We start from the raw sequence: 72,089 nt of genomic DNA on the forward strand, positions 1-72,089 counted from the left end.
CTTTTGCTTACTTTGGCTTACTTTGGATGATATGAAAAACAGGGAAGCATTCCATTTTAAAAAAATGAAACAAAACAAAATTCTTGTCTTTTATATATTGATCTTGTATTTGGCGGCTTTACTAAATTTGTTTATTCAAATTTTTTTTTGTAAAGTTTTTAGGATTTTTAACATGTAAGTTCATGTTATCCAAAAAAAGAAAATTTTACTTCTTCCTTTTTTATTTGGAGTCTCTTATTTCTTTGTGTTCCTTGTTTCTCTGGCTAGACATCCAGTACTATGTCAAATGAGAGTAGTGAAAGTGGACACACTTGTCTTTTTTCTGATCTTTAAGGGGAAAACTTTCAAACTTTTTTGATTGAATATGAGATTAGCTCTGGGCTTGCAATATGTGGTTTTTCTTTAATGGATTTTTTAAATTATTTTTTAAAAAATTTTTATAAACATATAATGTGTTTTTATCCCTAGCGGTACAGGTCTGTAAATCAGGTTTACACATTTCACAGCACTCACCATCACTCACATAGCACCTGCCCTCCCCAATGTCCATACCCCCACCATCCTCTCCCAACACACCTCCCCCCAGCAACCCTCAGTCTGTTTTGTGAGATTCAGTCTTTTATGGTTTGTCTCCCTCCCAATCCCATCTTCTTGTATTTTTCTTTTCGTACTCCCGAAACCGCCTATGTTGCATCTCCACTTCATCATATCAGGGAGATCATAGGATAGTTGTCTTTCTCAGATTGATTTATTTTGCCAAGCACAATACCCTCTAGTTCCATCCACGTCATCACAAATAGCAGGATTTCATTTCTTTTGATGGCTGCATAGTATTCCATTGTACATATATACCACATCTTATTTATTGATTCATCTGTTGAAGGACATTTAGGTTCTTTCCATAGTTTAACAATTGTGGACATTGCTGCTATAAACATTTGGGTGCATGTGCCCCTTCAGAATGCCACGTTTGTATCTGTAGGGTACCCAGTACTACAATCACTGGGTCATAGGCTAGTTCTATTTTCAGCTTTTTGAGGCACCTCCACGCTGTTTTCCAGAGTGGTCTCACCAGCTTGCATTCCCACGTACAGTGTAGGAGGGTTGCCCTTTCTCCACATCCTCGCCAGCATCTGTCATTGACTGACTTGTTCATTTTAGCCATTCTGAAAGGTGTGAGGTGGTATCTCATTCTGGTTTTGATTTGTATTTCCCTGATGCCGAGTAATGTGGAGCATTTTTTCATGTGTCTGTTGGCCATTTGGATGTATTCTTTGCAGAAATGTCTGTTCATGTCCTCTGCCCATTTCTTCATTGGATTATTTGTTCTTAGGGTGTTGAGTTTGATAAGCTCTTTATAGATTTTGGATACTGGTTCTTTACCTGGTATGTCATTTGCAAATATCTTCTCCCAGATAACTTCTGACAGTCATCTTTTGGCTTTGTTAACTGTTTCCTTTGCTGGGCAAAACCTTTTTGATCTGATGAAATCCCAAGAGTTCATTCTTGCCCTTGCTTCCCTTGCCTTTGGCGATGTTCCTAGGAAGAAGTTGCTGCTGCTGAGGTCAAAGAGGTTGCTACCTGTTCTCTCCTCAAGGATTTTGATGGATTTCTTTCTCACATTATGCTTCTTCATCCATTTCCAGTCTATTTTCATGTATGGTGTAAGGAAATGGTCGAATTTCATTTTTCTGCATGTGGCTGTTCAATTTTCCCGACCCTAAGGCCAGAGGCTCTTTCTCTACTCTGGGGGCGGCGTGCTGTGCCTTCCCCCATGTGCTCCTGAGGACCGCGGTGTCAGACGTGTGCGACCATGCTTCTCTCTCAGACAGAGGGGATGCTAGGGAAAAAGTATTTCGCTCCATGCGGGTATCTTCCACCGTGCTGCGGAGACGAGCTCAGGCAAGCAGCAGCAGCATCCACAAACCCAACTCTGATTTCCCAACGAATGCTGTGCTTTCCCAGGGGAGATGCCCAGGCAAAGAGACTTTCGCTGTATGCGGGTTTCTCCCACCGCAAGACTGGGCTCAGGCAAGCAGCAGCAGCCCGCAGATCATTTCTCAGCGAATGCTGTGCTTTCACAGAAGCTTTGGCTTGGAGCGAACAGCACTTCGCCGCTGCCTCCTCAGCAAGGCTTCAGTCGCGTTAGGGAAGAAGAGCTGCAGGAGAGCTGGTGCCTCTTGGGCCTTGCTTTCCCGGGCTCCATGTTCGAGTCCTGGGTTCACCCTGCCAGGCTGAACTAAGAAGACACAGCCACAACCGTGAAGTAGCGTGCATAGCCTAGGGTGGCACTCTATGCACACTACCATCTCCCGGTTTAGGCATCGCTAGGCCTTTTACTCTAGCGCTCAGGCGGACTCGGGGACTAGGCCAGTGCTTTCCCCACCGGAAAGGAGAGGTGACAGGATCCCTGCACACCGCTGTGTGCACTGAATAGGGAGCTTTGGGGGACTGTCCCCACTCCTTCCCCTTAAACCCCATGCCTCCTCCAAGCTTCGACATCCTGGAGGAAGAAGGCATCTGATGGCCAGTTCTTTCTGGGAGTTGTTTCTCGACTTCAGGGTAGGCACCTGGTAGCAAGCCCATGTCTCCACCACGGACAGGTGGCCAAGGAGCTGCTGTCTCCTTGTGCCCAAAGGTCAGGACCGGCATGCTTTCTGCCCAGACTCCTTCCTCAGAGTGGAGCCCTTTCCCCTGCCCTAATCTACCCCTTCTGTCTCTTAGCAGGCAGGCTTCCGTCGCTCTGCAGTGACAGACGTGTCCCTTTCCTTAAGGCTCTTTCCACAGGTGCCACCGCGCTTCTCTCTCAGGCAGAGGGGATGCCCAGGCAAAGAGGATTTCGCTCCATGCGGGTTTAGTCCGCCGTGCTGTGGAGACTAGCGGAGGCAAGCAGCAGGCAGCATCCCAAAGACCAGACTCTGATTTCCCAAAGAATGCTGTGCTTTCCCAGAAGGGATGCCCCGGTAAAGAGGCTTTCGCTGTATGAGGGTTTCTCCCACCGCAAGTCTGGGCTCAGGCAAGCAGCAACAGCCCGCAGATCATTTCTCAGCGAATGCTGTGCTTTCGCAGAAGCTTTGGCTTGGAGCGAACAGCACTTCGCTGCTGCCTCCTCAGAATCGACTTTGATTTCCCAGCGACTGCTCTGCTTTTGTAGAGGTTTTCAGCTTGGCACGAATCGCACTTCGCTGCTGCTTCCTCAGCAAGGCTTTGGTCGTTCGCTCTATCGCAGCAGGGAAGAAGAGCCGCGGGAGAGCTGGTGCCTCTTGGGCCTTGCTTTCTCGGGATCCAAGTTCGCGCCCGGGGTTCACCTTGCTAAGCCGAACTAAGCAGACACAGTCACAGCCCTGCAGCAGCGAGCCTGGCCTAGCATGGCACTCTATGCCTATTACAACCTCCTGGTGATGGTAAAGCTTTGCCTTCTGCTCAGGCGCTCAGGCACACTCGGGGACTAGGCCAGTGCCTTCACCACAGGAGAGAGGAGGAAACAGGATGCATGCAATCGGCCCGTGCACCGGGATGGGGAACTGTGGGGGACTGTCACCACTCCTTCCACGGCACACCCCCTGCCAGCCACAACGCGGCCACATCTTGGTGGAACACGGCATCTGACTGGCCATTTCTCCATGGGGTTGTTTCTGCGAGTTGCGGGTATGGCACCTGGGGGCAAGCCCGTCTGCCCTTCCACAGGTGGCCAACGAGATGCTGTCCCCTTGGGACCAGAGGCACAAGACAGGCCTGCCTTCTGCCCAGACTCCTTCCTCAGAGGATAGCACGCGCCCCTGCGCTAGTCGTCCTCTCATGACTCCTTAGCAGCCAGGCTTCCATCTCTCCGCACAGGGAGCGGGTGACACTTGTCTTGCTACCGGCCTGCTGTTCGTGCCATGGCAGCCTATCCTGCTTCCCGAGCGTTTCCCGATCCCAGACCAAGGGCTCCTTCTCTTCCCCGCGAGCGGCGTGCGGCGCCTTCCCCACACTTGCTCCTGGGGAGCGCGGTGACAGACGTGTGCAACCACGCTTCCCTCTCAGGCAGAAGGGGTGCTAGGGCAGAGTATTTTGCTCCATGCGGGTATCTTCCACCGTGCTGCGGAGACGAGCTCAGGCAGGCAGCAGCAGCATCCCCAAACCCAAATCACATTTCCCTACAAATGCTGTGATTTCCCAGTGTAGATGACAAGGCAAAGAGGCTTTCGCTGTATGCGGGTTTCTCCAGCCGCGAGACTGGGCTCAGGCAAGCAGCAGTAGCCCGCAGAACATTTCTCAGCGAATGCTGTGCTTTCTCAGAGGCTTTGGCTTGGAGCGAACAGCACTTCGCCGCTGCTTCCTCAGCAAGGATTCAGACGCGTCAGGTAAGCAGAGCTCCGGGAGAGCTGGTGCCTTTTGGGCCTTGCTTTCCCGGGCTCCATGTTTGCCTCCTGGGTTCACCCTGCCAGGCCGAATTAAGCAGACACAGCCACAACCCTGCAGTAGCGTGCGGAGCCTAGGATGGCACCCAATGCACACTATCATCTCCCGGTGTAGGCATCGCTTGTCCTTTTACTCTGGCGCTCAAGCTTTCTTGCGGATTAGTCCAGTGCTTTCCCCACAGGAAAGGAGACGTGACAGGATCTCTGCACACCGCCCGTGCACTAAATAGGGAGCTTTCGGGGACTGTCCTCACCCCATCCCCTTAAACCCCATGCCACCTCCAAGCTTCCACATCCTGAAGGAAGACGGCATCTGACTCCCTGTTATTTCAGGGAGCTGTTTCTGCGAGTTCAGCGTAGGCTCCTGGTGGCTAGCGCATGTCTTCCCCAGGGACAGGTGGCCAAAAAGCTGCTGTCTCCTTGGGCCCAGAGGCTCAGGACAGGCATGCTTTCTGCCCAGACTCCTTCCTAAGAGTGGAGCACGCGCCATGCCCTACACATCCCCTCCTCTCTCCGTAGCAGAAAGACTTCCGTCTCTCTGCACAGGGAGCGGGTGACACTTGTATTGCCACCGGCCGCGGTGCCTGCCAGGGCCGGCTCTCCTGTTTCCCAACCGTTTCCAGACCAGAAAGCCAACGTCTCCTGCTCTTCTACCTGGGCAGCGTGCTGCACCTTCCACAAACATGCTCCTGGGGAGTGCAGTGATAGACGTGTCCCTTTCCTTAAGGCTCTTTCCACCGGCGCAACCGCGCTTCTCTCTCAGGCAGAGGGGTGCTAGGGCAAAGAGGATTTCGCTCCATGCGGGTGTCTTCCACCATGCTGCGGAGACTAGCTCAGGCATTAAGCTGCAGCATCACACACATCCGATTCGGATTTCCCAACGGATGCTGTGCTTTCCTAGAGGTGATGACCGGGCAAAGGGGTTTCGCTGTATGCGGGTTTCTCCCACCTCGAGACTGGGCTCAGGCAAGCAGCAGAAGAGACCGCAGAACCGACTCTGATTTCCCAGCGACTGCTATGCTTTCCCAGAGGTTTTCAACTTGGCAGGAACCGCACTACGCTGCTGTCCTCAGCAAGGCTTGGTCTTTCACTCTTTCGCGGCAGGGAAGAAGAACAGCGGGAGAGCTGGTGCCTCGTGGGCCTTGCTTTCCCGAGCTCCAAGACCGCACCTGGCGTTCACCTTGCTAAGCCGAACTAAGCAGACACAGTCACAGCCCTGCATCAGCTTGCGTGGCCTAGCATGGCACTCTATGCCTATTACCATCTCCTGGAGTAAGTATGGCTTTGCCTTTTGCTCCGGCGCTCTGGCAGACTCGGGGTCTAGGCCAGTGCCTTCAGCACAGGAGAGAGGTGGCGACAGGATCCCTGCACACGGCCCGTGCACTTGGATGGGGAACTGTGGGGGACAGTCTCCACTTCTTCCCCTGCACACCCCTGCCACCCACATCGCTGCCACATCTTGGCGGAAGACGGCATCTGACTGCCCGTTTCCCCATGGGGTTGTTTCTGCGAGGTGCGGGCATGGCACCTGGTGGCAAACCCACGACTCCCTTGGGACAGGTGGCCAAGGAGATGCTGTCCCCTTGGGACGGGAGGCACAACACAGGCCTGCCTTCTGCCCAGACTCCTTCCTCAGAGTGGAGCTCACGCCCCTGCCCTAGTCATCCCCTCATGTCTCCTTAGCAGCCAGCCTCCATCTCTCCGCACAGGGAGCGGGTGACACTTGTCTTGCTACCGGCCTGCTGTTCGTTCCATGGCAGGCTATCCTGCTTCCCGAGTGTTTCCCGACCCCAGTCCAAGGTCTCCTTCTCTTCTCCAGGGGCGGCGTGCTGTGCCTTCCCCACACTTGCTCCTGGGGAGCGCAGTGTCACACGTGTGCAACCACGCTTCTCTCTCAGGCAGAAGGGATGCTAGGGCAAACAATATTTCTCTCCATGCAGGTATCTTCCACCGTGCTGCGGAGACTAGCTCAGGCATTCAGCTGCTGCATCCCACACATCCGATTCTGATTTCCCAATGAATGCTGTGCTTTCCCAGAGGAGATGCCCGGGCAAAGAGGCTTTTGCTGTATGCGGGTTTCTCCCACCGAGAGACTGGGCACAGGCAAGCAGCAGAAGAGCCCGCAGAACCGAATTCTGATTTCTCAGCAAATGCTCTTCTTTCGCAGAGGCTTTGGCTTGAAGCGAACAGCACTTCGCCGCTGCTTCCTCAGCAAAGCTTCAGTCATGTCAGGGAAGAAGTGCTGCCAGAGAGCTGGTGCCTTTGGGGCCTTGCTATCCCGGGTTCCAAGTTCCCATCCTGGGTTCATTCTGCAAGCTGAAATAAGCAGACACAGCCTCGACCCTGCGTGGCCTAGGATGGCACTCTGCTCACAATGCCATCTCTCAGCATATGCACGGCCGGCCCTTTTGCTCTGGCGTTCAAGTGGACAGGGGACTAGGCCAGTGCCGTCTCCATCCTTGAGGAGACGTGAGAGGAGCACTGCACATCGCCCGTGCCCTGGAATGGGGAGTAATCGGTAACTGTCCCTGTTTCCCCGGGACATCCCCTGCCTCCGCCAATGCTGCCACATCCTGGAGGAAGACGTCATCTGATTGCCCGTTCCTCCAGGAGGTGTTTCTGCGAGTTCAGGGCTGGGAGCTTGGTGACAAGCCCACGTCTGCCCTCTGGACAGGTGGCCAAGGTGATGCTTTCCACTTGGGACCAGAGGCACAGGAAAGGCCTTCCTTCTGCCCAGACTCCTTCCTCAGATTGGAGCACGTTCCCCGGCCCAATCGCCCCCTCAAGTCTCCTTAGCAGCCAGGCTTCGTCTCTCTGCACAGGGAGTGGGTGACACTTGTCTTGCCACCGGCCCGCTGTTCCTGCCAGGGCCAGCTCTCCAGCTTCGCGACCATTTCCCGACCACAAGGCCAATGGCTCCTTCTCTTCTCCTGGGAAGCTTGCTGCACTTTCCCCAGACAGGCTCCTGGGGAGCCCAGTGACAGACATTTCCCCTTCCTTAAGGCTCTTTCCACAGGCGCAACCACAGTTCTCTCTCAGGCAGTGGGGATGCCCAGGCAAAGAGGATTTCGCCCCATGCGGGTTTATTACACCGTGCTGTGGGGTCTTGCTCAGGCAAGCAGCAGCAGCGTCCCACAGACCCGACTCTGATTTCCCAAAGAATGCTGTGCTTTCCCAGAGGAGATGCCCAGGCAAAGACCCTTTCGCTGTATGAGGGTTTCTCCCGCCGTGCTGCGAATACTAGGCTAAGGCAAGCAGCAACAGCAGCCCACAAAAACGACTCTGATTTCCCAGCGACTGCTATGCTTTCACAGAGGTTTTTAGCTTGGCGCGAACGGCACTTCGCTGCTGCTTCCTCAGCAAGGCTTTCGGTGTTTGCTCTGTCGCATCAGGGAAGAAGAGCTGCGGGAGAGCTGGTCCCTCTTGGGCCTTGCTTTCCCGGGCTCTATGTTGGCACCCTGGGTTCATCCTGCCAGTCCGAACTAAGCAAACACAGCCACAACGCTGCACCAGCGTGCGTGGCCTAGGATGGCACTCAATGCACACTACATTCTCACAGTGTGGGCAACAACCCTGTATCTGACTGACTTGTTAATTCTGGGAATGTCTTGCAGATTAATTTGCTTGCCAGAGGTGGTTCCTCTAATTGATGTCTAAGAAACCTAATTAGTTAAGAAAACTTTTTTTAACATTTTCATTGCTATTTATTATTATTATTATTATTATTGCTAATATCTCTATTATAAATAATTCACAAGGGCATCTTTCTGACAAAAGACAAAGAGCTGGCTACTAGTAGAAAAAGTACATTTGACACTGTCAGTGAAAGTGGTAAAGGGATTTGAGAAAATAAGGCAAAGCACTGCAATTATGTGTTAAAACTTTAAATATTATAGACACATTTACTTAATTTCTAATACCGTTGTTGCTTATAATTAAATAAGATGTTTTCCATGAAGCACGCATTACAGCAAATATATTGTTTATACAGATTAAATTTTCATCAAAAGGGACGCCTGGGCGGCTCAGTTGGTTAAGCAGCTGGCTTTGGCTCAGGTCATGATCCCAGCATCCTGGGATCGAGTCCCACATTGGGCTCCTTGCTCGGCCGGGAGCCTGCTTCTCCCTCTGCCTCTGCCTGCCATTCTGTCTGCCTGTGCTTGCTCTCTCGCCCACTTTCTCTGATAAATAAATAAAATCTTAAAATAAATAAATAAATTTTCATCAAAAAATAGTAAGTGTATTTTATTGTAGGATCATGATCAGCATTTTGCAGATGAGAAAAGTGAAATTTAGAAAAGTATGTCTCTTCAAATCCCTCATACAATATCTGGCCTAGATAGAAGGATATACTATCACAATTGAGGAAGATAATTGAGATTACTTAAAATGATAAACTTTACTGTATAGGGTTTTTAAAAGTTTGCCACAGATTCAGATTCTTTTAAAATATATATCTATTTTGTGTAAAGAGAATGCACTGAGAAGTAAAAAGAAAGTGATATATCAGTGCTACCAACTAATGGCTATAATATCCTCACCTTATTTATGAACAATGAAACAGTGTGCAATATTTAAATAAATTTAAATAAATTCCTATTTATTTTATATATTTATAAATTTAAATAAATTCCTATTTATTTATTATTAAATAAATTCCTCTAACAAACAGTATGTTTTGAAGGTTGCTAGCAGGAAAGTGTTGTACTTCATGGAAGTAATCAGAAAATATGATCTAAAAGTCTGCTTTCAAGGGCGCCTGGGTGGCTCAGTGGGTTAAAATTCTGCTTTCAAGAAGCTATAAGAGTAAGTACTGAGCATTAGCTATTATATGCTATGGATGAATAACTGAAATCTACATTTGAAACTAATGGTACACTATATGTTAACTAATTGAATTTTAAAAAGTTAATAAAAAAACACGATTTTGTAAAACAATATTCCCAACAGGCTCATTTGCTTTAAAATACTCACTCTGTAATGAGAGTCATTACTTTTGTCCAGCAAATTCTTACATCACTGTTTATCCCTTCCCTGCTTTATCCCTTCCCAGTATCAATAAAGGCTCACTTGGATTACCTAGAAGCCATGAGAAAGCTTGTAATAGATCTGGCTGGTTTTCACCAGCAATTTGACCACCATGTGCACAGGGAAGTCTATTGATAAAGGCTTTATTGCAATAAGTTGCAAATACATGGATGATTTTGAATTCTCTTTCTTGAGGTCTTGTTTCATGATAATAAATGTAGGGTGGCTTATTGGAATGGATGTTATTAACATATTTTCATAGTTCTAAGTACATGGAATTGTAAAATAGATTAATGAATGTGGCATTACTGACAACCGTCCTCATTTTGAAATCAAATTAGAGTGTACTGAGCTGAGGAGGCAAAGCAGATTTGGGATTATGAGTGAAATAATTTTAAAAAGTCTTAGGGGTATGATCAGACTATTGGGTAATTCAGTAGAAAAATATCAACTGATTGAGATTCTGTGTTCCCTGATTTCAGAGAGACGTTAAGATAAATAAGTAGCACGAGGAGACTAGGAAGCCAAACATAAGTGATACTTTTGTGCCAGGGTGTGTATACATCTGTTTATCTTCTTGCTTTACCACTAAGGTTGCTCCTAGAGGAGAGTTTAAATATGTGTTGGAGCTAATCTCTGTGGATTACACAAGAAACCACATCCTACAGCTCTCCCTGAAACACCGCTTATGATTTCAATGTAATTTGGTTTTTGCATTTTTAGAAATAACAAAATACTTTGCAAACTCATCTACTTTATTACCACCACAAGTGAGTCAGCTGACTCCACATTTTAACACAGTGACAGTCACAGAGGAATGGAGGAGTGAGTAGAGTTATCGATATATGTGCTTTAAAGAAGTATGACAGGGTAGGAGCTATTTCCAGGAACCAAAACATGGGTCTGCAGCTGTGCGGGAAAAGTGATGGAATAAATGACTCATTTCAGAGGAGTTCTATAACATATTAGTTCTATAATGTATCTTCAGCACCCAATTACCCGCTTTGATCTAAAGATAAGGATGTACAGTTAAGATCCCATTTATGATTCGTCTGGTAGGGTCTGAATCATGTTTACTATTGTTTTGACTATTACTTGAAACCTATAGTAGTACTTGGGATATGTGTTGTGTATTCTGTGAACATGTGCTATTTTTAGATTAGATAATTCCTGTCTCGAACCCCTGTTAATTTGTTTGCTTTTGTTTATTTGATAGTGCTTTCAGTAAATGGATATATCTGAAAAATTGCAAAGCCATTATTAAAATAAGTTATTATTATATATAGCATGGAATTGCACATTCCTCCTTTGAATCCGACAGAGCTTCACCATATCCTTAACAATTTGGGAAAAACACGCTATTATTTTTCTTCATAAAATTTCTCCTGTTAGGCTGTGATGGTTGTCATCAGCAGTAACTCCTCTGAAGGCTTTGTCAAAAGAGTTGAAAAAAATTGGAAAGGTGTGAATGAAGCTGTTTGCTGAATATAAAGAAAAGAGCATTGAAGTACAATTCACACTCTTACTTCTCCTTCTATGCTTTCAGATGTTTGACATTTGAAAATTTTGCTTCTAGAAGAGATGCCCTATATAATTCTTACTTTAAGGAGCAAGTTGCTTTTATAATTTTTTTTATTATTCTACCATTCAAGTATTTCCATTTAAATTAAATTCAAAACCATTTAAAAAAATAAAAAGTGCAGCCAGTATTCAATTCCTGGGCTAAATAATTTTAGAAAGCTTTGTGTTATTGAACCTACGGGGTATTTCTGTAGTTTTAACTCTTTCTTTCTGTGATTTTTCCCATTAGTCACATAAGTGACTGCAATATAACAGACATTGAGGATAAAGGACTGAATAGAACAATCCTTGGCCTCATAAAGTTGAGAATCTAGCAAGGGAGTCAAACAATTCAATCATACAGAGACAATTTATTGAGTGCCTGGCCTAAGATGAGCACAGCAAAACCCCATCCCAGAGGAATCATTTTTTTTAAGAGTTCTACCTTTTTTTTTCAAGATTTTATTTATTTATTTGACAGAGAGAGTAGGCAGAGAGGCAGGCAGAGAGAGAGAGGAGGAAGCAGGCTCCCTGCTGAGCAGAGAGCCCGATGCGGGACTCGATCCTAGGACTCTGAGATCATGACCTGAGCCGAAGGCAGCGGCTTAACCCACTGAGCCACCCAGGTGCCCCCCAGAGGAATCATTTTAATGGGAGAGATAGATAATAGGGAAGCCAACTTTAAAAAGAAAAAAATCGTACTGGTTTTTCTTTAATAGTGATGCATATTTGAACTAAATAAGCACATTTTAATAAGAGCAGTGATTGAGAAGAGTTTTTGTAACTGAGTGGTCCGAAAGGGCCTCTCTGAAAAAGTCTGTTTTGAACAGATTTCTGAATAATATCAGCCAGGAAGCTGCGTAAAAATCTCAGGGATGGGTGATTTTTCCAGTCAAAAAACTGTAAAGGCTCCAAAGTCACAATACAGCTGTAAGTTTCTCTAATAAAATAACTTCTGACAAAGAATGAAAAGAAATAACTAACCCAGGTTTGAAAGAAAAGGGACAGACTTTCTATGGAATTCATATTTAATTAAAGCTCTAAAGGACAAAAATACAATAGAGCAAAATTCTGGTCCCGCTGATATACCTAATGAAAGTTCATAAACAAGGTGTGGGTAGCAAAGAGTGTGTGGGAATGTTGGTAAGGACAGTGGGGAAGAGTCATCCGTGAACATGTTCTTAAATGAAGCAATTCTTGTGTTGTTTTAAAGGGTAACTTGGAGTTTGCCTAAGTGATTAGAGAAGGATGCCTCGGCTTATGGAAGTTCAAAGCCATAAAGATGTGACAAACTACTGCAGATATTTTCATGTATATTTGTTGTTGCTTCTAGTAATGGTGATCTAAAAACTCCTACTTAAGACAACTTAAAAATCCAGACAAAATAGCTTTAAAAGTTAAAAATATCAGAATGATTATAAAAATAAGTGAGGGATTACTGGGCCAAAATACGAAACACAATGAGAGCCTAGAGATATATGCCCTGAAGCCATTTTAGCTATGAGAGCATTAGAAACTGCTAAAACACACTGAGCTGTGTTTTTAATAGACACTTGATACTAGAGAAAAAAAATTCAAAATCCAGCAGCAATCAAATTTGAGGACTTTGGTACAACCCAAATTTAAGTTGAGATCCCCAAAGCACAAGGAGAAGCAGAAATAAGACTAGAGCCTACCTTGCCTTCTGTGTAAACTGAGAAAGTCAACCACTGAATTTGGAGTATGATTGTCTTGTAGAGTCTCAGATATAAGAGAATCCTGCCAAGGAGGACCATACCATTATTATAGCTCTTAATTATTCCTACTCAATAAGAGTTTCAAATATAATGTCTTGAACATACCAAAATGTAACAAGGCACACAAAGAAAAACCATTAACAAGATTTGATAGACAAAATGGGATTAAGTATGATATTAAAATGATCAATAAAGATTGTAAAATGGCTTGAGTACTCTGCTCAAAGAAATGAGAGGGGAAGCAAATTGAACAAAAAACTGAAACTAAAAAATGATATTGAGAAAGATTTTATAAATGAACCAAATGGATACTCTAGAACTTTAAAGATATGACAGCCAATTTAAGATACCACAGGGGTGCCTGGGTGGCTCACTTAATTAAACCTCCAATTCTTTTTCCTTTTTTTTTTTTTAACACCTTAATTTTATTTTATTTCTTTCATTTTGGCTCAGGTCATGATGTCAGGGTTGTGAAATAGAGCCCAGAGATGGGCTCTGTGCTGAGCCTGGAGCCTGCTTAAGATTCTTTTCCCTTCTTTTTCTATCCCTTCCTGCGCTCTCACTCGCTCGCTCTCTCTTGCTTGCAAATAAATAAATAAATAGATAGATAATAGACAAAGCAAAATAAAAGCAGATTATGAAAATAAATATAAAGTTTTTGAAATGAAAGCAAGTTCAAAATAAAATAGAGAAGACCTACACAGCTAAAAGTTCATTCAGGAAATCTATTATTAAAGAAGTCAGTATGACACAATGTTAAGATATCAAAAGATTGGAGCATGTACTTTACAGAATGGGTAATCCAAATGGCCACTCATAGGTAAAAACTGTTTATCTTTACTATGAATCTGGAATTAAATTAAATTTTAAATGAATTAAAACCTAAAATGACATACTATTACACACTTACTATATTGGGCAACAGTAAAATTGTCTTGCAAGGATGTGAAAGAATGAAAGTGCCCATAATAAAAACATTTGAGGTAAGTTGGACAATATTTAGAAAACTTAAAAATAAAAATAAAGATTTGGTCCATTCCTAGAAATACAACATGGAACTTAATGAATATTTTCACCAGGATATGCAAACAGATGATTATAGCTATTTCATTCATAACGGCAGATCAGTAGTGGTCTAATTGCACAATGTTACATTAAATAAGAGAGAATATTAACAAACTAGGAGGAGGGGCTAGGTTGTTATCATAAACAGATCTTCTATGGTGCTGATTATGTTTTATTTCTCAAAATCTTTAAGTTAAAAAAGTTTTCAAATTTATATCTAGATAGATAGATGATAGATGGACATATCCCAGAAGCTGCAATGCTAGGCTAAGACCAGGCTTTCAAGGGTTTTTCTATACTCTACTAAATACTTGAAACCATTCATTATATCATAGCTCAGTGTTCAAATCTCCATTTGTTTCCTCAGTTTCCTAATATTTATCTTAAGGTGACCTGATGCAGACTTTTGATGACCTTTGTCTAAATATTTCTATTTTCACAAAGTCCTTTTTAAGACTGAGAGACTAAAACTTAGAAAAATACTCTGATTGTTATCTCACTAGGGTGGAAAATATATAGTTACCCATTAACTAATGATATCCATGTCTACATTAGATCCATGACATTTTTAATTCTTGGGAGCTTTTGGTTAAATGAATTTTTAAGCTTCCTTTAAATGAAGCTTTAAGCCATCACCACATGAATAAAATTAAAGAACTAAATGAAAACAGGCCAAGTATTTACAGAGTAATAGAATGTGCAGTGGAAAGAGTACAATTCTGAAATCATAAAGCCTAAATTAGTGTGATGCATCTTTACTAGCCATGTAATCATAAACCAGTTATCTAAATGTGTTAGCCTCAGTTTTTTCACCCATGAAATGGTGATGATAATACTTATTATGCAGAGTTGTTGTGTGGATGTGATGAAGCATGGAGCATGAGAGTATCATATTCCATGCTAAAATGATAGCTATTTTTATACTTATAATAATTCTAATAATAGTAATTAAATTGTTCAAAATGATAATATTCATTTATATTGAGGCATTGTATTGACTATTCATAGACACATTTACCAAAATAAATTTCATTTTACGTTACCCCCTCTGAGGATATGTATTCCCTAATTCAATATGAATCTCATTATGAATAATAATTATCATAATAAATATGCTGATTTTTCTTCTATTTATTTTTAGGGAAGTATCCTTTACTGTTGAACATAAAGAAACTTAAGCAAGTCTGTCTTATTCAAAATTTGCATGCTGCTTTCTTATGAAACTAGATTATAGAGTTGTATGAAATAAATTCATGCAGTTAAGACATTTGGAAAACTGGGTGGTCAGTTTAGTATTTCAAAAGAAGATTTTAAATTTAAACCTTAAAACTGAGCTCTTTCAGCCTTATTTATAGACCATACTTTATGCTTCCTAAGTACTCCTTCATTGTAAACTAAGTAATAGTTTTTGTCACAGTGTATATAATGAAAATGGATTTTATATTCTATTATTTCAGAGTTAGTTGCAGTTTCTACTTCCTTACTTCCTTCTTTGAAAAATAGATTAATTCTACAAAAAGTTTTTGCCAGCTTTATTGAAAAAAAATCGACATATTATAATTTGTAAATTTAAGAAATGATTTCTTATAACATTGCAAACTTTTAACATTGTGTAAATTTTGTACAATTTGATAAATCGGTATACATCTTTATTGCAATATAATCTACATAAAAATGTTAATACATCTACTATCTCGTATAGTTGCCACTGTTTTTTATGCATGTATCGTAAGGAATTTTAAGATCTACTCTCTTAGCAACTTCTATGTATATAGTATAGTAGAGATAAACTTTAGAGGTCTTGTGGGTTTTGTTTTAGACCGCCTCAATAAAGTGATTATCTTAATAAACTAAGTCAAATTATTATTATTATTATTATTTTTTGGTTTCCCAGTGCATATAAAAAATAAACACTATACTGTACTGTTCAAAAGCATTATGTTTTTAAAGAAAAACAATGTATATACCTTAAGTAAACTAGTTCTGAGTTTTCAGTGGGTCATAATTACTGATCACAGATCACCATAACAAATACAATAATAATGAAAAAACTTGAAATATTGCAAGAATTACCAACATGTGACAGAGAGACACAAAATGAACAAATGGTGTTAGAAAAATGGTGGCAGCAGACCTCTTTTATACAAGATTGCTATAAACTTTCAACTTGTAAGAATGTGATATATGCAAAGTTTAATAAAGGGAAGCACAATAAAAAAAGTATGTATATTTTATTAACTATGATCATCATGCTGTACATTAGATCCCCAGAACTTTTTTTGTATTATAGTTGCAAGAATGCACACTTTGACCACCTTACTCCACCCCAGGTTCACCCCTTGTCAACTCAACTCTAAGTTTCCATTAGTTTGCCTTTTCCTCAGATTCTGTATGTAAGGGATATCACAATACATAAATTTAAAAAATATATAAAATCTTTGAAATATTTCACTTAGTATAACACCTTCAAGATCCATCCATGCTGTTGTAAATGGCAGTATTTCTTAATTTTTCATGGGTAAGTAGTATTCCATAGTGTATATTTACCATACTTATTTTATTCATTCATCCATTAATGGATACTGAAGTTATTTCCATCTCTTGCTTAGAGTTAATAATTTTATAATAAACATAAGAGTGCAGATATGTCTTTGAACAGTGACTTCGTTTCCTTTAGATATATTCCTAGAAGTGGGATTAATGAATCATATGGTAATTTTACTTTTAATAATATGAATAGTCTCCATACTGTTTTCCATACAAATTTATATCCCTATCACAGTGCATAAGTTCCCCATTTTCCCTAATATTTACCAAAATTTCTGGTAGTATATATTCTAATAGGTAGTAATATCTTGCTGTGTTTTTCAGAGGTAAACAACAACAACATCATAATGACTTTGCCCTGAGTTTTTTACATTGAGCACTTTTTAATGCTCCTGTTGGTCATTTATATAACTTTTTTGAAAAAAAAAGTCTATTGAGATCCTTTTGATATTTTTTTAATTATATATTTTTTCTATTTGTATCTGTTGGTTATTAACCTCTTTTCAGATATAAGATTTGTAAGTATTTTTTTACATTCTGTGGATTGTGTTTTCATTCTCTCTCTCCCTTTTTTTTGGCAATGCAGAAACTTTAGTTTCATGTAATACGATTTATTTATTTTTGCTTTTTTTGCTTGTGTTTTTGGTCTGGTATCCAAAAAACTATTGGCAAGACCAATGTCAAGGAGAATTTTTCCTATGTTTTCCTTTAGGAAATGTAGTTTCATGCATCACCTTTAAGTCTTTAATCTATTTCAAGTTAAGCCTTATGAGTGATATAAGGTTCCAGTTTCATACTGTTTATGTGACTATTCAGTTTTAAATATCATTTATTGAACAGACTATCTTAACCCATTACATATGTTGGCCCCTGTCAAATATTAGGTGACTGTATGAAAGGATTTATTTCTGTTCTACTTGTTTATTGCTCTGTTTTTATGCCAGTATACTTTATTGTTTTGAGCATGAGGGCTTTGTAGTATAGTTTCAAATCAAGAAGTGTAATTTCTCTTCTTCATTCTTTCTCAGAACTGCTTTGATTATTTGTTGTCTTTTATGGTCTCATATAAATTTTAGGATTCTTTACTTACTTCTGTAAAAAAATAATATTGGATTTTATAAAGATTTTTAATTTATTTATTTGACAGAGAGAGATGACAAGCAGGCAGAGAGGCAGGCAGACAGAGAAGAGGAAGCAGGCTTCCTGCTGAGCAGAGAGCCTGATGCGGGGCTCGATCCCAGAACCCTGGAATCATGACCTGAGTCGAAGGCAGCGGCTTAACCCACTGAGCCACCCAGGCGCCCCTAACATTGGATTTTTGATAGGAATTGGATTTACAGATGGTTTTCAGTAGTATGGACATTTTAACAATGTTAATTCTTACCATTTATAAATATGAGCTATCTTTCCATTTGTGTCTCCTTCAATTTCTTTATCAATGTCATAGTTTATGGAGTACAGATCATTTATCTTCTTAGTTAAATCTATTCCTAAGTATTTTATTATTTTTGATGCTATTGTGAATTAGATTGTTTTCTTTATTTTTTCAGGTAGTTCATCATTAGAATGTTAAAATGCTCCTGTCTTTTGCTTACTTTGGCTTACTTTGGATGATATGAAAAACAGGGAAGCATTCCATTTTAAAAAAATGAAACAAAACAAAATTCTTGTCTTTTATATATTGATCTTGTATTTGGCGGCTTTACTAAATTTGTTTATTCAAATTTTTTTTTGTAAAGTTTTTAGGATTTTTAACATGTAAGTTCATGTTATCCAAAAAAAGAAAATTTTACTTCTTCCTTTTTTATTTGGAGTCTCTTATTTCTTTGTGTTCCTTGTTTCTCTGGCTAGACATCCAGTACTATGTCAAATGAGAGTAGTGAAAGTGGACACACTTGTCTTTTTTCTGATCTTTAAGGGGAAAACTTTCAAACTTTTTTGATTGAATATGAGATTAGCTCTGGGCTTGCAATATGTGGTTTTTCTTTAATGGATTTTTTAAATTATTTTTTAAAAAATTTTTATAAACATATAATGTGTTTTTATCCCTAGCGGTACAGGTCTGTAAATCAGGTTTACACATTTCACAGCACTCACCATCACTCACATAGCACCTGCCCTCCCCAATGTCCATACCCCCACCATCCTCTCCCAACACACCTCCCCCCAGCAACCCTCAGTCTGTTTTGTGAGATTCAGTCTTTTATGGTTTGTCTCCCTCCCAATCCCATCTTCTTGTATTTTTCTTTTCGTACTCCCGAAACCGCCTATGTTGCATCTCCACTTCATCATATCAGGGAGATCATAGGATAGTTGTCTTTCTCAGATTGATTTATTTTGCCAAGCACAATACCCTCTAGTTCCATCCACGTCATCACAAATAGCAGGATTTCATTTCTTTTGATGGCTGCATAGTATTCCATTGTACATATATACCACATCTTATTTATTGATTCATCTGTTGAAGGACATTTAGGTTCTTTCCATAGTTTAACAATTGTGGACATTGCTGCTATAAACATTTGGGTGCATGTGCCCCTTCAGAATGCCACGTTTGTATCTGTAGGGTACCCAGTACTACAATCACTGGGTCATAGGCTAGTTCTATTTTCAGCTTTTTGAGGCACCTCCACGCTGTTTTCCAGAGTGGTCTCACCAGCTTGCATTCCCACGTACAGTGTAGGAGGGTTGCCCTTTCTCCACATCCTCGCCAGCATCTGTCATTGACTGACTTGTTCATTTTAGCCATTCTGAAAGGTGTGAGGTGGTATCTCATTCTGGTTTTGATTTGTATTTCCCTGATGCCGAGTAATGTGGAGCATTTTTTCATGTGTCTGTTGGCCATTTGGATGTATTCTTTGCAGAAATGTCTGTTCATGTCCTCTGCCCATTTCTTCATTGGATTATTTGTTCTTAGGGTGTTGAGTTTGATAAGCTCTTTATAGATTTTGGATACTGGTTCTTTACCTGGTATGTCATTTGCAAATATCTTCTCCCAGATAACTTCTGACAGTCATCTTTTGGCTTTGTTAACTGTTTCCTTTGCTGGGCAAAACCTTTTTGATCTGATGAAATCCCAAGAGTTCATTCTTGCCCTTGCTTCCCTTGCCTTTGGCGATGTTCCTAGGAAGAAGTTGCTGCTGCTGAGGTCAAAGAGGTTGCTACCTGTTCTCTCCTCAAGGATTTTGATGGATTTCTTTCTCACATTATGCTTCTTCATCCATTTCCAGTCTATTTTCATGTATGGTGTAAGGAAATGGTCCAATTTCATTTTTCTGCATGTGGCTGTTCAATTTTCCCGACCCTAAGGCCAGAGGCTCTTTCTCTACTCTGGGGGCGGCGTGCTGTGCCTTCCCCCATGTGCTCCTGAGGACCGCGGTGTCAGACGTGTGCGACCATGCTTCTCTCTCAGACAGAGGGGATGCTAGGGAAAAAGTATTTCGCTCCATGCGGGTATCTTCCACCGTGCTGCGGAGACGAGCTCAGGCAAGCAGCAGCAGCATCCACAAACCCAACTCTGATTTCCCAACGAATGCTGTGCTTTCCCAGGGGAGATGCCCAGGCAAAGAGACTTTCGCTGTATGCGGGTTTCTCCCACCGCAAGACTGGGCTCAGGCAAGCAGCAGCAGCCCGCAGATCATTTCTCAGCGAATGCTGTGCTTTCACAGAAGCTTTGGCTTGGAGCGAACAGCACTTCGCCGCTGCCTCCTCAGCAAGGCTTCAGTCGCGTTAGGGAAGAAGAGCTGCAGGAGAGCTGGTGCCTCTTGGGCCTTGCTTTCCCGGGCTCCATGTTCGAGTCCTGGGTTCACCCTGCCAGGCTGAACTAAGAAGACACAGCCACAACCGTGAAGTAGCGTGCATAGCCTAGGGTGGCACTCTATGCACACTACCATCTCCCGGTTTAGGCATCGCTAGGCCTTTTACTCTAGCGCTCAGGCGGACTCGGGGACTAGGCCAGTGCTTTCCCCACCGGAAAGGAGAGGTGACAGGATCCCTGCACACCGCTGTGTGCACTGAATAGGGAGCTTTGGGGGACTGTCCCCACTCCTTCCCCTTAAACCCCATGCCTCCTCCAAGCTTCGACATCCTGGAGGAAGAAGGCATCTGATGGCCAGTTCTTTCTGGGAGTTGTTTCTCGACTTCAGGGTAGGCACCTGGTAGCAAGCCCATGTCTCCACCACGGACAGGTGGCCAAGGAGCTGCTGTCTCCTTGTGCCCAAAGGTCAGGACCGGCATGCTTTCTGCCCAGACTCCTTCCTCAGAGTGGAGCCCTTTCCCCTGCCCTAATCTACCCCTTCTGTCTCTTAGCAGGCAGGCTTCCGTCGCTCTGCAGTGACAGACGTGTCCCTTTCCTTAAGGCTCTTTCCACAGGTGCCACCGCGCTTCTCTCTCAGGCAGAGGGGATGCCCAGGCAAAGAGGATTTCGCTCCATGCGGGTTTAGTCCGCCGTGCTGTGGAGACTAGCGGAGGCAAGCAGCAGGCAGCATCCCAAAGACCAGACTCTGATTTCCCAAAGAATGCTGTGCTTTCCCAGAAGGGATGCCCCGGTAAAGAGGCTTTCGCTGTATGAGGGTTTCTCCCACCGCAAGTCTGGGCTCAGGCAAGCAGCAACAGCCCGCAGATCATTTCTCAGCGAATGCTGTGCTTTCGCAGAAGCTTTGGCTTGGAGCGAACAGCACTTCGCTGCTGCCTCCTCAGAATCGACTTTGATTTCCCAGCGACTGCTCTGCTTTTGTAGAGGTTTTCAGCTTGGCACGAATCGCACTTCGCTGCTGCTTCCTCAGCAAGGCTTTGGTCGTTCGCTCTATCGCAGCAGGGAAGAAGAGCCGCGGGAGAGCTGGTGCCTCTTGGGCCTTGCTTTCTCGGGATCCAAGTTCGCGCCCGGGGTTCACCTTGCTAAGCCGAACTAAGCAGACACAGTCACAGCCCTGCAGCAGCGAGCCTGGCCTAGCATGGCACTCTATGCCTATTACAACCTCCTGGTGATGGTAAAGCTTTGCCTTCTGCTCAGGCGCTCAGGCACACTCGGGGACTAGGCCAGTGCCTTCACCACAGGAGAGAGGAGGAAACAGGATGCATGCAATCGGCCCGTGCACCGGGATGGGGAACTGTGGGGGACTGTCACCACTCCTTCCACGGCACACCCCCTGCCAGCCACAACGCGGCCACATCTTGGTGGAACACGGCATCTGACTGGCCATTTCTCCATGGGGTTGTTTCTGCGAGTTGCGGGTATGGCACCTGGGGGCAAGCCCGTCTGCCCTTCCACAGGTGGCCAACGAGATGCTGTCCCCTTGGGACCAGAGGCACAAGACAGGCCTGCCTTCTGCCCAGACTCCTTCCTCAGAGGATAGCACGCGCCCCTGCGCTAGTCGTCCTCTCATGACTCCTTAGCAGCCAGGCTTCCATCTCTCCGCACAGGGAGCGGGTGACACTTGTCTTGCTACCGGCCTGCTGTTCGTGCCATGGCAGCCTATCCTGCTTCCCGAGCGTTTCCCGATCCCAGACCAAGGGCTCCTTCTCTTCCCCGCGAGCGGCGTGCGGCGCCTTCCCCACACTTGCTCCTGGGGAGCGCGGTGACAGACGTGTGCAACCACGCTTCCCTCTCAGGCAGAAGGGGTGCTAGGGCAGAGTATTTTGCTCCATGCGGGTATCTTCCACCGTGCTGCGGAGACGAGCTCAGGCAGGCAGCAGCAGCATCCCCAAACCCAAATCACATTTCCCTACAAATGCTGTGATTTCCCAGTGTAGATGACAAGGCAAAGAGGCTTTCGCTGTATGCGGGTTTCTCCAGCCGCGAGACTGGGCTCAGGCAAGCAGCAGTAGCCCGCAGAACATTTCTCAGCGAATGCTGTGCTTTCTCAGAGGCTTTGGCTTGGAGCGAACAGCACTTCGCCGCTGCTTCCTCAGCAAGGATTCAGACGCGTCAGGTAAGCAGAGCTCCGGGAGAGCTGGTGCCTTTTGGGCCTTGCTTTCCCGGGCTCCATGTTTGCCTCCTGGGTTCACCCTGCCAGGCCGAATTAAGCAGACACAGCCACAACCCTGCAGTAGCGTGCGGAGCCTAGGATGGCACCCAATGCACACTATCATCTCCCGGTGTAGGCATCGCTTGTCCTTTTACTCTGGCGCTCAAGCTTTCTTGCGGATTAGTCCAGTGCTTTCCCCACAGGAAAGGAGACGTGACAGGATCTCTGCACACCGCCCGTGCACTAAATAGGGAGCTTTCGGGGACTGTCCTCACCCCATCCCCTTAAACCCCATGCCACCTCCAAGCTTCCACATCCTGAAGGAAGACGGCATCTGACTCCCTGTTATTTCAGGGAGCTGTTTCTGCGAGTTCAGCGTAGGCTCCTGGTGGCTAGCGCATGTCTTCCCCAGGGACAGGTGGCCAAAAAGCTGCTGTCTCCTTGGGCCCAGAGGCTCAGGACAGGCATGCTTTCTGCCCAGACTCCTTCCTAAGAGTGGAGCACGCGCCATGCCCTACACATCCCCTCCTCTCTCCGTAGCAGAAAGACTTCCGTCTCTCTGCACAGGGAGCGGGTGACACTTGTATTGCCACCGGCCGCTGTGCCTGCCAGGGCCGGCTCTCCTGTTTCCCAACCGTTTCCAGACCAGAAAGCCAACGTCTCCTGCTCTTCTACCTGGGCAGCGTGCTGCACCTTCCACAAACATGCTCCTGGGGAGTGCAGTGATAGACGTGTCCCTTTCCTTAAGGCTCTTTCCACCGGCGCAACCGCGCTTCTCTCTCAGGCAGAGGGGTGCTAGGGCAAAGAGGATTTCGCTCCATGCGGGTGTCTTCCACCATGCTGCGGAGACTAGCTCAGGCATTAAGCTGCAGCATCACACACATCCGATTCGGATTTCCCAACGGATGCTGTGCTTTCCTAGAGGTGATGACCGGGCAAAGGGGTTTCGCTGTATGCGGGTTTCTCCCACCTCGAGACTGGGCTCAGGCAAGCAGCAGAAGAGACCGCAGAACCGACTCTGATTTCCCAGCGACTGCTATGCTTTCCCAGAGGTTTTCAACTTGGCAGGAACCGCACTACGCTGCTGTCCTCAGCAAGGCTTGGTCTTTCACTCTTTCGCGGCAGGGAAGAAGAACAGCGGGAGAGCTGGTGCCTCGTGGGCCTTGCTTTCCCGAGCTCCAAGACCGCACCTGGCGTTCACCTTGCTAAGCCGAACTAAGCAGACACAGTCACAGCCCTGCATCAGCTTGCGTGGCCTAGCATGGCACTCTATGCCTATTACCATCTCCTGGAGTAAGTATGGCTTTGCCTTTTGCTCCGGCGCTCTGGCAGACTCGGGGTCTAGGCCAGTGCCTTCAGCACAGGAGAGAGGTGGCGACAGGATCCCTGCACACGGCCCGTGCACTTGGATGGGGAACTGTGGGGGACAGTCTCCACTTCTTCCCCTGCACACCCCTGCCACCCACATCGCTGCCACATCTTGGCGGAAGACGGCATCTGACTGCCCGTTTCCCCATGGGGTTGTTTCTGCGAGGTGCGGGCATGGCACCTGGTGGCAAACCCACGACTCCCTTGGGACAGGTGGCCAAGGAGATGCTGTCCCCTTGGGACGGGAGGCACAACACAGGCCTGCCTTCTGCCCAGACTCCTTCCTCAGAGTGGAGCTCACGCCCCTGCCCTAGTCATCCCCTCATGTCTCCTTAGCAGCCAGCCTCCATCTCTCCGCACAGGGAGCGGGTGACACTTGTCTTGCTACCGGCCTGCTGTTCGTTCCATGGCAGGCTATCCTGCTTCCCGAGTGTTTCCCGACCCCAGTCCAAGGTCTCCTTCTCTTCTCCAGGGGCGGCGTGCTGTGCCTTCCCCACACTTGCTCCTGGGGAGCGCAGTGTCACACGTGTGCAACCACGCTTCTCTCTCAGGCAGAAGGGATGCTAGGGCAAACAATATTTCTCTCCATGCAGGTATCTTCCACCGTGCTGCGGAGACTAGCTCAGGCATTCAGCTGCTGCATCCCACACATCCGATTCTGATTTCCCAATGAATGCTGTGCTTTCCCAGAGGAGATGCCCGGGCAAAGAGGCTTTTGCTGTATGCGGGTTTCTCCCACCGAGAGACTGGGCACAGGCAAGCAGCAGAAGAGCCCGCAGAACCGAATTCTGATTTCTCAGCAAATGCTCTTCTTTCGCAGAGGCTTTGGCTTGAAGCGAACAGCACTTCGCCGCTGCTTCCTCAGCAAAGCTTCAGTCATGTCAGGGAAGAAGTGCTGCCAGAGAGCTGGTGCCTTTGGGGCCTTGCTATCCCGGGTTCCAAGTTCCCATCCTGGGTTCATTCTGCCAAGCTGAAATAAGCAGACACAGCCTCGACCCTGCGTGGCCTAGGATGGCACTCTGCTCACAATGCCATCTCTCAGCATATGCACGGCCGGCCCTTTTGCTCTGGCGTTCAAGTGGACAGGGGACTAGGCCAGTGCCGTCTCCATCCTTGAGGAGACGTGAGAGGAGCACTGCACATCGCCCGTGCCCTGGAATGGGGAGTAATCGGTAACTGTCCCTGTTTCCCCGGGACATCCCCTGCCTCCGCCAATGCTGCCACATCCTGGAGGAAGACGTCATCTGATTGCCCGTTCCTCCAGGAGGTGTTTCTGCGAGTTCAGGGCTGGGAGCTTGGTGACAAGCCCACGTCTGCCCTCTGGACAGGTGGCCAAGGTGATGCTTTCCACTTGGGACCAGAGGCACAGGAAAGGCCTTCCTTCTGCCCAGACTCCTTCCTCAGATTGGAGCACGTTCCCCGGCCCAATCGCCCCCTCAAGTCTCCTTAGCAGCCAGGCTTCGTCTCTCTGCACAGGGAGTGGGTGACACTTGTCTTGCCACCGGCCCGCTGTTCCTGCCAGGGCCAGCTCTCCAGCTTCGCGACCATTTCCCGACCACAAGGCCAATGGCTCCTTCTCTTCTCCTGGGAAGCTTGCTGCACTTTCCCCAGACAGGCTCCTGGGGAGCCCAGTGACAGACATTTCCCCTTCCTTAAGGCTCTTTCCACAGGCGCAACCACAGTTCTCTCTCAGGCAGTGGGGATGCCCAGGCAAAGAGGATTTCGCCCCATGCGGGTTTATTACACCGTGCTGTGGGGTCTTGCTCAGGCAAGCAGCAGCAGCGTCCCACAGACCCGACTCTGATTTCCCAAAGAATGCTGTGCTTTCCCAGAGGAGATGCCCAGGCAAAGACCCTTTCGCTGTATGAGGGTTTCTCCCGCCGTGCTGCGAATACTAGGCTAAGGCAAGCAGCAACAGCAGCCCACAAAAACGACTCTGATTTCCCAGCGACTGCTATGCTTTCACAGAGGTTTTTAGCTTGGCGCGAACGGCACTTCGCTGCTGCTTCCTCAGCAAGGCTTTCGGTGTTTGCTCTGTCGCATCAGGGAAGAAGAGCTGCGGGAGAGCTGGTCCCTCTTGGGCCTTGCTTTCCCGGGCTCTATGTTGGCACCCTGGGTTCATCCTGCCAGTCCGAACTAAGCAAACACAGCCACAACGCTGCACCAGCGTGCGTGGCCTAGGATGGCACTCAATGCACACTACATTCTCACAGTGTGGGCAACAACCCTGTATCTGACTGACTTGTTAATTCTGGGAATGTCTTGCAGATTAATTTGCTTGCCAGAGGTGGTTCCTCTAATTGATGTCTAAGAAACCTAATTAGTTAAGAAAACTTTTTTTAACATTTTCATTGCTATTTATTATTATTATTATTATTATTGCTAATATCTCTATTATAAATAATTCACAAGGGCATCTTTCTGACAAAAGACAAAGAGCTGGCTACTAGTAGAAAAAGTACATTTGACACTGTCAGTGAAAGTGGTAAAGGGATTTGAGAAAATAAGGCAAAGCACTGCAATTATGTGTTAAAACTTTAAATATTATAGACACATTTACTTAATTTCTAATACCGTTGTTGCTTATAATTAAATAAGATGTTTTCCATGAAGCACGCATTACAGCAAATATATTGTTTATACAGATTAAATTTTCATCAAAAGGGACGCCTGGGCGGCTCAGTTGGTTAAGCAGCTGGCTTTGGCTCAGGTCATGATCCCAGCATCCTGGGATCGAGTCCCACATTGGGCTCCTTGCTCGGCCGGGAGCCTGCTTCTCCCTCTGCCTCTGCCTGCCATTCTGTCTGCCTGTGCTTGCTCTCTCGCCCACTTTCTCTGATAAATAAATAAAATCTTAAAATAAATAAATAAATTTTCATCAAAAAATAGTAAGTGTATTTTATTGTAGGATCATGATCAGCATTTTGCAGATGAGAAAAGTGAAATTTAGAAAAGTATGTCTCTTCAAATCCCTCATACAATATCTGGCCTAGATAGAAGGATATACTATCACAATTGAGGAAGATAATTGAGATTACTTAAAATGATAAACTTTACTGTATAGGGTTTTTAAAAGTTTGCCACAGATTCAGATTCTTTTAAAATATATATCTATTTTGTGTAAAGAGAATGCACTGAGAAGTAAAAAGAAAGTGATATATCAGTGCTACCAACTAATGGCTATAATATCCTCACCTTATTTATGAACAATGAAACAGTGTGCAATATTTAAATAAATTTAAATAAATTCCTATTTATTTTATATATTTATAAATTTAAATAAATTCCTATTTATTTATTATTAAATAAATTCCTCTAACAAACAGTATGTTTTGAAGGTTGCTAGCAGGAAAGTGTTGTACTTCATGGAAGTAATCAGAAAATATGATCTAAAAGTCTGCTTTCAAGGGCGCCTGGGTGGCTCAGTGGGTTAAAATTCTGCTTTCAAGAAGCTATAAGAGTAAGTACTGAGCATTAGCTATTATATGCTATGGATGAATAACTGAAATCTACATTTGAAACTAATGGTACACTATATGTTAACTAATTGAATTTTAAAAAGTTAATAAAAAAACACGATTTTGTAAAACAATATTCCCAACAGGCTCATTTGCTTTAAAATACTCACTCTGTAATGAGAGTCATTACTTTTGTCCAGCAAATTCTTACATCACTGTTTATCCCTTCCCTGCTTTATCCCTTCCCAGTATCAATAAAGGCTCACTTGGATTACCTAGAAGCCATGAGAAAGCTTGTAATAGATCTGGCTGGTTTTCACCAGCAATTTGACCACCATGTGCACAGGGAAGTCTATTGATAAAGGCTTTATTGCAATAAGTTGCAAATACATGGATGATTTTGAATTCTCTTTCTTGAGGTCTTGTTTCATGATAATAAATGTAGGGTGGCTTATTGGAATGGATGTTATTAACATATTTTCATAGTTCTAAGTACATGGAATTGTAAAATAGATTAATGAATGTGGCATTACTGACAACCGTCCTCATTTTGAAATCAAATTAGAGTGTACTGAGCTGAGGAGGCAAAGCAGATTTGGGATTATGAGTGAAATAATTTTAAAAAGTCTTAGGGGTATGATCAGACTATTGGGTAATTCAGTAGAAAAATATCAACTGATTGAGATTCTGTGTTCCCTGATTTCAGAGAGACGTTAAGATAAATAAGTAGCACGAGGAGACTAGGAAGCCAAACATAAGTGATACTTTTGTGCCAGGGTGTGTATACATCTGTTTATCTTCTTGCTTTACCACTAAGGTTGCTCCTAGAGGAGAGTTTAAATATGTGTTGGAGCTAATCTCTGTGGATTACACAAGAAACCACATCCTACAGCTCTCCCTGAAACACCGCTTATGATTTCAATGTAATTTGGTTTTTGCATTTTTAGAAATAACAAAATACTTTGCAAACTCATCTACTTTATTACCACCACAAGTGAGTCAGCTGACTCCACATTTTAACACAGTGACAGTCACAGAGGAATGGAGGAGTGAGTAGAGTTATCGATATATGTGCTTTAAAGAAGTATGACAGGGTAGGAGCTATTTCCAGGAACCAAAACATGGGTCTGCAGCTGTGCGGGAAAAGTGATGGAATAAATGACTCATTTCAGAGGAGTTCTATAACATATTAGTTCTATAATGTATCTTCAGCACCCAATTACCCGCTTTGATCTAAAGATAAGGATGTACAGTTAAGATCCCATTTATGATTCGTCTGGTAGGGTCTGAATCATGTTTACTATTGTTTTGACTATTACTTGAAACCTATAGTAGTACTTGGGATATGTGTTGTGTATTCTGTGAACATGTGCTATTTTTAGATTAGATAATTCCTGTCTCGAACCCCTGTTAATTTGTTTGCTTTTGTTTATTTGATAGTGCTTTCAGTAAATGGATATATCTGAAAAATTGCAAAGCCATTATTAAAATAAGTTATTATTATATATAGCATGGAATTGCACATTCCTCCTTTGAATCCGACAGAGCTTCACCATATCCTTAACAATTTGGGAAAAACACGCTATTATTTTTCTTCATAAAATTTCTCCTGTTAGGCTGTGATGGTTGTCATCAGCAGTAACTCCTCTGAAGGCTTTGTCAAAAGAGTTGAAAAAAATTGGAAAGGTGTGAATGAAGCTGTTTGCTGAATATAAAGAAAAGAGCATTGAAGTACAATTCACACTCTTACTTCTCCTTCTATGCTTTCAGATGTTTGACATTTGAAAATTTTGCTTCTAGAAGAGATGCCCTATATAATTCTTACTTTAAGGAGCAAGTTGCTTTTATAATTTTTTTTATTATTCTACCATTCAAGTATTTCCATTTAAATTAAATTCAAAACCATTTAAAAAAATAAAAAGTGCAGCCAGTATTCAATTCCTGGGCTAAATAATTTTAGAAAGCTTTGTGTTATTGAACCTACGGGGTATTTCTGTAGTTTTAACTCTTTCTTTCTGTGATTTTTCCCATTAGTCACATAAGTGACTGCAATATAACAGACATTGAGGATAAAGGACTGAATAGAACAATCCTTGGCCTCATAAAGTTGAGAATCTAGCAAGGGAGTCAAACAATTCAATCATACAGAGACAATTTATTGAGTGCCTGGCCTAAGATGAGCACAGCAAAACCCCATCCCAGAGGAATCATTTTTTTTAAGAGTTCTACCTTTTTTTTTCAAGATTTTATTTATTTATTTGACAGAGAGAGTAGGCAGAGAGGCAGGCAGAGAGAGAGAGGAGGAAGCAGGCTCCCTGCTGAGCAGAGAGCCCGATGCGGGACTCGATCCTAGGACTCTGAGATCATGACCTGAGCCGAAGGCAGCGGCTTACCCACTGAGCCACCCAGGTGCCCCCCAGAGGAATCATTTTAATGGGAGAGATAGATAATAGGGAAGCCAACTTTAAAAAGAAAAAAATCGTACTGGTTTTTCTTTAATAGTGATGCATATTTGAACTAAATAAGCACATTTTAATAAGAGCAGTGATTGAGAAGAGTTTTTGTAACTGAGTGGTCCGAAAGGGCCTCTCTGAAAAAGTCTGTTTTGAACAGATTTCTGAATAATATCAGCCAGGAAGCTGCGTAAAAATCTCAGGGATGGGTGATTTTTCCAGTCAAAAAACTGTAAAGGCTCCAAAGTCACAATACAGCTGTAAGTTTCTCTAATAAAATAACTTCTGACAAAGAATGAAAAGAAATAACTAACCCAGGTTTGAAAGAAAAGGGACAGACTTTCTATGGAATTCATATTTAATTAAAGCTCTAAAGGACAAAAATACAATAGAGCAAAATTCTGGTCCCGCTGATATACCTAATGAAAGTTCATAAACAAGGTGTGGGTAGCAAAGAGTGTGTGGGAATGTTGGTAAGGACAGTGGGGAAGAGTCATCCGTGAACATGTTCTTAAATGAAGCAATTCTTGTGTTGTTTTAAAGGGTAACTTGGAGTTTGCCTAAGTGATTAGAGAAGGATGCCTCGGCTTATGGAAGTTGAAAGCCATAAAGATGTGATAAACTACTGCAGATATTTTCATGTATATTTGTTGTTGCTTCTAGTAATGGTGATCTAAAAACTTTTACTTAAGACAACTTAAAAATCCAGACAAAATAGCTTTAAAAGTTAAAAATATCAGAATGATTATAAAAATAAGTGAGGGATTACTGGGCCAAAATACGAAACACAATGAGAGCCTAGAGATATATGCCCTGAAGCCATTTTAGCTATGAGAGCATTAGAAACTGCTAAAACACACTGAGCTGTGTTTTTAATAGACACTTGATACTAGAGAAAAAAAATTCAAAATCCAGCAGCAATCAAATTTGAGGACTTTGGTACAACCCAAATTTAAGTTGAGATCCCCAAAGCACAAGGAGAAGCAGAAATAAGACTAGAGCCTACCTTGCCTTCTGTGTAAACTGAGAAAGTCAACCACTGAATTTGGAGTATGATTGTCTTGTAGAGTCTCAGATATAAGAGAATCCTGCCAAGGAGGACCATACCATTATTATAGCTCTTAATTATTCCTACTCAATAAGAGTTTCAAATATAATGTCTTGAACATACCAAAATGTAACAAGGCACACAAAGAAAAACCATTAACAAGATTTGATAGACAAAATGGGATTAAGTATGATATTAAAATGATCAATAAAGATTGTAAAATGGCTTGAGTACTCTGCTCAAAGAAATGAGAGGGGAAGCAAATTGAACAAAAAACTGAAACTAAAAAATGATATTGAGAAAGATTTTATAAATGAACCAAATGGATACTCTAGAACTTTAAAGATATGACAGCCAATTTAAGATACCACAGGGGTGCCTGGGTGGCTCACTTAATTAAACCTCCAATTCTTTTTTCTTTTTTTTTTAACACCTTAATTTTATTTTATTTCTTTCATTTTGGCTCAGGTCATGATGTCAGGGTTGTGAAATAGAGCCCAGAGATGGGCTCTGTGCTGAGCCTGGAGCCTGCTTAAGATTCTTTTCCCTTCTTTTTCTATCCCTTCCTGCGCTCTCACTCGCTCGCTCTCTCTTGCTTGCAAATAAATAAATAAATAGATAGATAATAGACAAAGCAAAATAAAAGCAGATTATGAAAATAAATATAAAGTTTTTGAAATGAAAGCAAGTTCAAAATAAAATAGAGAAGACCTACACAGCTAAAAGTTCATTCAGGAAATCTATTATTAAAGAAGTCAGTATGACACAATGTTAAGATATCAAAAGATTGGAGCATGTACTTTACAGAAAGGGTAATCCAAATGGCCACTCATAGGTAAAAGCTGTTTATCTTTATTATGAATCTGGAATTAAATTAAATTAAATTAAAAATAAATTAAAACCTAGAATGGCATACTATTACACACTTACCATATTGGGAAACAGTAAAAATGTCTTGCAAGAATGTGAAAGAATGACAGTGCCCATAATAAAAACATTTGAGGTAGGTTGGACAATATTTAGAAGACTTAAAAATTAAAAAAAAATTTGGTCCATTCCTGGAAATACAACATTGAATTAAATGAATATTTTCACCAGGATATGAAAACAGATGATTATAGTTATTTCATTCATAACGGCAGATCAGCAGTGGTCTATTTGCACAATGTTACATTAAATAAGAGAGAATATTAACAAACTGGGAGAAGGGGCTAGGTTGTTATCATAAACAGATCTTCTATGGTGCTGATTATGTTCTATTTCTCAAAATCTTTAAGTTAAAAAATTTTCAAATTTATATCTAAATAGATAGATAGATAGATGATAGATAGACAGATATCCCAGAAGCTGCAATGCTAGGCTAAGACCAGGCTTTAAAGGGCTTTTCTATATTCTACTAAATACTTTAAACCATTCATTATATCATAGCTCAGAGTTCGAATCTCCATTTGTTTCCTCAGTTTTCTAATATTTATCTTAAGGTGACCTGATGCAGACTTTTGATGACCTTTGTCTAAATATTTCTATTTTAACAAAGTCCTTTTTAATACTCAGAGACTAAAACTTAGAAAAACACTCTGATTTTTATCTCACTAGAGTGGAAAATATATGGTTACCCATTAACTAATGATATCCATGTCTACATTAGCTCCATGACATTTTTAATTCTTGGGAGCTTTTGGTTAAATGAATTTTTTAAAGCTTCCTTTAAATGAAGCTTTAAGCCATCACCACATGAATAAAATTAAAGAACTAAATGAAAACAGGCCAAGTATTTACAGAGTAATAGAATGTGCAGTGGAAAGAGTACAATTCTGAAATCATAAAGCCTAAATTAGTGTGATGCATCTTTACTAGCCATGTAATCATAAACCAGTTATCTAAATGTGTTAGCCGCAGTTTTTTCACCCATGAAATGGTGATGATAATACTTATTATGCAGAATTGTTGTGTGGATGTAATGAAGCATGGAGCATGAGAGTCTCATATTCCATGCTAAAATGATAGCTATTTTTATACTTATAATAATTCTAATAATAGTAATTAAATTGTTCAAAATGATAATATTCATTTATATTGAGGCATTGTATTGACTATTCATAGACACATTTACCAAAATAAATTTCATTTTACTTTACCCCCTCTGAGGCTATATATTCCTTAATTCAATATGAATCTTATTATGAATAATAATTATCATGATAAATATGCTGGTTTTTCTTCTATTTATTTTTAGGGAAGTATCCTTTACTGTTGAACATAAAGAAACTTAAGCAAGTCTGTCTTATTCAAAATTTGCATGCTGCTTTCTTATGAAACTAGATTATAGAGTTGTATGAAATAAATTCACGCAGTTAAGACATTTATGTTTGGAAAACTGGGTGGTCAGTTTAGTATTTCAAAAGAAGATTTTAAATTTAAACCTTAAAACTGAGCTCTTTCAGCCTTATTTATAGACCATCCTTCATGCTTCATAAGTATTCCTTCATTGTAAACTAACTAATAGTGTTTGTCACAGTGTATATAACTAAAATGGATTTTGTATTCTATTATTTCAGAGTTAGTTGCAGTTTCTACTTCCTTACTTCCTCCTTTGAAAAATAGATTAATTCTACAAAAGGTTATTTCCAGCTTTATTGAAAAATAATTGACATATTATAATTTGTAAATTTAAGAAATGATTTCTTATAACACTGCAAACTTTTAATATTGTGTAAATTTTGTACCATTTGATAAATTGGTATACATCTGCATTGCAATATAATCTACATAAAAATGTTAATACATCTACTATCTCATATAGTTGCCTCTGTTTTTTATGCATGTATCGTAAGGAATTTTAAGATCTACTCTCTTAGCAACTTTTATGTATATAGTACAGTAGAGATAAACTTCAGAGGTCTTGTGGGTTTTGTTCCAGACCGCCTCAATAAAGTGATTATTTCAATAAACTAAGTCAAATCATTATTATTATTTTTTAGTTTCCCAGTGCAAAAAATTAATTATGTTTCCCAGTGCATATAAAAAATAAACACTATACTGTACTGTTCAAAAGCATTATGTCTTTAAAGAAAAACAATGTATATACCTTAAGTAAACTAGTTCTGAGTTTTTAGTGGGTCATAAATACTGATCACAGATCACCATAACAAATACAATAATAATGAAAAAACTTGAAATATTGCAAGAATTACCAACATGTGACAGAGAGACACAAAATGAACAAATGGTGTTAGAAAAATGGTGGCAGCAGACCTCTTTTATACAAGATTGCTATAAACTTTCAACTTGTAAGAATGTGATATATGCAAAATTTAATAAAGGGAAGCACAATAAAAAATGTATGTATATTTTATTAACTATGATCATCATGCTGTACATTAGATCCCCAGAACTTTTTCCTATTATAGTTGCAAGTTTGTACCCTTTGACCACCTTATTCCACCCCAGGTTCACCCCTTGTCAACTCAACTCTAAGTTTCCATTAGTTTGCTTTTTCTTCAGATTCTGTATGTAAGGGATATCGTAATACATAAATTAAAAAATATATAAAATCTTTGAAATATTTCACTTAGTATAATACCTTCAAGATCCATCCATGGTATTGTAAATGGCAGTATTTCTTAATTTTTCATGGTTAAGTAGTATTCCATAGTATATATTTACCATACTTATTTTATTCATTCATCCATTAATGGATACTGAAGTTATTTCCATCTCTTGCTTAGAGTTAATAATTTTATAATGAACATAAGAGTGCAGAGATGTCTTCGAATAGTGACTTCGTTTCCTTTAGCTATATCCCTAGAAGTGGGATTACTGAATCATATGGTAATTTTACTTTTAATAGTATGAATAGTCTCCATACTGTTTTCCATACAAATTTATATCCCTATCACAGTGCATAAGTTCCCCATTTTCCCCAATATTTACCAGAATTTGTTAGTTTTAATTTTTTGGTAGTATATATTCTAATAGGTAGTAATATCTTGCTGTGTTTTTCAGAGGTAAACAAAAACAACAACATAATGACTTTGCCCTGAGTTTTTTACGTTGAGCACTTTTTAATGCTCCTATTGGTCATTTATATAACTTTTTTGAAAAAAAAGTCTATTGAGATCCTTTTGCTATTTTTTTAATTATATATTTTTTTCTTTTTGTATCTGTTAGTTATTAACCTCTTTTCAGATATAAGTTTTGTAAGTATTTTCTTTCATTCTGTGGATTGTGTTTTCATTCCCCCCTTTTTTTTGGCAATGCAGAAAATTTAGTTTGATGTAATACCATTTATTTATTTTTGCTTGTGTTTTTCGTCTGGTATCCAAAAAACTATTGGCAAGACCAATGACAAGGAGAATTTTTCCTATGTTTTCCTTTAGGAAATTTAGTTTCATGCATCACATTTAAGTCTTTAATCTATTTCAAGTTAAGATTTATGAGTGATATAAGGTTCCAGTTTCATACTGTTTGTGTGACTATTCAGTTTTAAATATCATTTACTGAACAGACTATCTTTACCCATTACATATGTTGGCCCATGTCAAATATTAGGTGACTGTATGAAAGGATTTATTTCTGGACTCTCAATTCTGTTCTACTTGTTTATTGGTCTGTTTTATGCCAGTATACTTTATTGTTTTGAGCATGAGGGCTTTGTAGTATAGTTTCAAATCAAGAGTGTAATTTCGCTTCTTCTTTCTTTCTCAGAACTGCTTTGATTATTTGTTGTCTTTTATGGTCTCATATAAATTTTAGGATTCTTTACTTACTTCTGTAAAAACACAATATTGGATTTTTTAAAAGATTATTTATTTATTTATTTGAGAGAGAGAGATGACAAGCAGGCAGAGAGGCAGGCAGAGAGAGAAGAGGTAGCAGCTTCCTGCTGAGCAGAGAGGCTGATGCGGGGCTTGATCCCAGGACCCTGGGATCATGACCTGAGCCGTAGGCAGCAGCTTAACCCACTGAGCCACCCAGGTGCCCCTAACATTGGATTTTTGATAGGAATTGAATTTACAGATGGTTTTCGGTAGTATGGACATTTTAACAATGTTAATTCTTACCATTCATAAATATGAGCTATCTTTCCATTTGTGTCTCCTTCAATTTCTTTATCAATGTCATAGATTATGGGGTACAGATCTTTCATAGTCTTAGTTAAATCTTATCCTAAGTATTATATTAGTTTTGATGCTAGTGTGAATTAGATTTTCTTTATTTTTTCAGATAGTTCATCATTAGAGTGTTAAAATGCTCCTGTCTTGTGCTTACTTTGGCAGCACATATACTAAAATTGGAATGATGCAGAGAAGATTAGCGTGATCACTGAGCAAGGATGACATGAAAAACTATTAAAAAGACGAAACAAAACAAAATTCTTGTCTTCTATATATTGATCTTGTATTTGGCAGCTTTACTAAATTTGTTTATTCAAAAATTTTTATGAAGTTTTTAGGATTTTTTTACATGTAAGTTCATGTTATCCAAAAAAAGAAAATTTTACTTCTTCCTTTTTTTTTTTTTATTTGGAGTCTCTTATTTCTTTGTGTTCCTTGTTTCTCTGGCTAGGACATCCAGTACTATGTCAAATGAGAGTAGTGAAAGTGGACACACTTGTCTTTTTTCTGATCTTTAAGGGGAAAACTTTCAAACTTTTTTGGTTGAATATGAGATTAGCTCTGGGCTTGCAATATGTGTTTTTTCTTTAATGGATTTTTTAAATTATTTTTTTAAAATTTTTTTAAACATATAATGTGTTTTTATCCCTAGGGGTACAGGTCTGTGAATCACCAGGTTTACACATTTCACAGCACTCACCATCACTCACCATAGCACCTGCCCTCCCCAATGTCCATACCCCCACCATCCTCTCCCAACACACCTCCCCCCAGCAACCCTCAGTCTGTTTTGTGAGATTCAGTCTTTTATGGTTTGTCTCCCTCCCAATCCCATCTTCTTTTATTTTTCTTTTCGTACGCCCGAAACAGCCTATGTTGCATCTCCACTTTATCATATCAGGGAGATCCGAAAACCATCTGTAAATTCAATTCCTATCAAAAATCCAATGTTAGGGGCACCTGGGTGGCTCAGTGGGTTAAGCTGCTGCCTACGGCTCAGGTCATGATCCCAGGGTCCTGGGATCGAGCCCCGCATCAGCCTCTCTGCTCAGCAGGAAGCTGCTACCTCTTCTCTCTCTGCCTGCCTCTCTGCCTGCTTGTCATCTCTCTCTCTCAAATAAATAAATAAATAATCTTTTAAAAAATCCAATATTGTGTTTTTACAGAAGTAAGTAAAGAATCCTAAAATTTATATGAGACCATAAAAGACAACAAATAATCAAAGCAGTTCTGAGAAAGAAAGAAGAAGCGAAATTACACTCTTGATTTGAAACTATACTACAAAGCCCTCATGCTCAAAACAATAAAGTATACTGGCATAAAACAGACCAATAAACAAGTAGAACAGAATTGAGAGTCCAGAAATAAATCCTTTCATACAGTCACCTAATATTTGACATGGGCCAACATATGTAATGGGTAAAGATAGTCTGTTCAGTAAATGATATTTAAAACTGAATAGTCACACAAACAGTATGAAACTGGAACCTTATATCACTCATAAATCTTAACTTGAAATAGATTAAAGACTTAAATGTGATGCATGAAACTAAATTTCCTAAAGGAAAACATAGGAAAAATTCTCCTTGACATTGGTCTTGCCAATAGTTTTTTGGATACCAGACCAAAAACACAAGCAAAAATAAATAAATGGTATTACATCAAACTAAATTTTCTGCATTGCCAAAAAAAAGGGGGAATGAAAACACAATCCACAGAATGAAAAAAAATACTTACAAACTTATATCTGAAAAGAGGTTAATAACTAACAGATACAAAAAGAAAAAAATATATAATTAAAAAAATAGCAAAAGGATCTCAATAGACTTTTTTTTCAAAAAAGTTATATAAATGACCAACAGGAGCATTAAAAAGTGCTCAACGTAAAAAACTCAGGGCAAAGTCATTATGTTGTTGTTTTTGTTTACCTCTGAAAAACACAGCAAGATATTACTACCTATTAGAATATATACTACCAAAAAATTAAAACTAACAAATTCTGGTAAATATTGGGGAAAATGGGGAACTTATGCACTGTGATAGGGATATAAATTTGTATGGAAAACAGTATGGAGACTATTCATACTATTAAAAGTAAAATTACCATATGATTCAGTAATCCCACTTCTAGGGATATAGCTAAAGGAAACGAAGTCACTATTCGAAGACATCTCTGCACTCTTATGTTCATTATAAAATTATTAACTCTAAGCAAGAGATGGAAATAACTTCAGTATCCATTAATGGATGAATGAATAAAATAAGTATGGTAAATATATACTATGGAATACTACTTAACCATGAAAAATTAAGAAATACTGCCATTTACAATACCATGGATGGATCTTGAAGGTATTATACTAAGTGAAATATTTCAAAGATTTTATATATTTTTTAATTTATGTATTACGATATCCCTTACATACAGAATCTGAAGAAAAAGCAAACTAATGGAAACTTAGAGTTGAGTTGACAAGGGGTGAACCTGGGGTGGAATAAGGTGGTCAAAGGGTACAAACTTGCAACTATAATAGGAAAAAGTTCTGGGGATCTAATGTACAGCATGATGATCATAGTTAATAAAATATACATACATTTTTTATTGTGCTTCCCTTTATTAAATTTTGCATATATCACATTCTTACAAGTTGAAAGTTTATAGCAATCTTGTATAAAAGAGGTCTGCTGTCACCATTTTTCTAACACCATTTGTTCATTTTGTGTCTCTCTGTCACATGTTGGTAATTCTTGCAATATTTCAAGTTTTTTCATTATTATTGTATTTGTTATGGTGATCTGTGATCAGTATTTATGACCCACTAAAAACTCAGAACTAGTTTACTTAAGGTATATACATTGTTTTTCTTTAAAGACATAATGCTTTTGAACAGTACAGTATAGTGTTTATTTTTTATATGCACTGGGAAACATAATTAATTTTTTGCACTGGGAAACTAAAAAATAATAATAATGATTTGACTTAGTTTATTGAAATAATCACTTTATTGAGGCGGTCTGGAACAAAACCCACAAGACCTCTGAAGTTTATCTCTACTGTACTATATACATAAAAGTTGCTAAGAGAGTAGATCTTAAAATTCCTTACGATACATGCATAAAAAACAGAGGCAACTATATGAGATAGTAGATGTATTAACATTTTTATGTAGATTATATTGCAATGCAGATGTATACCAATTTATCAAATGGTACAAAATTTACACAATATTAAAAGTTTGCAGTGTTATAAGAAATCATTTCTTAAATTTACAAATTATAATATGTCAATTATTTTTCAATAAAGCTGGAAATAACCTTTTGTAGAATTAATCTATTTTTCAAAAGAGGAAGTAAGGAAGTAGAAACTGCAACTAACTCTGAAATAATAGAATACAAAATCCATTTTAGTTATATACACTGTGACAAACACTATTAGTTAGTTTACAATGAAGGAATACTTATGAAGCATGAAGGATGGTCTATAAATAAGGCTGAAAGAGCTCAGTTTTAAGGTTTAAATTTAAAATCTTCTTTTGAAATACTAAACTGACCACCCAGTTTTCCAAACATAAATGTCTTAACTGCGTGAATTTATTTCATACAACTCTATAATCTAGTTTCATAAGAAAGCAGCATGCAAATTTTGAATAAGACAGACTTGCTTAAGTTTCTTTATGTTCAACAGTAAAGGATACTTCCCTAAAAATAAATAGAAGAAAAACCAGCATATTTATCATGATAATTATTATTCATAATAAGATTCATATTGAATTAAGGAATATATAGCCTCAGAGGGGGTAAAGTAAAATGAAATTTATTTTGGTAAATGTGTCTATGAATAGTCAATACAATGCCTCAATATAAATGAATATTATCATTTTGAACAATTTAATTACTATTATTAGAATTATTATAAGTATAAAAATAGCTATCATTTTAGCATGGAATATGAGACTCTCATGCTCCATGCTTCATTACATCCACACAACAATTCTGCATAATAAGTATTATCATCACCATTTCATGGGTGAAAAAACTGCGGCTAACACATTTAGATAACTGGTTTATGATTACATGGCTAGTAAAGATGCATCACACTAATTTAGGCTTTATGATTTCAGAATTGTACTCTTTCCACTGCACATTCTATTACTCTGTAAATACTTGGCCTGTTTTCATTTAGTTCTTTAATTTTACTCATGTGGTGATGGCTTAAAGCTTCATTTAAAGGAAGCTTTAAAAAATTCATTTAACCAAAAGCTCCCAAGAATTAAAAATGTCATGGAGCTAATGTAGACATGGATATCATTAGTTAATGGGTAACCATATATTTTCCACTCTAGTGAGATAAAAATCAGAGTGTTTTTCTAAGTTTTAGTCTCTGAGTATTAAAAAGGACTTTGTTAAAATAGAAATATTTAGACAAAGGTCATCAAAAGTCTGCATCAGGTCACCTTAAGATAAATATTAGAAAACTGAGGAAACAAATGGAGATTCGAACTCTGAGCTATGATATAATGAATGGTTTAAAGTATTTAGTAGAATATAGAAAAGCCCTTTAAAGCCTGGTCTTAGCCTAGCATTGCAGCTTCTGGGATATCTGTCTATCTATCATCTATCTATCTATCTATTTAGATATAAATTTGAAAATTTTTTAACTTAAAGATTTTGAGAAATAGAACATAATCAGCACCATAGAAGATCTGTTTATGATAACAACCTAGCCCCTTCTCCCAGTTTGTTAATATTCTCTCTTATTTAATGTAACATTGTGCAAATAGACCACTGCTGATCTGCCGTTATGAATGAAATAACTATAATCATCTGTTTTCATATCCTGGTGAAAATATTCATTTAATTCAATGTTGTATTTCCAGGAATGGACCAAATTTTTTTTTAATTTTTAAGTCTTCTAAATATTGTCCAACCTACCTCAAATGTTTTTATTATGGGCACTGTCATTCTTTCACATTCTTGCAAGACATTTTTACTGTTTCCCAATATGGTAAGTGTGTAATAGTATGCCATTCTAGGTTTTAATTTATTTTTAATTTAATTTAATTTAATTCCAGATTCATAATAAAGATAAACAGCTTTTACCTATGAGTGGCCATTTGGATTACCCTTTCTGTAAAGTACATGCTCCAATCTTTTGATATCTTAACATTGTGTCATACTGACTTCTTTAATAATAGATTTCCTGAATGAACTTTTAGCTGTGTAGGTCTTCTCTATTTTATTTTGAACTTGCTTTCATTTCAAAAACTTTATATTTATTTTCATAATCTGCTTTTATTTTGCTTTGTCTATTATCTATCTATTTATTTATTTATTTGCAAGCAAGAGAGAGCGAGCGAGTGAGAGCGCAGGAAGGGATAGAAAAAGAAGGGAAAAGAATCTTAAGCAGGCTCCAGGCTCAGCACAGAGCCCATCTCTGGGCTCTATTTCACAACCCTGACATCATGACCTGAGCCAAAATGAAAGAAATAAAATAAAATTAAGGTGTTAAAAAAAAAAGAAAAAAGAATTGGAGGCACCCCTGTGGTATCTTAAATTGGCTGTCATATCTTTAAAGTTCTAGAGTATCCATTTGGTTCATTTATAAAATCTTTCTCAATATCATTTTTTAGTTTCAGTTTTTTGTTCAATTTGCTTCCCCTCTCATTTCTTTGAGCAGAGTACTCAAGCCATTTTACAATCTTTATTGATCATTTTAATATCATACTTAATCCCATTTTGTCTATCAAATCTTGTTAATGGTTTTTTTTGTGTGCTTTGTTACATTTTGGTATGTTCAAGACATTATATTTGAAACTCTTATTGAGTAGAAATAATTAAGAGCTATAATAATGGTATGGTCCTCCTTGGCAGGATTTTCTCTTATATCTGAGACTCTACAAGACAATCATACTCCAAATTCAGTGGTTGACTTTCTCAGTTTACACAGAAGGCAAGGTAGGCTCTAGTCTTATTTCTGCTTCTCCTTGTGCTTTGGGGATCTCAACTTAAATTTGGGTTGTACCAAAGTCCTCAAATTTGATTGCTGCTGGATTTTGAATTTTTTTTCTCTAGTATCAAGTGTCTATTAAAAACACAGCTCAGTGTGTTTTAGCAGTTTCTAATGCTCTCATAGCTAAAATGGCTTCAGGGCATATATCTCTAGGCTCTCATTGTGTTTCGTATTGGCCCAGTAATCCCTCACTTATTTTTATAATCATTCTGATATTTTTAACTTTAAAAGCTATTTTGTCTGGATTTTTAAGTTGTCTTAAGTAAAAGTTTTTAGATCACCATTACTAGAAGCAACAACAAATATACATGAAAATATCTGCAGTAGTTTATCACATCTTTATGGCTTTCAACTTCCATAAGCCGAGGCATCCTTCTCTAATCACTTAGGCAAACTCCAAGTTACCCTTTAAAACAACACAAGAATTGCTTCATTTAAGAACATGTTCACGGATGACTCTTCCCCACTGTCCTTACCAACATTCCCACACACTCTTTGCTACCCACACCTTGTTTATGAACTTTCATTAGGTATATCAGCGGGACCAGAATTTTGCTCTATTGTATTTTTGTCCTTTAGAGCTTTAATTAAATATGAATTCCATAGAAAGTCTGTCCCTTTTCTTTCAAACCTGGGTTAGTTATTTCTTCTCATTCTTTGTCAGAAGTTATTTTATTAGAGAAACTTACAGCTGTATTGTGACTTTGGAGCCTTTACAGTTTTTTGACTGGAAAAATCACCCATCCCTGAGATTTTTACGCAGCTTCCTGGCTGATATTATTCAGAAATCTGTTCAAAACAGACTTTTTCAGAGAGGCCCTTTCGGACCACTCAGTTACAAAAACTCTTCTCAATCACTGCTCTTATTAAAATGTGCTTATTTAGTTCAAATATGCATCACTATTAAAGAAAAACCAGTACGATTTTTTTCTTTTTAAAGTTGGCTTCCCTATTATCTATCTCTCCCATTAAAATGATTCCTCTGGGGGGCACCTGGGTGGCTCAGTGGGTTAAGCCGCTGCCTTCGGCTCAGGTCATGATCTCAGAGTCCTGGGATCGAGTCCCGCATCGGGCTCTCTGCTCAGCAGGGAGCCTGCTTCCTCCTCTCTCTCTCTGCCTGCCTCTCTGCCTACTCTCTCTGTCAAATAAATAAATAAAATCTTGAAAAAAATAAGGTAGAACTCTTAAAAAAAATGATTCCTCTGGGATGGGGTTTTGCTGTGCTCATCTTAGGCCAGGCACTCAATAAATTGTCTCTGTATGATTGAATTATTTGACTCCCTTGCTAGATTCTCAACTTCATGAGGCCAAGGATTGTTCTATTCAGTCCTTTATCCTCAATGTCTCTTATATTGCAGTCACTTATGTGACTAATGGGAAAAATCACAGAAAGAAAGAGTTAAAACTACAGAAATACCCCGTAGGTTCAATAACACAAAGCTTTCTAAAATTATTTAGCCCAGGAATTGAATACTGGCTGCACTTTTTATTTTTTTTAATGGTTTTGAATTTAATTTAAATGGAAATACTTGAATGGTAGAATAATAAAAAAAATTATAAAAGCAACTTGCTCCTTAAAGTAAGAATTATATAGGGCATCTCTTCTAGAAGCAAAATTTTCAAATGTCAAACATCTGAAAGCATAGAAGGAGAAGTAAGAGTGTGAATTGTACTTCAATGCTCTTTTCTTTATATTCAGCAAACAGCTTCATTCGCACCTTTCCAATTTTTTTCAACTCTTTTGACAAAGCCTTCAGAGGAGTTACTGCTGATGACAACCATCACAGCCTAACAGGAGAAATTTTATGAAGAAAAATAATAGCGTGTTTTTCCCAAATTGTTAAGGATATGGTGAAGCTCTGTCGGATTCAAAGGAGGAATGTGCAATTCCATGCTATATATAATAATAACTTATTTTAATAATGGCTTTGCAATTTTTCAGATATATCCATTTACTGAAAGCACTATCAAATAAACAAAAGCAAACAAATTAACGGGGGTTCGAGACAGGAATTATCTAATCTAAAAATAGCACATGTTCACAGAATACACAACACATATCCCAAGTACTACTATAGGTTTCAAGTAATAGTCAAAACAATAGTAAACATGATTCAGACCCTACCAGACGAATCATAAATGGGATCTTAACTGTACATCCTTATCTTTAGATCAAAGCGGGTAATTGGGTGCTGAAGATACATTATAGAACTAATATGTTATAGAACTCCTCTGAAATGAGTCATTTATTCCATCACTTTTCCTGCACAGCTGCTGACCCATGTTTTGGTTCCTGGAAATAGCTGCTACCCTGTCATACTTCTTTAAAGCACATATATCGATAACTCTACTCATTCCTCCATTCCTCTGTGACTGTCACTGTGTTAAAATGTGGAGTCAGCTGACTCACTTGTGGTGGTAATAAAGTAGATGAGTTTGCAAAGTATTTTGTTATTTCTAAAAATGCAAAAACCAAATTACATTGAAATCATAAGCGGTGTTTCAGGGAGAGCTGTAGGATGTGGTTTCTTGTGTAATCCACAGAGATTAGCTCCAACACATATTTAAACTCTCCTCTAGGAGCAACCTTAGTGGTAAAGCAAGAAGATAAACAGATGTATACACACCCTGGCACAAAAGTATCACTTATGTTTGGCTTCCTAGTCTCCTCGTGCTACTTATTTATCTTAACGTCTCTCTGAAATCAGGGAGTTGATATCAATCAGTTGATATTTTTCTACTGAATTACCCAATAGTCTGATCATACCCCTAAGACTTTTTAAAATTATTTCACTCATAATCCCAAATCTGCTTTGCCTCCTCAGCTCAGTACACTGTAATTTGATTTCAAAATGAGGACGGTTGTCAGTAATGCCACATTCATTAATCTATTTTACAATTCCATGTACTTAGAACTATGAAAATATGTTAATAACATCCATTCCAATAAGCCACCCTACATTTATTATCATGAAACAAGACCTCAAGAAAGAGAATTCAAAATCATCCATGTATTTGCAACTTATTGCAATAAAGCCTTTATCAATAGACTTCCCTGTGCACATGGTGGTCAAATTGCTGGTGAAAACCAGCCAGATCTATTACAAGCTTTCTCATGGCTTCTAGGTAATCCAAGTGAGCCTTTATTGATACTGGGAAGGGATAAAGCAGGGAAGGGATAAACAGTGATGTAAGAATTTGCTGGACAAAAGTAATGACTCTCATTACAGAGTGAGTATTTTAAAGCAAATGAGCCTGTTGGGAATATTCTTTTACAAAATCGTGTTTTTTTATTTACTTTTTAAAGTTCAATTAGTTAACATATAGTGTACCATTAGTTTCAAATGTAGATTTCAGTTATTCATCCATAGCATATAATAGCTAATGCTCAGTACTTACTGTTATAGCTTCTTGAAAGCAGAATTTTAACCCACTGAGCCACCCAGGCGCCCTTGAAAGCAGACTTTTAGATTATATTTTCTGATTACATCCATGAAGTACAACACTTTCCTGCTAGCAACCTTCAAAACATACTGTTTGTAGGGGAATTTCTTTAATAATAAATAAATAGGAATTTATTTAAATTTATAAATATATAAAATAAATAGGAATTTATTTAAATTTATTTAAATATTGCACACTGTTTCATTGTTCATAAATAAGGTGAGGATATTATAGCCATTAGTTGGTAGCACTGATATATCACTTTCTTTTTACTTCTCAGTGCATTCTCTTTACACAAAATAGATATATATTTTAAAAGAATCTGAATCTGTGGCAAACTTTTAAAAACCCTATACAGTAAAGTTTATCATTTTAAGTAATCTCAATTATCTTCCTCAATTGTGATAGTATATCCTTCTATCTAGGCCAGATATTGTATGAGGGATTTGAAGAGACATACTTTTCTAAATTTCACTTTTCTCATCTGCAAAGTGCTGATCATGATCCTACAATAAAATACACTTACTATTTTTTGATGAAAATTTATTTATTTATTTTAAGATTTTATTTATTTATCAGAGAAAGTGGGCGAGAGAGCAAGCACAGGCAGACAGAATGGCAGGCAGAGGCAGAGGGAGAAGCAGGCTCCCGGCCAAGCAAGGAGCCCAATGTGGAACTCGATCCCAGGATGCTGGGATCATGACCTGAGCCAAAGCCAGCTGCTTAACCAACTGAGCCGCCCAGGCGTCCCTTTTGATGTAAATTTAATCTGTATAAACAATATATTTGCTGTAATGCGTGGTTCATGGAAAACATCTTATTTAATTATAAGCAACAACAGTATTAGAAATTAAGTAAATGTGTCTATAATATTTAAAATTTAACACATAATTCCAGTGCTTTGCCTTATTTTCTCAAATCCCTTTACCACTTTCACTGACAGAGTCAAATGTACTTTTTCTACTAGTAGCCAGCTCTTTGTCTTTTGTCAGAAAGATGCCCTTGTAAATTATTTATAATAGAGATATTAGCAATAATAATAATAATAATAATAATAAATAGCAATTAAAATGTTAAAAAAAGTTTTCTTAACTAATTAGGGTTCTTAGACATCAATTAGAGGAACCACCTCTGGCAAGCAAATTAATCTGCAAGACATTCCCAGAATTAACAAGTCAGTCAGATACAGGGTTGTTGCCCACACTGAGAGAATGTAGTGTGCATTGAGTGCCATCCTAGGCCACGCACGCTGGTGCAGCGTTGTGGCTGTGTTTGCTTAGTTCGGACTGGCAGGATGAACCCAGGGTGCCAACATAGAGCCCGGGAAAGCAAGGCCCAAGAGGGACCAGCTCTCCCGCAGCTCTTCTTCCCTGATGCGACAGAGCAAACACCGAAAGCCTTGCTGAGGAAGCAGCAGCGAAGTGCCGTTCGCGCCAAGCTAAAAACCTCTGTGAAAGCATAGCAGTCGCTGGGAAATCAGAGTCGTTTTTGTGGGCTGCTGTTGCTGCTTGCCTTAGCCTAGTATTCGCAGCACGGCGGGAGAAACCCTCATACAGCGAAAGGGTCTTTGCCTGGGCATCTCCTCTGGGAAAGCACAGCATTCTTTGGGAAATCAGAGTCGGGTCTGTGGGACGCTGCTGCTGCTTGCCTGAGCAAGACCCCACAGCACGGTGTAATAAACCCGCATGGGGCGAAATCCTCTTTGCCTGGGCATCCCCACTGCCTGAGAGAGAACTGTGGTTGCGCCTGTGGAAAGAGCCTTAAGGAAGGGGAAATGTCTGTCACTGGGCTCCCCAGGAGCCTGTCTGGGGAAAGTGCAGCAAGCTTCCCAGGAGAAGAGAAGGAGCCATTGGCCTTGTGGTCGGGAAATGGTCGCGAAGCTGGAGAGCTGGCCCTGGCAGGAACAGCGGGCCGGTGGCAAGACAAGTGTCACCCACTCCCTGTGCAGAGAGACGAAGCCTGGCTGCTAAGGAGACTTGAGGGGGCGATTGGGCCGGGGAACGTGCTCCAATCTGAGGAAGGAGTCTGGGCAGAAGGAAGGCCTTTCCTGTGCCTCTGGTCCCAAGTGGAAAGCATCACCTTGGCCACCTGTCCAGAGGGCAGACGTGGGCTTGTCACCAAGCTCCCAGCCCTGAACTCGCAGAAACACCTCCTGGAGGAACGGGCAATCAGATGACGTCTTCCTCCAGGATGTGGCAGCATTGGCGGAGGCAGGGGATGTCCCGGGGAAACAGGGACAGTTACCGATTACTCCCCATTCCAGGGCACGGGTGATGTGCAGTGCTCCTCTCACGTCTCCTCAAGGATTGAGACGGCACTGGCCTAGTCCCCTGTCCACCTGAACGCCAGAGCAAAAGGGCCGGCCGTGCATATGCTGAGAGATGGCATTGTGAGCAGAGTGCCATCCTAGGCCACGCAGGGTCGAGGCTGTGTCTGCTTATTTCAGCTTGGCAGAATGAACCCAGGATGGGAACTTGGAACCCGGGATAGCAAGGCCCCAAAGGCACCAGCTCTCTGGCAGCACTTCTTCCCTGACATGACTGAAGCTTTGCTGAGGAAGCAGCGGCGAAGTGCTGTTCGCTTCAAGCCAAAGCCTCTGCGAAAGAAGAGCATTTGCTGAGAAATCAGAATTCGGTTCTGCGGGCTCTTCTGCTGCTTGCCTGTGCCCAGTCTCTAGGTGGGAGAAACCCGCATACAGCAAAAGCCTCTTTGCCCGGGCATCTCCTCTGGGAAAGCACAGCATTCATTGGGAAATCAGAATCGGATGTGTGGGATGCAGCAGCTGAATGCCTGAGCTAGTCTCCGCAGCACGGTGGAAGATACCTGCATGGAGAGAAATATTGTTTGCCCTAGCATCCCTTCTGCCTGAGAGAGAAGCGTGGTTGCACACGTGTGACACTGCGCTCCCCAGGAGCAAGTGTGGGGAAGGCACAGCACGCCACCCCTGGAGAAGAGAAGGAGACCTTGGACTGGGGTCGGGAAACACTCGGGAAGCAGGATAGCCTGCCATGGAACGAACAGCAGGCCGGTAGCAAGACAAGTGTCACCCGCTCCCTGTGCGGAGAGATGGAGGCTGGCTGCTAAGGAGACATGAGGGGATGACTAGGGCAGGGGCGTGAGCTCCACTCTGAGGAAGGAGTCTGGGCAGAAGGCAGGCCTGTGTTGTGCCTCCCGTCCCAAGGGGACAGCATCTCCTTGGCCACCTGTCCCAAGGGAGTCGTGTGTTTGCCACCAGGTGCCATGCCTGCACCTCGCAGAAACAACCCCATGGGGAAACGGGCAGTCAGATGCCGTCTTCCGCCAAGATGTGGCAGCGATGTGGGTGGCAGGGGTGTGCAGGGGAAGAAGTGGAGACTGTCCCCCACAGTTCCCCATCCAAGTGCACGGGCCGTGTGCAGGGATCCTGTCGCCACCTCTCTCCTGTGCTGAAGGCACTGGCGTAGACCCCGAGTCTGCCAGAGCGCCGGAGCAAAAGGCAAAGCCATACTTACTCCAAGAGATGGTAATAGGCATAGAGTGCCATGCTAGGCCACGCAAGCTGATGCAGGGCTGTGACTGTGTCTGCTTAGTTCGGCTTAGCAAGGTGAACGCCAGGTGCGGTCTTGGAGCTCGGGAAAGCAAGGCCCACGAGGCACCAGCTCTCCCGCTGTTCTTCTTCCCTGCCGCGAAAGAATGAAAGACCAAGCCTTGCTGAGGACAGCAGCGTAGTGCGGTTCCTGCCAAGTTGAAAACCTCTGGGAAAGCATAGCAGTCGCTGGGAAATCAGAGTCGGTTCTGCGGTCTCTTCTGCTGCTTGCCTGAGCCCAGTCTCGAGGTGGGAGAAACCCGCATACAGCGAAACCCCTTTGCCCGGTCATCACCTCTAGGAAAGCACAGCATCCGTTGGGAAATCCGAATCGGATGTGTGTGATGCTGCAGCTTAATGCCTGAGCTAGTCTCCGCAGCATGGTGGAAGACACCCGCATGGAGCGAAATCCTCTTTGCCCTAGCACCCCTCTGCCTGAGAGAGAAGCGCGGTTGCGCCGGTGGAAAGAGCCTTAAGGAAAGGGACACGTCTATCATAGCGCTCCCCAGGAGCATGTCTGTGGAAGGTGCAGCACGCTGCCCAGGGAGAAGAGCAGGAGCCGTTGGCTTTCTGGTCTGGAAACGGTTGGGAAACAGGAGAGCCGGCCCTGGCAGGCACAGCGGCCGGTGGCAATACAAGTGTCACCCGCTCCCTGTGCAGAAATACGGAAGTCTTTCTGCTACGGATAGAGGAGGGGATGTGTAGGGCATGGCGCGTGCTCCACTCTTAGGAAGGAGTCTGGGCAGAAAGCATGCCTGTCCTGAGCCTCTGGGCCCAAGGAGACAGCAGCTTTTTGGCCACCTGTCCCTGGGGAAGACATGCGCTAGCCACCAGGAGCCTACGCTGAACTCGCAGAAACAGCTCCCTGAAATAACAGGGAGTCAGATGCCGTCTTCCTTCAGGATGTGGAAGCTTGGAGGTAGCATGGGGTTTAAGGGGATGGGGTGAGGACAGTCCCCGAAAGCTCCCTATTCAGTGCACGGGCGGTGTGCAGGGATCCTGTCACGTCTCCTTTCCTGTGGGGAAAGCACTGGGCTAGTCCGCAAGAACGCCTGAGCGCCAGAGTAAAAGGACAAGCGATGCCTACACCGGGATATGATAGTGTGCATTGGGTGCCATCCTAGGCTACGCACGCTACTGCAGGGTTGTGGCTGTGTCTGCTTAATTCGGCCTGGCAGGGTGAACCCAGGAGGCAAACATGGAGCCCGGGAAAGCAAGGCCCAAAAGGCACCAGCTCTCCCGGAGCTCTGCTTCCCTGACGCGTCTGAATCCTTGCTGAGGAAGCAGCGGCGAAGTGCTGTTCGCTCCAAGCCAAAGCCTCTGAGAAAGCACAGCATTCGCTGAGAAATGTTCTGCGGGCTACTGCTGCTTGCCTGAGCCCAGTCTCGCGGCTGGAGAAACCCGCATACAGCGAAAGCCTCTTTGCCTTGTCATCTACAATGGGAAATCACAGCATTTGTAGGGAAATGTGATTTGGGTTTGGGGATGCTGCTGCTGCTTGCCTGAGCTCGTCTCCGCAGCACGGTGGAAGATACCCGCATGGAGCAAAATTTTCTTTGCCCTAGCACCCCTCGGCCTGCGCGAAAAGCGCCGTTGCGCCTCTGGAAAGAGCCTTAAGGAAAGGGACACGTCTGTCACTACGCTCCCCAGGAGCATGTCTGTATAAGTTGCGGCACGCTGCCCAGGGAGAAGAGCAGGAGTCGTTGGCTTTCTGGTATGGAAACGGTTGCGAAACAGGAGAGCCGGCCCTGGCAGGCACAGCGGCCGGTGGTAATGCAAGTTTTACCTGCTCCCTGTGCAGAGAGACGGAAGCCTGTCTGCTACAGAGAAGGGAGGGGATGTGTAGGGCAGGGCGCATGCTCCACTCTTAGGAAGGAGTCGGGGCAGAAAGCATGCCTGTCCTGAGCCTCTGGGCCCAAGGAGACAGCAGCTCCTTGGCCACCTGTCCCTGGGGCAGACATGCGCTAGCCACCAGGAGCCTACGCTAAACTCGGAGAAACAGCTCCCTGAAATAACAGGGAGTCAGATGCCGTCTTCCTTCAGGATGTGGAAGCTTGGAGGTGGCATGGACTTTAGGGCGATGTGGTGAGGACTTCTCAGAAAGCTCCCTATTCAGTGCACGGGCGGTGTGCTGGGATCCTGTCACGTCTCCTTTCCTGTGGGGAAAGCACTGGACTAGTCCGCGAGAACGCCTGAGCGCCAGAGTAAAAGGCCAAGCGATGCCTACACCGGGAGATGGTAGTGTGCATAGGGTGCCATCCTAGGCTTTGTACGCTACTGCAGGGTTGTGGCTGTGTTTGCTTAATTCGGCCTGGCAGGGTGAACCCAGGAGGCGAACATGGAGCCCGGGAAAGCAAGGCCCAAAAGGCACCAGCTCTCCCGCAGCTCTGCTTCCCTGACGCGACTGAAGCCTTGCTGAGGAAGCAGCGGCGAAGTGCTGTTCGCTCCAAGCCAAAGCCTCTGAGAAAGCACAGCATTCGCTGAGAAATGTTCTGCGGGCTACTGCTGCTTGCCTGAGCCCAGTCTCGCGGCTGGAGAAACCCGCATACAGCGAAAGCCTCTTTGCCTTGTCATCTACCCTGGGAAATCACAGCATTCGTTGGGAAATGTGATTTGGGTTTGGGGATGCAGCTGCTGCCTGCCTGAGCTAGTTTCCGCAGCACGGTAAAAGATACCCGCATGGAACGAAATACTCTTTGCCATAGCATCCCTTCTGCCTTAGAGAGACGCGTGGTTGCACACGTCTGTCACCGCGCTCCCCAGGAGCAAGTGTGGGGAAGGCGCATCACGCGGCCTCTGGAGAAGAGAAGGAGCCCTTGGCCTTGAGGTCGGGAAACGCTCAGGAAGCAGGATAGCCTGCCATGGTACGAACAGCAGGCCCGTAGCAAGACAAGTGTCACCCGATCCCTGTGCAGGGAGAGATGGAAGCCTGGCTGCTAAGGAGACATGAGGGGACAACTAGGGCAGGGGCGCGTGCTATCCTCTGAGGAAGGAGTCTGGGCAGAAGGCAGGCCTGTCTTGTGCCTCTGGTCCCAAGGGGACAGCATCTCCTTGGCCACCTGTCCCAAGGGCAGACTTGGGCTTGCCACCAGGTGCCATACCCGCAACTCGCAGAAACAACCCCAAGGAGAAACGGGCAGTCAGGTGACGTCTTCCACCAAGATGTGGCAGCGATGTGGGTGGCAGGGGGTGTTACTGGGAAGGAGTGGAGACTGTCCCCCACAGTTCCCCATCCAAGTGCACGGGCCGTGTGCAGGGATCCTGTCGCCTCCTCTCTCCTGTGCTGAAGGCACTGGCCTAGACCCCGAGTCTGCCTGAGCGCCGGAATAAAAGGCAAAGACTTACCTACCCCAGGAGATGGTAATTGGCATAGAGTGCCATGCTAGGCCACGCAAGCTGCTGCAGGGCTGTGACTGTGTCTGCTTAGTTCGGCTTAGCAAGTTGACACCCGGGTGTGTATTGGACCCCGGGAAAGCAAGGCCCACGAGGCACCAGCTCTCCCGCTGTTCTTCTTCCCTGCCGCGACAGAACAAACGACGAAAGCCTTGCTGAGGAAAGCAGCGTAGTGCGGTTCGCACCAAGTTGAAAACCTCTGGTAAATCATAGCAGTCGCTGGGAAATCAGATTCGGTTCTGCGGTCTCTTCTGCTGCTTGCCTAAGCCCAGTCTCGCGGTGGGAGAAACCTGCATACAGTGAAACCCCTTTGCCCGGGCATCCCCTCTGGGAAAGCACAGCATTCGTTGGGAAATCAGAATTGGATGTGTGTGATCCTGCAGTTTAAAACCTGAGCTAGTCTCCGCAGCATGGTGGAAGACACCCGCATGGAGCGAAATACTCGTCCCTAGCACACCTCTGCCTGAGAGAGAAGCGCGGTTGCGCCTGTGGAAAGAGCCTTAAAGAAAGGGACACGTCTATCATAGCGCTCCCCAGGAGCATGTCTGTGGAAGGTGCAGCACGCTGCCCAGGGAGAAGAGCAGGAGCCGTTGGCTTTCTGGTCTGGAAACGGTTGCGAAACAGGAGAGCCGGCCCTAGCAGGCACAGCGGCCGGTGGCAATATAAGTGTCACCCGCTCCCTGTGCAGAGAGACGGAAGCCGGTCTGCTACAGAGAGAGGAGAAAATGAGTAGGGCAGGGCGCGTGCACCACTCGTAGGAAGGAGTCTGGGCAGAAAGCATGCCTGTCCTGAGCCTCTGGGCCCAAGGAGACAGCAGCTCCTTGGCCACATGTCCCTGGGGCAGACATGCGCTAGCCACCAGGAGCCTACGCTGAACTCGCAGAAACAGCTCCCTGAAATAACAGGGAGTCAGATGCAGTCTTCCTTCAGGATGTGGAAGCTTGTAGGAGGCATGGGGATTAAGGGGATGGGGTGAGGACAGTCCCCGAAAGCTCCCTATTCAGTGCACGGGCGGTGTGCAGGAATCCTGTCACATCACCTTTCCCGTGGGGAAAGCACTGGGCTAGTCCGCGAGAACGCCTGAGCACCAGAGTAAAAGGCCAAGCGATGCCTACACCGGGAGATGGTAGTGTGCATAGGGTGCCATCCTAGGCTTCGTACGCTACTGCAGGGTTGTGGCTGTGTTTGCTTAATTCGGCCTGGAAGGGTGAACCCAGGAGGCGAACATGAAGCCCGGGAAAGCAAGGCCCAAAAGGCACCAGCTCTCCCGCAGCTCTGCTTCCCTGACATGACTGAAGCCTTGCTGAGGAAGCAGCGGCGAAGTGCTATTCTCTCCAAGCCAAAGCCTCTGAGAAAGCACAGCATTCGCTGAGAAATGTTCTGCGGGCTACTGCTGCTTGCCTGAGCCCAGTCTCGCGGCTGGAGAAACCCGCATACAGCGAAAGCCTCTTTGCCTTGTGATCTACACTGGGAATCACAGCATTCATTGGGAAATGTGAGTTGGGTTTGGGGATCCTGCGGCTGCTTGCCTGAGCTAGTTTCCGCAGCACGGTGGAAGATACCCGAATGGAGCAAAATACTCTGCCCTAGCACCCCTTCTGCCTGAGAGGGAAGCGTGGTTGCACACGTCTGTCACCGCGCTCCCCAGGAGCAAGTGTGGGGAAGGTGCCGCACGCCGCTCACGGGGAAGAGAAGGAGCCCTTGGTCTGGGATCGGGAAACGCTCGGGAAGCAGGATAGGCTGCCATGGCACGAACAGCAGGCCGGTAGCAAGACAAGTGTCACCCGCTCCCTGTGCGGAGAGATGGAAGCCTGGCTGCTAAGGAGTCATGAGAGGACGACTAGCGCAGGGGCGCGTGCTATCCTCTGAGGAAGGAGTCTGGGCAGAAGGCAGGCCTGTCTTGTGCCTCTGGTCCCAAGGGGACAGCATCTCGTTGGCCACCTGTGGAAGGGCAGACGGGCTTGCCCCCAGGTGCCATACCCGCAACTCGCAGAAACAACCCCATGGAGAAATGGCCATTCAGATGCCGTGTTCCACCAAGATGTGGCCGCGTTGTGGCTGGCAGGGGGTGTGCCGTGGAAGGAGTGGTGACAGTCCCCCACAGTTCCCCATCCCGGTGCACGGGCCGTTTGCATGCATCCTGTTTCCTCCTCTCTCCTGTGGTGAAGGCACTGGCCTAGTCCCCGAGTGTGCCTGAGCGCCTGAGCAGAAGGCAAAGCTTTACCATCACCAGGAGGTTGTAATAGGCATAGAGTGCCATGCTAGGCCAGGCTCGCTGCTGCAGGGCTGTGACTGTGTCTGCTTAGTTCGGCTTAGCAAGGTGAACCCCGGGCTCAAACTTGGATCCCGGGAAAGCAAGGCCCCAGAGGCACCAGCTCTCCCGCGGCTCTTCTTCCCTGCTGCGATAGAGCGAACGACCAAAGCCTTGCTGAGGAAGCAGCAGCGAAGTGCGATTCGCGCCAAGCTGAAAACCTCTACAAAAGCAGAGCAGTCGCTGGGAAATCAAAGTCGATTCTGAGGAGGCAGCAGCGAAGTGCTGTTCGCTCCAAGCCAAAGCTTCTGCGAAAGCACAGCATTCGCTGAGAAATGATCTGCGGGCTGTTGCTGCTTGCCTGAGCCCAGTCTTGCGGTGGGAGAAACCCTCATACAGCGAAAGCCTCTTTGCCGGGGCATCCCTTCTGGGAAAGCACAGCATTCTTTGGGAAATCAGAGTCTGGTCTTTGGGATGCTGCCTGCTGCTTGCCTCCGCTAGTCTCCACAGCACGGTGGACTAAACCCGCATGGAGCGAAATCCTCTTTGCCTGGGCATCCCCTCTGCCTGAGAGAGAAGCGCGGTGGCACCTGTGGAAAGAGCCTTAAGGAAAGGGACACGTCTGTCACTGCAGAGCGACGGAAGCCTGCCTGCTAAGAGACAGGAGGGTAGATTAGGGCAGGGGAAAGGGCTCCACTCTGAGGAAGGAGTCTGGGCAGAAAGCATGCCGGGCCTGACCTTTGGGCACAAGGAGACAGCAGCTCCTTGGCCACCTGTCCGTGGTGGAGACATGGGCTTGCTACCAGGTGCCTACCCTGAAGTCGAGAAACAACTCCCAGAAAGAACTGGCCATCAGATGCCTTCTTCCTCCAGGATGTCGAAGCTTGGAGGAGGCATGGGGTTTAAGGGGAAGGAGTGGGGACAGTCCCCCAAAGCTCCCTATTCAGTGCACACAGCGGTGTGCAGGGATCCTGTCACCTCTCCTTTCCGGTGGGGAAAGCACTGGCCTAGTCCCCGAGTCCGCCTGAGCGCTAGAGTAAAAGGCCTAGCGATGCCTAAACCGGGAGATGGTAGTGTGCATAGAGTGCCACCCTAGGCTATGCACGCTACTTCACGGTTGTGGCTGTGTCTTCTTAGTTCAGCCTGGCAGGGTGAACCCAGGACTCGAACATGGAGCCCGGGAAAGCAAGGCCCAAGAGGCACCAGCTCTCCTGCAGCTCTTCTTCCCTAACGCGACTGAAGCCTTGCTGAGGAGGCAGCGGCGAAGTGCTGTTCGCTCCAAGCCAAAGCTTCTGTGAAAGCACAGCATTCGCTGAGAAATGATCTGCGGGCTGCTGCTGCTTGCCTGAGCCCAGTCTTGCGGTGGGAGAAACCCGCATACAGCGAAAGTCTCTTTGCCTGGGCATCTCCCCTGGGAAAGCACAGCATTCGTTGGGAAATCAGAGTTGGGTTTGTGGATGCTGCTGCTGCTTGCCTGAGCTCGTCTCCGCAGCACGGTGGAAGATACCCGCATGGAGCGAAATACTTTTTCCCTAGCATCCCCTCTGTCTGAGAGAGAAGCATGGTCGCACACGTCTGACACCGCGGTCCTCAGGAGCACATGGGGGAAGGCACAGCACGCCGCCCCCAGAGTAGAGAAAGAGCCTCTGGCCTTAGGGTCGGGAAAATTGAACAGCCACATGCAGAAAAATGAAATTCGACCATTTCCTTACACCATACATGAAAATAGACTGGAAATGGATGAAGAAGCATAATGTGAGAAAGAAATCCATCAAAATCCTTGAGGAGAGAACAGGTAGCAACCTCTTTGACCTCAGCAGCAGCAACTTCTTCCTAGGAACATCGCCAAAGGCAAGGGAAGCAAGGGCAAGAATGAACTCTTGGGATTTCATCAGATCAAAAAGGTTTTGCCCAGCAAAGGAAACAGTTAACAAAGCCAAAAGATGACTGTCAGAAGTTATCTGGGAGAAGATATTTGCAAATGACATACCAGGTAAAGAACCAGTATCCAAAATCTATAAAGAGCTTATCAAACTCAACACCCTAAGAACAAATAATCCAATGAAGAAATGGGCAGAGGACATGAACAGACATTTCTGCAAAGAATACATCCAAATGGCCAACAGACACATGAAAAAATGCTCCACATACTCGGCATCAGGGAAATACAAATCAAAACCAGAATGAGATACCACCTCACACCTTTCAGAATGGCTAAAATGAACAAGTCAGTCAATGACAGATGCTGGCGAGGATGTGGAGAAAGGGCAACCCTCCTACACTGTACGTGGGAATGCAAGCTGGTGCGACCACTCTGGAAAACAGCGTGGAGGTGCCTCAAAAAGCTGAAAATAGAACTAGCCTATGACCCAGTGATTGTAGTACTGGGTACCCTACAGATACAAACGTGGCATTCTGAAGGGGCACATGCACCCAAATGTTTATAGCAGCAATGTCCACAATTGTTAAACTATGGAAAGAACCTAAATGTCCTTCAACAGATGAATCAATAAATAAGATGTGGTATATATGTACAATGGAATACTATGCAGCCATCAAAAGAAATGAAATCCTGCTATTTGTGATGACGTGGATGGAACTAGAGGGTATTATGCTTGGCAAAATAAATCAATCTGAGAAAGACAACTATCCTATGATCTCCCTGATATGATGAAGTGGAGATGCAACATAGGCGGTTTCGGGAGTACGAAAAGAAAAATACAAGAAGATGGGATTGGGAGGGAGACAAACCATAAAAGACTGAATCTCACAAAACAGACTGAGGGTTGCTGGGGGGAGGTGTGTTGGGAGAGGATGGTGGGGGTATGGACATTGGGGAGGGCAGGTGCTATGTGAGTGATGGTGAGTGCTGTGAAATGTGTAAACCTGGTGATTTACAGACCTGTACCGCTAGGGATAAAAACACATTATATGTTTATAAAAATTTAAAAAAAAATAATTTAAAAAATCCATTAAAGAAAAACCACATATTGCAAGCCCAGAGCTAATCTCATATTCAATCAAAAAAGTTTGAAAGTTTTCCCCTTAAAGATCAGAAAAAAGACAAGTGTGTCCACTTTCACTACTCTCATTTGACATAGTAATGGATGTCTAGCCAGAGAAACAAGGAACACAAAGAAATAAGAGACTCCAAATAAAAAAGGAAGAAGTAAAATTTTCTTTTTTTGGATAACATGAACTTACATGTTAAAAGTCCTAAAAACTTTACAAAAAAAAATTTGAATAAACAAATTTAGTAAAGCCGCCAAATACAAGATCAATATATAAAAGACAAGAATTTTGTTTTGTTTCATTTTTTAAAATGGAATGCTTCCCTGTTTTTCATATCATCCAAAGTAAGCCAAAGTAAGCAAAAGACAGGAGCATTTTAACATTCTAATGATGAACTACCTGAAAAAATAAAGAAAACAATCTAATTCACAATAGCATCAAAAATAATAAAATACTTAGGAATAGATTTAACTAAGAAGATGAATGATCTGTACTCCATAAACTATGACATTGATAAAGAAATTGAAGGAGACACAAATGGAAAGATAGCTCATATTTATAAATGGTAAGAATTAACATTGTTAAAATGTCCATACTACTGAAAACCATCTGTAAATCCAATTCCTATCAAAAATCCAATGTTAGGGGCGCCTGGGTGGCTCAGTGGGTTAAGCCGCTGCCTTCGACTCAGGTCATGATTCCAGGGTTCTGGGATCGAGCCCCGCATCAGGCTCTCTGCTCAGCAGGAAGCCTGCTTCCTCTTCTCTGTCTGCCTGCCTCTCTGCCTGCTTGTCATCTCTCTCTGTCAAATAAATAAATTAAAAATCTTTATAAAATCCAATATTATTTTTTTACAGAAGTAAGTAAAGAATCCTAAAATTTATATGAGACCATAAAAGACAACAAATAATCAAAGCAGTTCTGAGAAAGAATGAAGAAGAGAAATTACACTTCTTGATTTGAAACTATACTACAAAGCCCTCATGCTCAAAACAATAAAGTATACTGGCATAAAAACAGAGCAATAAACAAGTAGAACAGAAATAAATCCTTTCATACAGTCACCTAATATTTGACAGGGGCCAACATATGTAATGGGTTAAGATAGTCTGTTCAATAAATGATATTTAAAACTGAATAGTCACATAAACAGTATGAAACTGGAACCTTATATCACTCATAAGGCTTAACTTGAAATAGATTAAAGACTTAAAGGTGATGCATGAAACTACATTTCCTAAAGGAAAACATAGGAAAAATTCTCCTTGACATTGGTCTTGCCAATAGTTTTTTGGATACCAGACCAAAAACACAAGCAAAAAAAGCAAAAATAAATAAATCGTATTACATGAAACTAAAGTTTCTGCATTGCCAAAAAAAAGGGAGAGAGAGAATGAAAACACAATCCACAGAATGTAAAAAAATACTTACAAATCTTATATCTGAAAAGACGTTAATAACCAACAGATACAAATAGAAAAAATATATAATTAAAAAAATATCAAAAGGATCTCAATAGACTTTTTTTTTCAAAAAAGTTATATAAATGACCAACAGGAGCATTAAAAAGTGCTCAATGTAAAAAACTCAGGGCAAAGTCATTATGATGTTGTTGTTGTTTACCTCTGAAAAACACAGCAAGATATTACTACCTATTAGAATATATACTACCAGAAATTTTGGTAAATATTAGGGAAAATGGGGAACTTATGCACTGTGATAGGGATATAAATTTGTATGGAAAACAGTATGGAGACTATTCATATTATTAAAAGTAAAATTACCATATGATTCATTAATCCCACTTCTAGGAATATATCTAAAGGAAACGAAGTCACTGTTCAAAGACATATCTGCACTCTTATGTTCATTATAAAATTATTAACTCTAAGCAAGAGATGGAAATAACTTCAGTATCCATTAATGGATGAATGAATAAAATAAGTATGGTAAATATACACTATGGAATACTACTTACCCATGAAAAATTAAGAAATACTGCCATTTACAACAGCATGGATGGATCTTGAAGGTGTTATACTAAGTGAAATATTTCAAAGATTTTATATATTTTTTAAATTTATGTATTGTGATATCCCTTACATACAGAATCTGAGGAAAAGGCAAACTAATGGAAACTTAGAGTTGAGTTGACAAGGGGTGAACCTGGGGTGGAGTAAGGTGGTCAAAGTGTGCATTCTTGCAACTATAATACGAAAAAGTTCTGGGGATCTAATGTACAGCATGATGATCATAGTTAATAAAATATACATACTTTTTTTATTGTGCTTCCCTTTATTAAATTTTGCATATATCACATTCTTACAAGTTGAAAGTTTATAGCAATCTTGTATAAAAGAGGTCTGCTGCCACCATTTTTCTAACACCATTTGTTCATTTTGTGTCTCTCTGTCACATGTTGGTAATTCTTGCAATATTTCAAGTTTTTTCATTATTATTGTATTTGTTATGGTGATCTGTGATCAGTAATTATGACCCACTGAAAACTCAGAACTAGTTTACTTAAGGTATATACATTGTTTTTCTTTAAAAACATAATGCTTTTGAACAGTACAGTATAGTGTTTATTTTTTATATGCACTGGGAAACCAAAAAATAATAATAATAATAATAATTTGACTTAGTTTATTGAGATAATCACTTTATTGAGGCGGTCTAAAACAAAACCCACAAGACCTCTAAAGTTTAGCTCTACTATACTATATACATAGAAGTTGCTAAGAGAGTAGATCTTAAAATTCCTTACGATACATGCATAAAAAACAGTGGCAACTATACGAGATAGTAGATGTATTAACATTTTTATGTAGATTATATTGCAATAAAGATGTATACCGATTTATCAAATTGTACAAAATTTACACAATGTTAAAAGTTTGCAATGTTATAAGAAATCATTTCTTAAATTTACAAATTATAATATGTCGATTTTTTTTCAATAAAGCTGGCAAAAACTTTTTGTAGAATTAATCTATTTTTCAAAGAAGGAAGTAAGGAAGTAGAAACTGCAACTAACTCTGAAATAATAGAATATAAAATCCATTTTCATTATATACACTGTGACAAAAACTATTACTTAGTTTACAATGAAGGAGTACTTAGGAAGCATAAAGTATGGTTTATAAATAAGGCTGAAAGAGCTCAGTTTTAAGGTTTAAATTTAAAATCTTCTTTTGAAATACTAAACTGACCACCCAGTTTTCCAAATGTCTTAACTGCATGAATTTATTTCATACAACTCTATAATCTAGTTTCATAAGAAAGAGGCATGCAAATTTTGAATAAGACAGACTTGCTTAAGTTTCTTTATGTTCAACAGTAAAGGATACTTCCCTAAAAATAAATAGAAGAAAAATCAGCATATTTATTATGATAATTATTATTCATAATAAGATTCATATTGAATTAGGGAATACATATCCTCAGAGGAGGTAACGTAAAATGAAATATATTTTGGTAAATGTGTCTATGAATAGTCAATACAATGCCTCAATATAAATGAATATTATCATTTTGAACAATTTAATTACTATTATTAGAATTATTATAAGTATAAAAATAGCTATCATTTTAGCATGGAATATGATACTCTCATGCTCCATGCTTCATCACATCCACACAACAACTCTGCATAATAAGTATTATCATCACCATTTCATGGGTGAAAAAACTGAGGCTAACACATTTAGATAACTGGTTTATGATTACATGGCTAGTAAAGATGCATCACACTAATTTAGGCTTTATGATTTCAGAATTGTACTCTTTCCACTGCACATTCTATTACTCTGTAAATACTTGGCCTGTTTTAATTTAGTTCTTTAATTTTATTCATGTGGTGATGGCTTAAAGCTTCATTTAAAGGAAGCTTAAAAAAATTCATTTAACCAAAAGCTCCCAAGAATTAAAAATGTCATGGAGCTAATGTAGACATGGATATCATTAGTTAATGGGTAACCATATATTTTCCACTCTAGTGAGATAAAAATCAGAGTGTTTTTCTAAGTTTTAGTCTCTGAGTATTAAAAAGGACTTTGTTAAAATAGAAATATTTAGACAAAGGTCATCAAAAGTCTGCATCAGGTCACCTTAAGATAAATATTAGAAAACTGAGGAAACAAATGAAGATTCGAACTCTGAGCTATGATATAATGAATGGTTTAAAGTATTTAGTAGAATATAGAAAAGCCCTGTAAAGCCTGGTCTTAGCCTAGCATTGCAGCTTCTGGGATATCTGTCTATCTATCATCTATCTATCTATCTATTTAGATATAAATTTGAAAATTTTTTAACTTAAAGATTCTGAAAAATAGAACATAATCAGCACCATAGAAGATCTGTTTATGATAACAACCTAGCCCCTTCTCCCAGTTTGTTAATATTCTCTCTTATTTAATGTAACATTGTGCAAATAGACCACTGCTGATCTGCCGTTATGAATGAAATAACTATAATCATCTGTTTTCATATCCTGGTGAAAATATTCATTTAATTCAATGTTGTATTTCCAGGAATGGACCAAATTTTTTTTTTAATTTTTAAGTCTTCTAAATTTTGTCCAACCTACCTCAAATGTTTTTATTATGGGCACTGTCATTCTTTCACATTCTTGCAAGACATTTTTACTGTTTCCCAATATGGTAAGTGTGTAATAGTATGCCATTCTAGGTTTTAATTTATTTTTAATTTAATTTAATTTAATTCCAGATTCATAATAAAGATAAACAGCTTTTACCTATGAGTGGCCATTTGGATTACCCTTTCTGTAAAGTACATGCTCCAATCTTTTGATATCTTAACATTGTGTCATACTGACTTCTTTAATAATAGATTTCCTGAATGAACTTTTAGCTGTGTAGGTCTTCTCTATTTTATTTTGAACTTGCTTTCATTTCAAAAACTTTATATTTATTTTCATAATCTGCTTTTATTTTGCTTTGTCTATTATCTATCTATTTATTTATTTATTTGCAAGCAAGAGAGAGCGAGCGAGTGAGAGCGCAGGAAGGGATAGAAAAAGAAGGGAAAAGAATCTTAAGCAGGCTCCAGGCTCAGCACAGAGCCCATCTCTGGGCTCTATTTCACAACCCTGACATCATGACCTGAGCCAAAATGAAAGAAATAAAATAAAATTAAGGTGTTAAAAAAAAAAAAGAAAAAAGAATTGGAGGCACCCCTGTGGTATCTTAAATTGGCTGTCATATCTTTAAAGTTCTAGAGTATCCATTTGGTTCATTTATAAAATCTTTCTCAATATCATTTTTTAGTTTCAGTTTTTTGTTCAATTTGCTTCCCCTCTCATTTCTTTGAGCAGAGTACTCAAGCCATTTTACAATCTTTATTGATCATTTTAATATCATACTTAATCCCATTTTGTCTATCAAATCTTGTTAATGGTTTTTCTTTGTGTGCTTTGTTACATTTTGGTATGTTCAAGACATTATATTTGAAACTCTTATTGAGTAGGAATAATTAAGAGCTATAATAATGGTCTGGTCCTCCTTGGCAGGATTTTCTCTTATATCTGAGACTCTACAAGACAATCATACTCCAAATTCAGTGGTTGACTTTCTCAGTTTACACAGAAGGCAAGGTAGGCTCTAGTCTTATTTCTGCTTCTCCTTGTGCTTTGGGGATCTCAACTTAAATTTGGGTTGTACCAAAGTCCTCAAATTTGATTGCTGCTGGATTTTGAATTTTTTTTCTCTAGTATCAAGTGTCTATTAAAAACACAGCTCAGTGTGTTTTAGCAGTTTCTAATGCTCTCATAGCTAAAATGGCTTCAGGGTATATATCTCTAGGCTCTCATTGTGTTTCGTATTGGCCCAGTAATCCCTCACTTATTTTTATAATCATTCTGATATTTTTACCTTTAAAAGCTATTTTGTCTGGATTTTTAAGTTGTCTTAAATAAAAGTTTTTAAATCACCATTACTAGAAGCAACAACAAATATACATGAAAATATCTGCAGTAGTTTATCACATCTTTATGGCTTTCAACTTCCATAAGCCGAGGCATCCTTCTCTAATCACTTAGGCAAACTCCAAGTTACCCTTTAAAACAACACAAGAATTGCTTCATTTAAGAACATGTTCAGGGATGACTCTTCCCCACTGTCCTTACCAACATTCCCACACACTCTTTGCTACCCACACCTTGTTTATGAACTTTCATTAGGTATATCAGCGGGACCAGAATTTTGCTCTATTGTATTTTTGTCCTTTAGAGCTTTAATTAAATATGAATTCCATAGAAAGTCTGTCCCTTTTCTTTCAAACCTGGGTTAGTTATTTCTTCTCATTCTTTGTCAGAAGTTATTTTATTAGAGAAACTTACAGCTGTATTGTGACTTTGGAGCCTTTACAGTTTTTTTGACTGGAAAAATCACCCATCCCTGAGATTTTTACGCAGCTTCCTGGCTGATATTATTCAGAAATCTGTTCAAAACAGACTTTTTCAGAGAGGCCCTTTCGGACCACTCAGTTACAAAAACTCTTCTCAATCACTGCTCTTATTAAAATGTGCTTATTTAGTTCAAATATGCATCACTATTAAAGAAAAACCAGTACGATTTTTTTTCTTTTTAAAGTTGGCTTCCCTATTATCTATCTCTCCCATTAAAATGATTCCTCTGGGGGGCACCTGGGTGGCTCAGTGGGTTAAGCCGCTGCCTTCGGCTCAGGTCATGATCTCAGAGTCCTGGGATCGAGTCCCGCATCGGGCTCTCTGCTCAGCAGGGAGCCTGCTTCCTCCTCTCTCTCTCTGCCTGCCTCTCTGCCTACTCTCTCTGTCAAATAAATAAATAAAATCTTGAAAAAAATAAGGTAGAACTCTTAAAAAAAATGATTCCTCTGGGATGGGGTTTTGCTGTGCTCATCTTAGGCCAGGCACTCAATAAATTGTCTCTGTATGATTGAATTGTTTGACTCCCTTGCTAGATTCTCAACTTCATGAGGCCAAGGATTGTTCTATTCAGTCCTTTATCCTCAATGTCTCTTATATTGCAGTCACTTATGTGACTAATGGGAAAAATCACAGAAAGAAAGAGTTAAAACTACAGAAATACCCCGTAGGTTCAATAACACAAAGCTTTCTAAAATTATTTAGCCCAGGAATTGAATACTGGCTGCACTTTTTATTTTTTTTAATGGTTTTGAATTTAATTTAAATGGAAATACTTGAATGGTAGAATAATAAAAAAAATTATAAAAGCAACTTGCTCCTTAAAGTAAGAATTATATAGGGCATCTCTTCTAGAAGCAAAATTTTCAAATGTCAAACATCTGAAAGCATAGAAGGAGAAGTAAGAGTGTGAATTGTACTTCAATGCTCTTTTCTTTATATTCAGCAAACAGCTTCATTCACACCTTTCCAATTTTTTTCAACTCTTTTGACAAAGCCTTCAGAGGAGTTACTGCTGATGACAACCATCACAGCCTAACAGGAGAAATTTTATGAAGAAAAATAATAGCGTGTTTTTCCCAAATTGTTAAGGATATGGTGAAGCTCTGTCGGATTCAAAGGAGGAATGTGCAATTCCATGCTATATATAATAATAACTTATTTTAATAATGGCTTTGCAATTTTTCAGATATATCCATTTACTGAAAGCACTATCAAATAAACAAAAGCAAACAAATTAACAGGGGTTCGAGACAGGAATTATCTAATCTAAAAATAGCACATGTTCACAGAATACACAACACATATCCCAAGTACTACTATAGGTTTCAAGTAATAGTCAAAACAATAGTAAACATGATTCAGACCCTACCAGACGAATCATAAATGGGATCTTAACTGTAAATCCTTATCTTTAGATCAAAGCGGGTAATTGGGTGCTGAAGATACATTATAGAACTAATATGTTATAGAACTCCTCTGAAATGAGTCATTTATTCCATCACTTTTCCTGCACAGCTGCTGACCCATGTTTTGGTTCCTGGAAATAGCTCCTACCCTGTCATACTTCTTTAAAGCACATATATCGATAACTCTACTCACTCCTCCATTCCTCTGTGACTGTCACTGTGTTAAAATGTGGAGTCAGCTGACTCACTTGTGGTGGTAATAAAGTAGATGAGTTTGCAAAGTATTTTGTTATTTCTAAAAATGCAAAAACCAAATTACATTGAAATCATAAGCGGTGTTTCAGGGAGAGCTGTAGGATGTGGTTTCTTGTGTAATCCACAGAGATTAGCTCCAACACATATTTAAACTCTCCTCTAGGAGCAACCTTAGTGGTAAAGCAAGAAGATAAACAGATGTATACACACCCTGGCACAAAAGTATCACTTATGTTTGGCTTCCTAGTCTCCTCGTGCTACTTATTTATCTTAACGTCTCTCTGAAATCAGGGAACACAGAATCTCAATCAGTTGATATTTTTCTACTGAATTACCCAATAGTCTGATCATACCCCTAAGACTTTTTAAAATTATTTCACTCATAATCCCAAATCTGCTTTGCCTCCTCAGCTCAGTACACTGTAATTTGATTTCAAAATGAGGACGGTTGTCAGTAATGCCACATTCATTAATCTATTTTACAATTCCATGTACTTAGAACTATGAAAATATGTTAATAACATCCATTCCAATAAGCCACCCTACATTTATTATCATGAAACAAGACCTCAAGAAAGAGAATTCAAAATCATCCATGTATTTGCAACTTATTGCAATAAAGCCTTTATCAATAGACTTCCCTGTGCACATGGTGGTCAAATTGCTGGTGAAAACCAGCCAGATCTATTACAAGCTTTCTCATGGCTTCTAGGTAATCCAAGTGAGCCTTTATTGATACTGGGAAGGGATAAAGCAGGGAAGGGATAAACAGTGATGTAAGAATTTGCTGGACAAAAGTAATGACTCTCATTACAGAGTGAGTATTTTAAAGCAAATGAGCCTGTTGGGAATATTCTTTTACAAAATCGTGTTTTTTTATTAACTTTTTAAAGTTCAATTAGTTAACATATAGTGTACCATTAGTTTCAAATGTAGATTTCAGTTATTCATCCATAGCATATAATAGCTAATGCTCAGTACTTACTGTTATAGCTTCTTGAAAGCAGAATTTTAACCCACTGAGCCACCCAGGCGCCCTTGAAAGCAGACTTTTAGATTATATTTTCTGATTACATCCATGAAGTACAACACTTTCCTGCTAGCAACCTTCAAAACATACTGTTTGTAGGGGAATTTCTTTAATAATAAATAAATAGGAATTTATTTAAATTTATAAATATATAAAATAAATAGGAATTTATTTAAATTTATTTAAATATTGCACACTGTTTCATTGTTCATAAATAAGGTGATGATATTATAGCCATTAGTTGGTAGCACTGATATATCACTTTCTTTTTACTTCTCAGTGCATTCTCTTTACACAAAATAGATATATATTTTAAAAGAATCTGAATCTGTGGCAAACTTTTAAAAACCCTATACAGTAAAGTTTATCATTTTAAGTAATCTCAATTATCTTCCTCAATTGTGATAGTATATCCTTCTATCTAGGCCAGATATTGTATGAGGGATTTGAAGAGACATACTTTTCTAAATTTCACTTTTCTCATCTGCAAAGTGCTGATCATGATCCTACAATAAAATACACTTACTATTTTTTGATGAAAATTTATTTATTTATTTTAAGATTTTATTTATTTATCAGAGAAAGTGGGCGAGAGAGCAAGCACAGGCAGACAGAATGGCAGGCAGAGGCAGAGGGAGAAGCAGGCTCCCGGCCGAGCAAGGAGTCCATTGTGGGACTCGATCCCAGGATGCTGGGATCATGACCTGAGCCAAAGCCAGCTGCTTAACCAACTGAGCCGCCCAGGCGTCCCTTTTGATGAAAATTTAATCTGTATAAACAATATATTTGCTGTAATGCGTGGTTCATGGAAAACATCTTATTTAATTATAAGCAACAACAGTATTAGAAATTAAGTAAATGTGTCTATAATATTTAAAATTTAACACATAATTCCAGTGCTTTGCCTTATTTTCTCAAATCCCTTTACCACTTTCACTGACAGAGTCAAATGTACTTTTTCTACTAGTAGCCAGCTCTTTGTCTTTTGTCAGAAAGATGCCCTTGTAAATTATTTATAATAGAGATATTAGCAATAATAATAATAATAATAATAATAAATAGCAATTAAAATGTTAAAAAAAGTTTTCTTAACTAATTAGGGTTCTTAGACATCAATTAGAGGAACCACCTCTGGCAAGCAAATTAATCTGCAAGACATTCCCAGAATTAACAAGTCAGTCAGATACAGGGTTGTTGCCCACACTGAGAGAATGTAGTGTGCATTGAGTGCCATCCTAGGCCACGCACGCTGGTGCAGCGTTGTGGCTGTGTTTGCTTAGTTCGGACTGGCAGGATGAACCCAGGGTGCCAACATAGAGCCCGGGAAAGCAAGGCCCAAGAGGGACCAGCTCTCCTGCAGCTCTTCTTCCCTGATGCGACAGAACAAACACCGAAAGCCTTGCAGAGGAAGCAGCAGCGAAGTGCCGTTCGCGCCAAGCTAAAAACCTCTGTGAAAGCATAGCAGTCGCTGGGAAATCAGAGTCGTTTTTTGGGCTGCTGTTGCTGCTTGCCTTAGCCTAGTATTCGCAGCACGGCGGGAGAAACCCTCATACAGCGAAAGGGTCTTTGCCTGGGCATCTCCTCTGGGAAAGCACAGCATTCTTTGGGAAATCAGAGTCGGGTCTGTGGGACGCTGCTGCTGCTTGCCTGAGCAAGACCCCACAGCACGGTGTAATAAACCCGCATGGGGCGAAATCCTCTTTGCCTGGGCATCCCCACTGCCTGAGAGAGAACTGTGGTTGCGCCTGTGGAAAGAGCCTTAAGGAAGGGGAAATGTCTGTCACTGGGCTCCCCAGGAGCCTGTCTGGGGAAAGTGCAGCAAGCTTCCCAGGAGAAGAGAAGGAGCCATTGGCCTTGTGGTCGGGAAATGGTCGCGAAGCTGGAGAGCTGGCCCTGGCAGGAACAGCGGGCCGGTGGCAAGACAAGTGTCACCCACTCCCTGTGCAGAGAGACGAAGCCTGGCTGCTAAGGAGACTTGAGGGGGCGATTGGGCCGGGGAACATGCTCCAATCTGAGGAAGGAGTCTGGGCAGAAGGAAGGCCTTTCCTGTGCCTCTGGTCCCAAGTGGAAAGCATCACCTTGGCCACCTGTCCAGAGGGCAGACGTGGGCTTGTCACCAAGCTCCCAGCCCTGAACTCGCAGAAACACCTCCTGGAGGAACGGGCAATCAGATGACGTCTTCCTCCAGGATGTGGCAGCATTGGCGGAGGCAGGGGATGTCCCGGGGAAACAGGGACAGTTACCGATTACTCCCCATTCCAGGGCACGGGCGATGTGCAGTGCTCCTCTCACGTCTCCTCAAGGATGGAGACGGCACTGGCCTAGTCCCCTGTCCACCTGAACGCCAGAGCAAAAGGGCCGGCCGTGCATATGCTGAGAGATGGCATTGTGAGCAGAGTGCCATCCTAGGCCACGCAGGGTCGAGGCAGTGTCTGCTTATTTCAGCTTGGCAGAATGAACCCAGGATGGGAACTTGGAACCCGGGATAGCAAGGCCCCAAAGGCACCAGCTCTCTGGCAGCACTTCTTCCCTGACATGACTGAAGCTTTGCTGAGGAAGCAGCGGCGAAGTGCTGTTCGCTTCAAGCCAAAGCCTCTGCGAAAGAAGAGCATTTGCTGAGAAATCAGAATTCGGTTCTGCGGGCTCTTCTGCTGCTTGCCTGTGCCCAGTCTCTCGGTGGGAGAAACCCGCATACAACAAAAGCCTCTTTGCCCGGGCATCTCCTCTGGGAAAGCACAGCATTCATTGGGAAATCAGAATCGGATGTGTGGGATGCAGCAGCTGAATGCCTGAGCTAGTCTCCGCAGCACGGTGGAAGATACCTGCATGGAGAGAAATATTGTTTGCCCTAGCATCCCTTCTGCCTGAGAGAGAAGCGTGGTTGCACACGTGTGACACTGCGCTCCCCAGGAGCAAGTGTGGGGAAGGCACAGCACGCCGCCCCTGGAGAAGAGAAGGAGACCTTGGACTGGGGTCGGGAAACACTCGGGAAGCAGGATAGCCTGCCATGGAACGAACAGCAGGCCGGTAGCAAGACAAGTGTCACCCGCTCCCTGTGCGGAGAGATGGAGGCTGGCTGCTAAGGAGACATGAGGGGATGACTAGGGCAGGGGCGTGAGCTCCACTCTGAGGAAGGAGTCTGGGCAGAAGGCAGGCCTGTGTTGTGCCTCCCGTCCCAAGGGGACAGCATCTCCTTGGCCACCTGTCCCAAGGGAGTCGTGGGTTTGCCACCAGGTGCCATGCCTGCACCTCGCAGAAACAACCCCATGGGGAAACGGGCAGTCAGATGCCGTCTTCCGCCAAGATGTGGCAGCGATGTGGGTGGCAGGGGTGTGCAGGGGAAGAAGTGGAGACTGTCCCCCACAGTTCCCCATCCAAGTGCACGGGCCGTGTGCAGGGATCCTGTCGCCACCTCTCTCCTGTGATGAAGGCACTGGCCTAGACCCCGAGTCTGCCAGAGCGCCGGAGCAAAAGGCAAAGCCATACTTACTCCAGGAGATGGTAATAGGCATAGAGTGCCATGCTAGGCCACGCAAGCTGATGCAGGGCTGTGACTGTGTCTGCTTAGTTCGGCTTAGCAAGGTGAACGCCAGGTGCGGTCTTGGAGCTCGGGAAAGCAAGGCCCACGAGGCACCAGCTCTCCCGCTGTTCTTCTTCCCTGCCGCGAAAGAGTGAAAGACCAAGCCTTGCTGAGGACAGCAGCGTAGTGCGGTTCCTGCCAAGTTGAAAACCTCTGGGAAAGCATAGCAGTCGCTGGGAAATCAGAGTCGGTTCTGCGGTCTCTTCTGCTGCTTGCCTGAGCCCAGTCTCGAGGTGGGAGAAACCCGCATACAGCGAAACCCCTTTGCCCGGTCATCACCTCTAGGAAAGCACAGCATCCGTTGGGAAATCCGAATCGGATGTGTGTGATGCTGCAGCTTAATGCCTGAGCTAGTCTCCGCAGCATGGTGGAAGACACCCGCATGGAGCGAAATCCTCTTTGCCCTAGCACCCCTCTGCCTGAGAGAGAAGCGCGGTTGCGCCGGTGGAAAGAGCCTTAAGGAAAGGGACACGTCTATCACTGCACTCCCCAGGAGCATGTTTGTGGAAGGTGCAGCACGCTGCCCAGGTAGAAGAGCAGGAGCCGTTGGCTTTCTGGTCTGGAAACGGTTGGGAAACAGGAGAGCCGGCCCTGGCAGGCACAGCGGCCGGTGGCAATACAAGTGTCACCCGCTCCCTGTGCAGAGAGACGGAAGTCTTTCTGCTACGGAGAGAGGAGGGGATGTGTAGGGCATGGCGCGTGCTCCACTCTTAGGAAGGAGTCTGGGCAGAAAGCATGCCTGTCCTGAGCCTCTGGGCCCAAGGAGACAGCAGCTTTTTGGCCACCTGTCCCTGGGGAAGACATGCGCTAGCCACCAGGAGCCTACGCTGAACTCGCAGAAACAGCTCCCTGAAATAACAGGGAGTCAGATGCCGTCTTCCTTCAGGATGTGGAAGCTTGGAGGTAGCATGGGGTTTAAGGGGATGGGGTGAGGACAGTCCCCGAAAGCTCCCTATTTAGTGCACGGGCGGTGTGCAGGGATCCTGTCACGTCTCCTTTCCTGTGGGGAAAGCACTGGGCTAGTCCGCAAGAACGCCTGAGCGCCAGAGTAAAAGGACAAGCGATGCCTACACCGGGATATGATAGTGTGCATTGGGTGCCATCCTAGGCTCCGCACGCTACTGCAGGGTTGTGGCTGTGTCTGCTTAATTCGGCCTGGCAGGGTGAACCCAGGAGGCAAACATGGAGCCCGGGAAAGCAAGGCCCAAAAGGCACCAGCTCTCCCGCAGCTCTGCTTCCCTGACGCGTCTGAATCCTTGCTGAGGAAGCAGCGGCGAAGTGCTGTTCGCTCCAAGCCAAAGCCTCTGAGAAAGCACAGCATTCGCTGAGAAATGTTCTGCGGGCTACTGCTGCTTGCCTGAGCCCAGTCTCGCGGCTGGAGAAACCCGCATACAGCGAAAGCCTCTTTGCCTTGTCATCTACAATGGGAAATCACAGCATTTGTAGGGAAATGTGATTTGGGTTTGGGGATGCTGCTGCTGCTTGCCTGAGCTCGTCTCCGCAGCACGGTGGAAGATACCCGCATGGAGCAAAATTTTCTTTGCCCTAGCACCCCTCGGCCTGCGCGAAAAGCGCCGTTGCGCCTCTGGAAAGAGCCTTAAGGAAAGGGACACGTCTGTCACTACGCTCCCCAGGAGCATGTCTGTATAAGTTGCGGCACGCTGCCCAGGGAGAAGAGCAGGAGTCGTTGGCTTTCTGGTATGGAAACGGTTGCGAAACAGGAGAGCCGGCCCTGGCAGGCACAGCGGCCGGTGGTAATGCAAGTTTTACCTGCTCCCTGTGCAGAGAGACGGAAGCCTGTCTGCTACAGAGAAGGGAGGGGATGTGTAGGGCAGGGCGCATGCTCCACTCTTAGGAAGGAGTCGGGGCAGAAAGCATGCCTGTCCTGAGCCTCTGGGCCCAAGGAGACAGCAGCTCCTTGGCCACCTGTCCCTGGGGCAGACATGCGCTAGCCACCAGGAGCCTAC

This window comes from Mustela nivalis (assembly GCF_964662115.1).
Source record: "Mustela nivalis genome assembly, chromosome: 3".
NCBI lineage: Eukaryota > Metazoa > Chordata > Mammalia > Carnivora > Mustelidae > Mustela > Mustela nivalis.